This window comes from Stylophora pistillata, chromosome 6 (assembly GCF_964205215.1).
Source record: "Stylophora pistillata chromosome 6, jaStyPist1.2, whole genome shotgun sequence".
Taxonomy (NCBI): domain Eukaryota; kingdom Metazoa; phylum Cnidaria; class Anthozoa; order Scleractinia; family Pocilloporidae; genus Stylophora; species Stylophora pistillata.
In genome coordinates this window covers 17,415,710-17,487,798 of record NC_142524.1, presented here as the reverse complement: position 1 = coordinate 17,487,798, position 72,089 = coordinate 17,415,710, and the positions used below count along the sequence as shown (strand labels likewise).

The window sequence follows — 72,089 nt, the reverse complement described above, 5'->3', positions numbered from 1 at the left end:
CTTACTTGCATTGCGTAATCTAACGGAGGGCGTCTGTTTTTCTTTGTGTAGTCGAACATCTATAGGTTTAAGAAAAGTTCTGGGTTAAAATTGAGCTGCATTGTGGACTTGAAAGAGGACGATTTAAGTATATGTGATAGGTCAAATGTTCTTTGCCAAAGACGTTGAAGACGGGAAGCAATCTGATAATAGTGTAAATGTGACTCACTAAAACTGTTTCAATCCTGTTCCGATCTTGCAATTTTACGGCCCCGAATATCCATGAGTAACGTTTTTAACTAGCTTGTTTATATGATAATTTTTCTTATCAGTTAGTCATTGCTTTGAAACTTTTTAACTTCTCAGCGGGGATCTCATGCAGAGTTCAATGTAATAGTGACATAACCAATTAGCAGAACAAAAAAAAAACAAATAGCTATGGAAAAAAATTAAGGAAAGGATCAGGAGTCAGAGTAAAGGGGAAACAGAGGCAGAGCACAAAATGATTGAAATAGGAGAAGAATACTAAGTATGGAGCCGGCAACAGAATGAAATAGATAGGGTCAACTAGACCTGAGGATAAGGTATGAGAAACGATGTGCCATTTGAAATCACTAATACAAACAAAGAATCTCTGTTGAGTTAACAACGTTCTTCCTAAATTAGTTACAAAATTCACAGAAATTGGCTGGGATGGAAACTGTTTGCAGATTAAAACAGCTAGGTCGAGAAAAAGGTCGTTCTTTTGATACTTCGGCTAATATTACTTCAGCAGTGGACCCAGTAGGGGACTACGCGTCCTATTGTTCTCTCGCCTGTATACTGTACGAATCTTTAAATAAATAAATAAATAAATAAATAAATAAAAGCTAGTGTCGTGCCGTAAAGTCATTTCTGAACATCTACAGACTGTCAGCAATTAGTCCATGGGTCAGAGAGGCTCTCGGTACCACTCAGGGACGCAATAGGTGAGTGATATCTGATGAAAGGTTATGTATATGAAAGACTTTACAAATTCATTTGACAGCAATCGCGAAAGGGTAGCTTTCCCAATTCTTACGTACTCGTTTATTTAAAGAATTATCGCTCTGCATGGAAACAAGGCCAACGATAAAACGGTTATTTCGGGTGCCTTCTTTCTTTAGTAAAGTAATTAAATCAGTACGTGTGACATTTAATAGCATTTCAAAACAATGTTTTGGCTAAAAGCCAAGATTTTTTTCATTTGACTTGAAAGAAGACTTATGCGAAACCATGAAGTCAAACTTGCAGAGCATCATGGGTAAGTTCCAAGGTAGCGTGGTGTCTCAAAGTTCTTTCGATTCTTAACCTTGCCGTTTTATGACGCTTTAAAAAAAGACAGTTAATAAAGAAAGAACACAAAAATAGAGACTTCAAGGCGGAATTTTCAATGCTCGTCGGCTAAGACACTTGTAAATAAACAGGTGGCGGTCGATTATTATCGAGATTCCAACGAAACTTGATTGCTATGATCAGACTAAACTAGACGGCTTCGCTGTGAAATTTATATTTTTCATTGCTCGAATCATGGAAATTGTTAACATTTATTATTAGAAATCATAGGCTATTGTCTGATCTGGCAGATCTGATCTGGGAGGAAAGAATTTCACCAGTGAGCTATGAAGTGAAATAGCCCTTAAAGCAATGAAGCAACAATTGGAGAAAATTTCTCAAACGAAGGAAAACGCAAAGAGATTTATGGGTGTAATGTGGGAAGTAGAGAGCAAAGACCTCGTCGGGAAGAGCCCAGCGCGAGCAGAACTTTAATGAGGAAACATGCACTTTTGTGATGAGAGAGCTAGATTTAGGAAAGGATAAAAAAAGTGCAATACTTTTGCTGAATGCGTCGACTTGCGCACCCATAACACGATTGGAAAGGCTTCTATAGCTACGGATGATAGCAGAATTATGTGGGTTTGCCTCTTGTGATTTGCCAGCAGCTGAGGCTTGGTACCGCGGTCAGAGGAGTCTGTTAATGAAGAAAAACAACATGGAAAAGACGTCTATCTCATGAGACATCGCTACTACATTTTGTAAGGCATTGTAACACACGCTATCATATCACTGGCAGCATCCGTGAGCAGTATGGAGCGAATCCTATGTTGAGATTGGCTACCCGAGCGAGCAGGATGGGCCCATGATGGGCTCGCTTTGATCCCGCGCAAGAAGAAAATTGCTAAGTTCCTGATTTTGGGGCAATGTCGGCGATGTAGTCGCAAAAAGTGGCGGAAGACAGTCAAAACAAAGAAACCATAAACGACCCGATATATTGCTCTGCAACAGTTGGCTTTTTTTCCCACCGCGCTCTCAAAACAAACAAGTCATGTTTTATTCTTATTAGGCGAAATATTTTTGCTATTCAAGAAATCCTTCATTGGCCAACTTGTGCGGTCAAGATGTCTAGATATTTACCTCGTTAATTTTTCGTGTTATATACCCCGACTTGGTTTAGTTCCACAAAAACGCAAAAAGAACTCGGCGAATACCCAGCCATCTAGAGTTTCCGCTTGGTCGATAACAAATATTTTTCGATGGGGTCTTGGTTTGGTAGTAAAGTAGGCTTAAACTGCAAACGAAAACCTTTGCCAAAACGCTTAGTCAGGCCGCAAAAGACACGATATCGTTCGTTATGTTTTGTTGTATAAACGTCCACAACGCGTCCTTATAGGGTTCCTTAAAACGAACACCTACCTACATGTCCTTTGAACTGCAGTTTTGAGAAGTATGTAAGTAGTTACGACCTCAGGAGGAAAATGACATTTAAGTTACCTAGACCTAAGACCGATATGGTCAAGAAATCATGCTCATACAAGTCAATTACTCGGTGGAACGCTCTGGAAAATCAAATGAGATCAATTGAAGACGTTGACGCTTTTAAAAAGTCACTCGAGTGTATTTTTAAGCTACGTATGTTATAATGATGTACTATATAGAATTTTTATTGTTGTAAATGTGTAGAAATCTTACCAGATTAGTCTTCTTGTAATTAGTTAGGAATTTAGTCTTATTGTTTGTACACGATCACATCAGCTTTTGCTGAACTTTTTATGTTGCTAAAATAAACGCTGTTGTTGTTGTTGTTGTTGATGTATTTGGGGGCCCAGCAAGGCGTTCATGATCACGTGAAGGTATTTGTTCTGTGGTTAAACCCAACTTTTTCTACAAAACAAAGAACCAATCGATAAGGTCTATTTCAACGTCACTCAAAGCGTAAAGAGCGACATCGTGTATTTCGTGGCCTGGAAAAGCGTTTACGCGAACGTCCCCGTTTTGTGGTTTGATCCCAGCTTTTTCTGCAGACTAAAACCCCATCAATAACGTGTACTTCAACATCTCACCAAGCGTAGCGTGCAATATTTTCGTTGTGGGTGTAAGGTCATCGTTCTCCGGTTGGTGTTCCGTCTTCAGTTAATAGATACTTTCAGTGCCACTACTATCGAGACTACAACAGACCAGACAAAGTAAACAAGCGCTCATACTTGGAAGGTGAATCTACCCTGGATAAAACCAATTATTTCACATGATATCGAATCGCAAGGCTATGACAAACTGCTTGGGTTTATTGGATCAAGTATATCAGAAAATACTAGGCTAGTTAAGATAGTTGATTTATGAGAAAAGACAACATACTACATATGATCACACATGTGGTAGTCAGTGTCAGATACTTTATGATTCCAATCAGCAAAGAAACATTTTCTGAGGAAATTTGGAAACAGATTTCGGTCCCTTACTGCAATTTGAAGATCTCCTCGATAATAATCAGGTTTTTTTATTGTACCCAAAAATATTTTAAAGGCTCAACTGGCCACTGAGGGAATTGCAGTCGTGTCGCCTGGGAGTCGTTTTGCTAACGTTTTGGGTGGTTTCGCTAGCGTTTCAGGTCAGCTGACTGACTTATCAAAGGTTCTTTCGCTAGCTTCATAGGTAATTTCAATAATGTCTCTTTCTAGTTTAATTTTCTTTGAAATGGCGACAAGTGAATTTTTGTAACGTAAACATACGTGTAAGATTGACCAAAACTGGACTGGGATCGACCTGCTGAGGTCGTCTCAAATCGACCCTGTTGATGTTTCGCATCGATTTTGTAGATGTATCAAATCGAATTCAGTTTGTCATAAATCGACTTATATCAAATCGACTTTCAGTTTGTTTTGAAACCACCTAACTTCGCTAGGACTTTGCGATTGATTAAAACTCGATCAAGTTCTGCTTAGGCTATCCTGATCTTAGCAATTATATAAGATCGCTCCATCCGAAACCAAGGTGATTAACCGAGCCGACCTGCACACACGTAATGTAAATCTTTCAAATAGCACCGATTGAGAGTTTTCATGGCAACCAATACCTGCCAAACTATGTGAGGGTGTAGTCAATATTCCAAAAAAATGGTGCTTTTCTTTTAACACTCTCGTGACTGACAATCGTGCCGCGGAGGGGGTGGGGAAGAGATGCCCGATGATGAACGTTCCAATGTAATTCAGATGAATTACATTGATCTTGTAAGCAACGTGTTTCAACAATCAAAAGGTTCATTTCCTTTTCTACGGTTTTCTTGTCTGGAAGGTTTTCATCATCCGTTAATTTTACTTCTTTTAGTTTATCTTCCAATTTTTCTCCACTCTCCAAAGATACTTCATAGTCTCCTTTCTTCGATAATGCTAGTCCGCGTACAGTGGCTCTTCTGCTTTTAACTCCAAGTCTGTCTCCAGAGTTCCCTGCTTTTTTCCTTCGCTCGAATAGAAATAACTCATCTTTTAGCAAACACGATTCACAGCCTCCACATTTACATGTAAAATCGTGAAACCCAGACATTACTACAGCGACAGAATACACATGGAATTGTGTAGAAAAACAAAAAAAATGGCCTTATGCTCATTTGAATATTGTGTAATCCTACGGGGTTCCCTTATTTTAAATAGATTCGAATAGGATCTACAAATCCTATTGTGCTTATTCTCGGAAAGATTACAATTGCTTCTACAATCCCTTTGTGCTTATTGTATTTATAGGATTGACGGATGGATGGTTGTCTGTCACTCCAACAGAACAATACATGTTTAGACAAAATATGACGACTAAAAAAAGTTATTTTCTGAGTGCGTCAATCAATGATAGACCAATGAAAATCTAGCATAGAGTGTATAAGAGTGGTGGTGAGCAGGATAGCAGCACTGAGTTTATGACAACACGGAGTTTAAAACATGTCTAAAAAAGAGACTCATGTGTCTGTCATCGCAAAAGCTATTCTTAATTCTCCCGAGTCTTTTAAGAAGATGTCCTTTGTATTTCGTGGTGAAATAATTAGAGGAAGGTCTACGTCCCTTCGGCACATTCGCTGGTTTATCGAGGATAATTGCCCGCAATTTGTTGAAGATAAAGGGAGAATATGGATCGTGGTGTCTGTAATACTCTTTCGCGTATGGAATGTTTTGCAAAAGTTGGAAAAGAAGTTTGGATCATTCATCCTCATCATCTATTGCCTAATTTCATACCGTGAGGTATTGGGTCGAGTGCGGACTTTCGCGGACAAACTCAAAACAAACATGGCGTCCGCCACGAAGTGGCACTGGAGTTGTGCCTCAAAGTATTGTAAAAACAACCGGAGAACTCTAGAGATATCGTATCACCGTATGACGAAAGTGCAACGGGCTTCAAAGGAAGTGATTGAGTAATATCACTTTTAGCCAGTATAAGAACCACACCACTGGAAAGACTGCAGTGTGGATCACCCCACAGGGATCCCTGTTACAATGCAGTGATACCTATCCAGGAACAATTTCAGACAATGATATCACAGAACAGTGTGGAGTGCTTGATATGGTGAGGAGAGGAAGTGTTGTACTGACTGACAAGGGATTTGGCATCACAGAAATGTGTCTTCAGAAGGGCTTGCATCATAACCGACCACCTTCAAAGTTTGATGCTCAGTATGATGAGTCAGAGATCAGTAAAAACTTTGATATTGCCACCCTGAGAATCTACAATGAAAACTACATAGGGAGAATGAGAGACTGGGCCATTATCAATGCATGCTGGCCTTCCAGTAGAATCGATCTCCTTGGCTATGTGCACAAATTACTTGCACACATTGTAAATATTTTCAAGAGGCCTATTGGACCAAAGGAGACAGAAGGTAAAGCAGATAAATAAGCTGTCAACTGAGCAAGTTGCGGAGTCTCAAGTTTTGTTTTATTGAGCCATGCAATATTGATATTGCTGATTAGATACAATCCAGGCTAAATATCATGAATGTTCTTTTGTTCAGAGAAACTGCTATCAATGCCCATGACGTCCAAAGAACATGAAATCTAATTTGATAGATTTAACCTTCAACTGAACATCCTGGTAACTTAAAGTGCCACTGTGATCAAAATTTCGCATTGCCTTTCCTTTTCACTTCTGAAAACTAGAAATAAGAAACACTTACCATGCCAAGTTTAATTTTAAACCCCTAAGTGATACTATTAAGAGCTATGCAAAGGAGCCACAATCCGGACTATGATCTACATGTTTAGTTTACAAATTATACAGTTGAGTACATTTCACGAAAAAAATGTATGTCCTCTATCAACAAAATGACACTCTTTTTATATCTGTAGCAAGTCCATTAATCCATGACCTAAGAGGGCGAAGTCTTTCAAAAGTTGCAATGCCTCCTAGAAGTTGCTCTCCTAATTTCTTGAGATAGGAGTGTTCATCATAATGCCAATCAGTAAAAGTTGTGTTCTGCAGCATGTGATCTGTAATATCTTTGACTACATTTACTAGTAAGTCATTTCTTTTTACATAGAAGAAATGGGAGATGTCTTTCTCCAGCAAATAAGACTGGAGAAATGTGATATCACCATTGGTGCAGGCCATTTGGAAGTTAGTCTGAACTAAGTGAGTCCCTGAATTTTTCTCTAGTGGCATCTCTGAGTTTCCAGCTCTTATTTTAACTTCAACAGAAAATGCCTCGCCAATGCCATCTGGGCTTGCTCCGTCTCGGGGGTTTTGTGGATGCTTAAAGAAGCCACAGCTATAGACTGGGGCACCTAGAATACAAAAAGGGAAAATCTGACATCAACCCTCCCTCATTTAATTTATGATAATTTATAATTGCCCCCATACCTGATACTTCTGTAAAGTTATCCAATGCTGCTTTTTCATATCTTTGTCCCCTCTTAAAAATTTTTGAATTTCTTTGGCTGATAAGTGCTTTCATCCAGCTTGTTGTTGATGCAAAACCAAGCTGCATCAAACTCCTTGGGCCCATTCATAACCAGTAATGTTGGCAACTTGCTTGCAGTAATAACTCCTATCCTGTTTGCAAACCATTCACTTGAACCTTGAACCACATCAACATAGTTACTTCCACCAATAACATCAATCTTTTCATACTTAGGGAGCTTTACTGATATGATTTCATCACTACTTTGAGAAAGTAAACTGAGCAAGTCTTCAAACTTGTCAGTGGAAAATAGAGACCAGTTTGTTTTGCTGGCATTCTCTTGAACATCATTAGATTCTGGTTGACAGGGCCCTAACTTTGAGTGTCATATGTCCTGAGCATTACCCTTGTATCTAGGCATGAGTAATGTCTCGTCATAATACACTGAGTGCTTGGCATAATCATGCTCCTGCATGATTTTACAGTGATAACCATTTCTGTATTCAAGATGTTTTTTCAAGCCAGATTCTATTTTGTACTTTGTCAAGCACTTGAGAAAATGATTTGAGATGTCAATGTTAGTACTTTCAAGTTTATCTTGTACCTTGTGACTGATTTCACCTACATCTCTTGTAAGCCAGTCACCCCTGTCAATGTCAATCACAGACTCGGAAGAATGTATTTCAACTTTTTTGGTTGATCTCTTGTGGAAAATGGCTTTCCTTCCTGATCGAACATTTCCAAAGTACTTCAACCGAATGTGAGATGCTGCTTTTGCTTGGCTTTTGCCTCGTCAGAGGTACTGGGGCAGTGCCACTTTTGGAGTTTCTGGGTGCAAGTCAAAGCCAAAAGAAAGTTGTTGTGTTCGGTAAAGTATTTAAGCTGAAGAAGAACAAGAACTGCATGGCAGCAGAAACCACAGGCACCCACAGGACATTCGCAGAATGCCCTTTTCGGTTTATTTCCCTCAAAAAGCACTGTAACTGTGCGAGTTACGTCTGAAGAAAAACTCTTCAAAACGCTGGCTTTTACATATATTGACAATCCTTCCCCTTGTATAGCTTTAATATGCTTCACTCTTCGAGACTGGAACATTCTGTAAGCCTTTCTATACTGCCCTTTTCTCCCCTGGCACCTATGCGATTGATATGCATCTATTTCACCTTGTCCGATCTTGGGAAAGAGTGAAACGTCAAATTTCCATCTTGCTGTAGCTTGAGGAACGCTTTCTCTCGGCAGTGACGTCGGAAACTTGAACTTCTTATCGATCAAAGTTATCCTTTTTTCAATCAGGGCATCGTCCTGTAGTGAGGACAACCGTTCAATGAGGGCTTCTTTTGTGCCCGATGTTTCAAGCTGTAGCTTAGCACAAAATTTGGATAAGACATCACAATCCAGGGACTTGATATTTTCCTCTTTTATCTGTTCTTTTATAAGTTCAAAACTGTAAACTTCTGATGAGGACGCCTCCTCCTTTGTAGCGGCGTACGCCATGTTTGTTTTTCAAATTTGTCCGCGAAAGTCCGCACTCGACCCAGTACCTCACGGTATGAAATTAGGTAATGGACGTTTACTACAGAGAAAAGGTAACACACAAACGTACTGTGCTTATGTCATTCATCGAAGAAATAGAAAGCATATTAAGACGTAGGGTTTCCCTCTCTTATAGAGTCTAGAACGAGCAGGTTTACATGAAGATCGAATCAAAGAAAGAAGAAGAAGACACAGCAGCGAGCAAAAAGAACTCCACTTTATAATCCGAAAGAGAAAAAGGGAGAGAAAACCCGTACACCAACCATTAGTGCTCCAGAGATTTTACTACCAAAACCGGATGTAGAGGACATGTTTGCAAAAACAGAACTATCGAGCACATAGGTAGATTGGAACACCTAGGTGACGCGGGTGGAACCATCTGATACAGAAAAAGTGGAGAATAACGCGATAGAAGAAGCACTTACCAAACAAGAAGAAGCAATGTATAAGAAATCAAGTCCACTAAAGCAGGGGGCGTCACCTCTACCGGAAAAGCCCTTCGAGTGTAAGAGCTGTGGAAAACATATTGCGTTTAAAACAAATCATCAACTTCATGAGGAACGGTGTTGTTTTCAAAAGAGTGGAACTTTATTTTGCTATAGCAGAGGTTTCAATTAAAAAAATAACGGATTTAGGTGGAATGGGGACAGTGAATAATGTAATGTAGTTTTATTTCTTGTCGAAACAGTTTTTTTTGTCGAGTTAAAATAAAACATTTGTGTCTCATAGCTATTGAAAGAGCAAATAAAATTGAACAAAAGATTGTTTACAACACAACTTTATTTTGTCTTTGTTTAAAGGAATGACATACTTTTTCACCCCTACTTCACGGATCACATCAGTTACTCAGTGTATTCATTTCCTCCTCTTCCTGTGTTACATCATTATCATCATCATCATCCACGTCATCATTATCATCATCATCATCATCATCATCATCGGTGACATCCAATATCGGGCTTTCTAGCAGACGATTTATTAGGAATTTTCTCCTGTCCACGGCGGCCTCTAAGGCCTCCTCCCTGTCCATTCCGTCCTCATTCATTAATCGTCGAGCTGTATGCATGACTTGCCTCTGTATTTTGTCTTTTTTAATACGGTCATGCCACTTTAGACGACGCAAGTATAACCTTCTCAACGCCTACCTAAAGATAAGAGCGCATAATTGGATGTCCCCTCTTCTTCTTGTGAATCCATGGTAGCTTCCATTTCATCTTTTACTTCCTGTTTCAATTCTGACCACGATCATCGTCACCGTCATCGTCATCGTCATCCTCGTCACCGTCATCATCATCGATAGTATCGTCACCGTCATCACCATCCTCATCATCATCACCCGGGCTTTCAGGTTCCTTTCCCTCTTTTTCTTCTGTCAGATCACCGAAAACATCTAGATCTTTAGAACTATTTGCCATGGTTACGCAGATGATTTTTCTCTCTTTCTCACAATGTGTACTTGCTGGTGGATGTTCTTAAATGATTTCTATCCAATATGTAGGAATGTTTTTAACGTTTCTAGGATACACTCGTATGCAACCTTCATGCGTCAAAAGATAATAATAATAATAATAATAATAACAATCTTTTATTAGGAAACTCCCTCACAATAGTGGTTTACATAGAGGTCCTAAATACTAAATGGGTATTATATAAAAATACAATTAAAATATAAAAATTGGAGCTAAAATCGAAATATAAAAATGATTACAACATATACACCACAAAGATTAATTTAAAAAAATACTTAATTATAAAAAGCAGAAAAGAGACACTTCTGATGAAAAATGACTGAATACGCGGTGAGCATCGTTACTAGGTTGTAAATCCAGGGTGATATATCCAAAAGGCCGCTGCGTTGCCTCAGAACACACTTGCATAATATCTTGCCATTCCATGGGAAAAGCTTGTAACAATAAATTTTTTGGCCCTAGCTGATCTCGAGGGTTCTTAAAAGCGACAACGTAATGAACATTTCTGGAAATACTTTTAGCGTATTTACCAGGCGGAAACATATCTTGACAAAGTTAGGTGACAGTAATGTTACGGTGGTGTCAATGTTTGGTAAAAAGGTCTAACACTTCTTTATCATTTCCCCCTCCTGTCATAAGATCATCCATGACCAACAACCGGCCATCTTTAGGAAACCAACGCGTCGACTGTTTTTCATCGGGTGGTGTATCGTGAAGTTTTATGCCGCGTTGTTGAATCTCGCGGTATCCATCTTGCCAAACGCCGTAGCAGTAGTGAATGACGGAAGGGGGTAATACAAACAATTCATCCAAATGGTGTAGCATCAATGATTTGGTGAAGCAAGTTTTACCTAATCCTGTAGGTCCTATGATTAATATGCTACTAGGTGTTTTAACTTTGAAGACCTCACAACACCTTTGCGATAGATCTAACGACTGGAACGGATCTGTAGTCGCGGGTAGAATGGGCGGGTGATTCACAATGGAAAGGTACGATTGATTTGGAACGATCCTCGAGTTCACACATGAATTCTTTTCGTGACGGGTTCTAGTCTGCGAACGCGTGAATGTTGTATTGCAGCATCGGCAAAAGTGCGACATGATCCGCTATAGAAGTCTAACGTGTCACAGTAACGAATAAAAACAATGCAAGAATCTCTCTACTTTTTATTTGTAACATTTTATTATTATTGGCTCCGCGTGTTTTCACATTTACCACGCCAATTACCTCACCATATCACTATCTCAGGAAGGAGATGGGTCGGTCTTTTCACCATTGTTTAGAGTTTCTTCAGATTTCGCAGTTATCACCTGTGTAAGTGGTTTCTCTCTACAGTTTACCATCGTGTCTAAGTTGTGCAGAGTTGATCGTATTTTGTCTGTAATCCAGCCAATTCAGTTTTAACCTGTGTTTGGTGGGATATCTAGGGTGTCTTTTCTTTTCCAAGACCTCCCTCCAGTTGTTGCAGCTCACTTTGACGCTGTTCTAGCAAGGTTCGATATTGTTCTTTCTGTGCAGCAAGATTCTTTTCAATCTCCTGAATCTTCTGTTTTAGCGCCATACATTCTGCTTGATGGTATGCTTCAGCGACACGTTTCTGAGCTTCAGGACTTTGCATCTTAGGGTATCTCTTCATTGATTTCCATCTTTTGGGAAACGTTGAGCAGGAGACAATTGCGCTAATTAGTGTGTGAACAGGAGACAATCGCGTTAATCAGTGGGATCATGGCGTGAACATTTAATGGTAGCACAGCGGGGTTCTAATTATGTCAGTGGACGGAAAGCACAACGAAGCTATGGACGAAGAGGAGGACCGTATCGAAAATTTAAAGCAGCAAAAGGCGAAGGATAAATCAGCCTTCACTAGGATAAAGAACAAGTTGTTGAGCCTTCTAGACGAAGAAGATTATCCGAGTCGGCGGGAAGTCAAGGAAGTTTGTCAAAAGCTCTGTGAAGTGCAAGAACGCGCAATGTCAACAATGGAAGAATTATCTCAAGAATATTTGAGCTGCAAAGAGAGAGAAAAACGCAAAAAGCTCAGCGATGAAATGGACAGATTAGAAGTGGAATTTTCCGAGGCTCATGACAAGGTTCAAGAATATTTGGACAATCGGAAGGACGAACTATCGAGTTTGGCAAGTGACGCATCTGAAAATACTCGTCGACGTCAAATTGAAGAAAGCGTCTTACGGAAAAGCGTGGAAAAGCAAACTCTAGAGGAGCAAATTAAGCGAGAACAAGATAGCGCTCGTGACAAAGAAGATTTGGAAGAAGTAGGTCGCCAGTATCAAAGTCGTTTATTTGTTGAAGGGGAACTTCAAAATTTGAAAGAATCGGATTTCAAAGGACTGGAAACAAGAAAAGTTTCTGCGAACAATTTAGAAGAAAGTCGTTCAACGCCATCGCTTGTTACGGATATGTGGAATCAGCTCAAGTGTCTTTCAATTGCCGTATTCAGTGGTGATAAAAGGTTGTATGAGGGTTGGAAAAATGGCTTTCATGGCGTGTGTGGACAAGGCACCTGCTACACCAGAGTATAAATTGCTTCAGTTACGTCAATATTTATCTGGCGAAGCATTAAAGGTCGTGGAACCTTTGGGCTACTCTGCGACGGCTTATGAGACGGCAAAAGAAAGATTGGAACGAAAATTTGGCAGCAAACGGCGTCAGGTTGCCTTGCATTTGGAAGAATTGGAGAACTTGAAGCCACTTCGCCCTGAAAATGCAAGGGACCTCAAGAGACTTGCAGATTTTTTAGATGTTACTGTGGTAAACCTGAAGGAAGCTGGTCGGCATGATGAATTAGGAAGCGGATCACTGTACCTCAGTTTGTGTAAGAAATTGACAGAAGAAATGTTAGCGCATTATCACCGGTGGATTCATGAAAATGGTCGTTGGCAGTCATTGGAAACGTTGAGAGAGTTCATCATCCAGGAAAGCAGAATTTCGGACAGTAGCATCGGAAACAATTCACAGTTTGAGTAAGAAAGGACTTAAGAAGGACGGTGGAGTGACCTTCTTCGGTAACACGCAGAAATCTTCAGGAAATCAGAGAGGAGTTGGATTTCGACCTTGTAAAGTTTGCGGTGGTCATCATGGAGTTTGGCGCTGTGACAGGTTCGAGGCTATGAGCCTTCCAAAGAGATGGGAAGCTGCCAAGAGCCTTAAACTGTGTTATCATTGCTTAGGAGGAGATCATAGTGGAGAAACGCGTGATGAATCAAGAATTTGCGGGATAAATAATTGTAAGAACACTCACAACCGATTATTGCACAGAGATCTTGTAGCACCAGATCGAAGTGAACAGGTGAACTCTCCTGACCGCCGTGATGTGGAACAAGGAGCATCAGGTGGTTCCCAGGTCCTCGCAGAGAGCGAAACGATTAACAAAATGACTCTTACTCTTCCCCAAGACCCAGTTCAGCAGGTAACAGAGAGGTCTCACACCGCATTGACTTCACAGATTGTGCAACCAAGATTTGTGGCCCTGCGCACAGTACCAGTGTTTCTGAAGAACGGCTATCGCAGAATTAAAGTGAATGCATTGCTGGACGATGCTTCAACGAAGACGTATTTAAATGCTGACGTAGCCGCTGAGCTTGGACTTCAAGGGCATCCTCAAAGTGTAACTGTGAATGTTCTAAATGGACAGGTTGAAACCCTTGAGACTATGCCAGTTGAGGTCGAGTTGGAAAGTTTGGATGGAAATGTGAAAGTTACGAGAAGTGCATCCACAGCCGAACGAGTCACAGGAAACATGAAAGCTATTGACTGCGGAAAGTATGCAGTAAATTGTACCCACTTGAAAGGGATACAGTCTCCAAACCCAGGCATCCGTTCAATAGTAGACTTGTTGATTGGAGGTGATTATGCTGAACTACACTACTCGTTCAAGGTTGTTCGAGGGCAACCCTGGGAACCAGTAGCAAGACTTACTCCATTGGGATGGACATGTACAGGAACGGTTAGTGGGTTTGAAGGAGATCCTAATCCTAATCCTAATTCTGGCAGTTGCCTAACGATTGCTTCGCAAGAGGCATGAAACTCAGAGTTGCAGTAAAAGTTCAAGTAACCTAAATCTCGAGGTATAATCATATATATATATATATATATAAATTGGTCGAGACCCGGATTTGAACCTGGGACCTTTAGATTTTCACGACGTGACTATGCATCTGATTTCATTTCCGGTCGCCATCTTGAATTTCTTTGTCCGAGTAAACTCGGTTCCAGTCTCCTCGGGTATGTCTCAACAGACGCCGTATACTACTCTGCTATTATTTTCTTCTTCCATTTGGTGAGAATTTTGCGAGAAGAGACTTGAAACAAAACTGTTTCAGAAATTTACGCGTACATTTAAGTGCATTTTAGTTAAAAAACTCATCTGTAAGAGACCTGTATCATTTTTATACATAAAACACCCTTAAAAAACGGTTAACGCGCTTCAAAAGAATAGTGTTAGCCAGTTATCATTTGTTTTCTGTCAATTCTGTGGAGAGCAGTGACGTCACTTGATCACGTGATATTACCTGTTCAGCTACTCATTGGACACTGCTATCATATATAATATTAAACTAGATTAACTGTATTTTTCAAAAATATATGATAGCATTTTTCCCCCCGAGTGGTACTGAAAGGCCATTTTTCGGGCCCTGGCCTATGGACTAAATACCGATGTTGAGGCCGCAATAGATTTGATTTTGGATTGAGCGCCAATTCTTAACACACCCTTCAGCAATCGGACTAGATCACCTGTTCTGGGCATCACCGTTCCTTGGGCGTTGGATGAAGGAGAAGGTCACAAAGATGCCGTACTTTCTAGACGAGTTATCCAGCCATACTAAGGAAAAAACGCGCAACCCTTATCGCAGGATTAGTAAGGCATTTTTTAGAGCAATTTTCTAGCTAACCCTCGTTAAAAATTATCACTTCGAGGAAGTTTTCCAAAAATGTTGCAAAGCGCCGGTCTAAACAAACTGCCAAAGTGGCACGCCACGTTGTTCCGGATTTTCTTTAAAGTTGCGGTCTACTTACAGAGACTTAATGTGGCAGCCTTCTTAATTACAGAGGCTATGCAAAGGAAGACAAATAAGCAGTTGCCGCAAAAGAATAATTTCTAACTAACCAAGCGCGAGGGCCGTACTGAGGATTGTTGGCCCAAAATCATGGTGGTAGTACGGAGCGAGCGCAGCGAGGTCCGCACAAATACGACCGAGGACCAAAATTTGACCAATATATGAGGGGGGAGCCATGTTGAAGCTTTGAATTGATCCCCGCATCACTTTTTTCTTCTAGCACAAGACTCTCAGTATCCCTCCGTCAAACAATGTCATCTGTTTGATAATCTTCGAGCCAAACCGTACCACAGTGTCTTCTTTCACTCACGACTGAGTCTAATGATTTTCCGTTAAATATAGTTACCATAGGGATTTTCAACGGCGTGGGGGCGAGTCCTCCCACAGTTGTAGCTCCGCTTGTTGGTGAACACTCTCCCGAGGTAATATATTCTATATTATCTATTTAAAAAGTTTATTAAAAGTGATTCTCGTGGCCGAAAAACCGCGAGAAGGAACCAATAAAATGTTTTTGTCATTGAAATTATTTCGACCTTGCGTGACAAACGCTTGAGTATGTTAAATCTACATTAGTATCAGATTGCTTCCCGTCTCAAACGGCTTGGGCAAAGAAAAACAGACGCCCTCCGCTAGCGCACGGAATGTGTTATTTTAAACAACTTTGCCATGGGAAATGGACGAGACCTTGAAACGAGAGCAGGGATAAAAACCAACCTGCCTTCGTTAGCTATGCAAGCTTAGCTTCCTGTACTGAATTCCTGATCGAACACGGTGCTAACTTCTAAAATGTGCTTGTAATTCCGAATTTAACTACGGGGTGCCTAATTGGATTACGTCGTGACGTAGATGATGATGTTGCGATTTTCACAAAGTTCAGCCTAGTCTTTCCGTGCGGATATTACTACAAAATGCGATATTGGGATTTTGAAATATTGGTGATGTTTAAAAGCGCTCCGTAAGCTCAAAATGAAATGAAATGAGCTAACTGAGAAATTAAAAGACATGACAAGCTTTACTTACCTAGTTGGCATTCTTGACAATACAATGGGACGGATGCCGATGTAAAAGTGAGAATTGGCAGAGTGAGCGCAGCCTTCCTCCAAACGGAGGACATTTGGGGGTAGCCTAACCTGAAGATCATCAAAATCAGGATCTTTAACACCATGGTTAAACCTTTCTTGCTCTAGATTGCGTTGAAATCTGTAAGAAAACAGTAAAATCCAGCTGAAACGCAATGTTTTCAGCGACATTTGGCCAAAGAATAAAAACCCTAAAAACGTACTAACTTTTTACTGGTACAATGAATATATGAAGTTCATATATTTTGAACTGTGGTATTAGATACGTATGATGCACACGATCCTCGCATTAGAGAGCGCTATTTATGAAATGGCGAAAATCAGACCTGAAAAAAATCAGGCCTGTACGGGATTCGAACCACTGACCTTTGTGATACTAGTGCAGCGCTCTACCAATTGAGCTTACAAGCCAACTAAGAGCAGGCCGTTAAGTTCATTCGTAATAAACCCGTGATGATAAAGATACAATGAATATATGAAGTTCATATATTTTGAACTGCGGTATTAGATACGTATGATGCACGATCCTTGCAGTAGAGAGCGCTATTTATGCAATAGCGAAAATCAGACCTGAAAAAAATCAGGCCTGTACGGGATTCGAACCACTGACCTTTGCGATACTAGTGCAGCGCTCTACCAATTGAGCTAACGGCTGCTCCCAGTTGGATTGTTAGCTCCATTGGTAGAGCGCTGCACTAGTATCGTAGAGGTCAGTGGTTCGAGTCCCGTACAGGCCTGATTTTTTCAGGTCTGATTTACGCTTTTGCATAAATAGCGCTCTCTACTGCGAGGATCGTGCATCATACGTATCTAATACCGCAGTTCAAAATATATGAACTTCATATATTCATTTTATCTGATTTATCATCACGGGTTTATTACGAATCAACTTAACGGCCTGCTCCCAGTTGGCTTGTTAGCTCAAATGGTAGAGCGCTGCACTAGTATCGCAGAGGTCAGTGGTTCGAGTCCCATACAGGCCTGATTTTTTTTCAGGTCTGATTTTCGCTATTGCATAAATAGCGCTCTCTACTGCGAGGATCGTGCATCATACGTATCTAATACCGCAGTTCAAAATATATGAACTTCATATATTCATTGTATCTGATTTATCATCACTGGTTTATTTCGAATCAACTTAACGGCCTGCTCTCAGTTGGCTTGTTAGCTCAATTGGTAGAGCGCTGCACTAGTATCGCAGAGGTCAGTGGTTCGAATTCCGTACAGGCCTTATTTTTTTCAGGTCTGATTTTCGCTATTGCATAAATAGCGCTCTCTACTGCGAGGATCGTGCATCATACGTAATTTTGTACTTTTAGCAAAGCTAGCTGTTTTCCAGCTAAAAACGCTGCAAACAAGCCAAAACGCAATGTTTTCACTTAAATTAACATAGAATCTGACGTCAGGCGGAAACACAACGTTTTCAACGAAATTCAGCCCAAAGTATGCAAAATGGCTCATTTTTGGTGACAACACGCTCTAATAGGGCTCAAAAACACGGTTTTGCTAAACGTATGTGCAAACGAACAGAAACGCGCATTTTTTATTACATTGCGTTTATATCTGCAAGAAAACACGAAATCCTGGTGAAATGCAATGTTGTCAGCGCAATTTGGCCAGAAAGTGAAAAGCGCTACGGTTGCCCTTAAAACAAGCTCAGATCGGGTTCAAAAACATGGTTTTGCCAAAGGTATCTTAAAACAGGTGAAAACGCATTTTTTTGTAAAAGATAGATTGAGCGGAGCTCCAGTAAATGCATTTCTAACTCTTCACTTTATTAAAAATTTCTAGCACAGGCTGTCGAAGAGGTTATCTAGAGGACTAAGGGACCAGTCTGTGTTGGAGAGGAGACGGGAGGGGGACACTGCTCCAACAAATTTCTCCAACGTGTCACCCTCTCCTGATAAGCGTAGAAAATTAAAAAGAAGTTACTTTCAACCCATGGTAAACCTGTTATTTCTTACTTGTCTTTCGAAGATTCGCGTTTCCTTATTGATACATGGCGTCCTTTTAAGAGTTTTCTGTTATCTAATTCGATAACCTCTGCTGTAACTGCATATAATGTCAGTATCTCATACATGATCTTGGCAACTTTGGCTACTGAAGTACGAATTTTATCTTGCACCTGCTTTTTCTCGCTGCGGAAGTTTGATTTAATCGGAGACAAGCTAGAACAAGATTATTTTTCACACTTGATGATTAAGAGAGACTTAGGATTCAATAATGAAGATGTTTATAGAAACCTAGAAAAAATAACTGGATCTCATTTATAATAATAATAATAATATTTAACGTACATGTAAATTACAGAAATGAATTACAAACATCAATCAAGTTTTCTCGTTAGTTTTAAAGTTGAGTTAGATGTTGTTATTGGCCTTAAAGGGGTTCTAAATGGTATCTCATGTCAGCCTGTGGATGAATTTCCTGGAAGGTGGAATTAAAGCAACATTCTAACATGAAACACAACAATAAGCTTCATTGATCTGAAAAAAGTATTCATTTGACCATCTACTAAGACCTTCACCGGTTCACTAAGACAAAGTGTTAACATGAAAGCTTTTGAAAAGACTTGGATTTGTTGAAATTGGATAACTCGTGCAAGAACTCAGGTTATACATTAAATACACAGCTATGTTTTCCATTTTTCCACTTATGCTGAAACAAGCTGGCAAATCTTTGTAATATATATTTCAACCCAACCATTTTCTTCACGTGTCCTCCTAAACATTGAAGGAAGAAGGCAGTGAAAACATGAATTAAAAGAGGATAGTGCCCATTAAATTCAGTTCTAATTGTGGATAGGTCCTTGCTTCTCCACATTCCCAACCTTTAAAATTCACACAATTAGTGACCAATTCCTTACATGTATATCAATGTTTATTCTGGATATCAGCATTTGTAAGAATACCATGCACTATTGAAAGCTTGAACCTGACTATTCAATGCCGTCCAAATGACATTACATGTTGTAATATCGGTAATGACAACGTTGCTATTTACATGAAAATTTTACGCAGGTCATCACACAGTTGTAGACTCCCCTGCTACAATTTTCGAGGGCTTAAGGTGCAAGGAATAAAGCTGGAACATGGGCATGGTGACTCCTTCGTATAAAAAAGACGACGAGTTTTGTAAGATCAACTATAGGCCAGTAACTGTGCTCCCTGCTCTAAACAATATTTTTGAAAGGCTTCTATTGGAGCAGATGTACGAATGCTACGATGGACTCTTATCAGATTTCATAAGCGCCTGTAGAAAGTTTCATAGTTGCGAGACTTCTTTCCTATGATTGACGGAGGACTGAAGGATGATGCAAGACAGGGGGGTGCTCGTTGCGGTAGTTTCTCTGGATTTCCCCAATGCGCTTGATGTCATTCAGTATCCACTCTTCCTTTCGAAACTAAGGGCCTATGGTATGGACGACAAAATCTGTGCCCTAATTAGGAACTATCTCCCTGAAGGAACTCAGAGAGTAAAAGTTAGAGATACCTTTTCGACTTGGGAAAGCGTCAAGCGTGGGGTTGCGCAGGGGAGGGTGCTAGGTCCTATACTATTTAACATTTTTACTAACGATATTTTCTTCCATGTCAAGAAAGTCAAGTTGAACGCTTATGCGAATGATCATCAGATCTACTACTCCCACGTCAATCCGGCAGCTCTAGAAGCATGCGTATCTCTTGATGTCGGGTGGCCACATTTGTGGCACCATGAAAATGGGATGTTAGTTAATGAGACCAAGTATCACGGTCTAGTCCTCGGTGATACAGAGTATGGTTTTTCCTTTCCGGTAAAGGACATGTTAGACATTTTTGAAATGGAAATATATAACCTGAATTTTTCTAAACATATATCGAATGTATGCAAAAAATATTAATAATCAATTTAATGTCATATTGCGCTATCGAAAACTCATACGCAGGGAAATCTGAAGCGTATAGTTGACTTCATTTTTATCATTTCTCTTCTGTCTGGCACTTATGTGGAGCACGCAATGTGGATCAGCTTGAAGCACTTAATAAAAGTGTACTTAGATCTCTACTTGGAGATTAGTTGTATCCACACACTACTCTTCTTTCAAAAGTCAACTCTACGTCGTTGTGCAACAACCGCGTTCAGAATTTCCTCATACTGTTATAGGAGAGTTTGTTTTTCAGTCATTTTCCTGCTTATATGAAGAATATGTTTTCGCTCCGATCTTAGTCCTATAATCTTCGTGGCAACTTCATTATGCTCTTAACTCCTGTTTTTACTTTTCATGCGATCAGCTAAGCGGTGGAATGCACTGCCGGACTTTTTTCGTTATCTCATTCTTTATGACTGTGCAGGTCATATGCAAGGTACATTCCTGTATAGGAACAAGCATTTTAAGAGCAAATCCGCGCAAAAATCAAACATTGCAAGACAAAGTTGAAAAACTAAAATTCGCCGTTCTTTTGCATACAAGTAGCCTTTAGAAAGTAGACAATTGCTGTGCAGATTTTTCCTTAAAAAAATTATTTGCTTCCGAAAACACCAAAACGTTTCGTTTTCAGTCCCGGGATCGATTTGGCGACACCGAACAGGTTTAAAATAGGTCATGAATCACTCGACTCGCGTATCGAAAAAAAACTGCGCTAGAGAAAGCTATCACAGTTCCAAGTTGTTGTTCAACTTGTCATTGCCTAAACACCGTGATTTCATAAAGATTAGATTAATTCCAGTATTCAAAAGAAGTCAAAAGCTTCTGGCTCTCCCGTGTTGCGTAAAACGGTAGGCGAAAAACAACGATAATTTTCAGCATGTGCCATTTCTCAGAATTTCGTAAGATTACGAATGATAATACTAGAGTTGATGATCTTTCAGAATATGTAAAGTTTAGTTTGGGGAAATGAATTTAATATTTTTTACAATTTTTTGAAAATAGTGAAGACAAAAAAATCACAACATCCTGTTTTGTACGTATGACCATCAAGACATTGATATAATAAAATTAACACGACTCCGATGCACGTAGCAATTGCAAGTGAATATAATAGCCTTAACTCAAATATTTTATTCTTACCTGTTCATATGAGTCCAGAGTTTCAGTCTGTTTTGCCGTTTTCTCCATTCTGCGGTCTCTGCAAGTTTGACATTTGCAACGTCACTTTATGTCGCCGCTCGATCAAAACGGCTGCTCCTGAAAACTTCTAAACTTTGCAATTTGTATTCCTTGTGTTCTTAATACGACGTTTTAGTGTTCTTTGCGACAAAATTTATTAAAACACTGATCGAGTTGACTATATAGACGGTATGCAAATTTGTTACGCTTGAATCTCTAAAACAATTTGCATAAAGGCCGAACGAACTTTCGTGACAGTTGAATTTGCTCATGGAGTGGCGGGGGAGAGAGGGGTGGGGGGAGGAAGTATGCGGTCTTTCTCTACAATTCGTTGCTTTGGGGTAGCAGATTTCTCTTTAGATCGCTAATAAACTATTTTACCAAGAATTTATCTTTCTTGTTACTAACTTTCGAAGAATCGAACACTTCAATTTTATGTAATTAAATTAACAACATTAGTGCATGTTTTATTTCCCACGTGAACTAAATAAAAATTCTAAATTTAAGAAAGACAATACTTTGCGTGTTTCTGCTCTTGGAGAAATGGTACAGGTTTTTGCTCTTTCGGGAGTCGCCAGTCCATGTTCGCAAATTTATCATATTATAATGTCGCGCTATGCAAACTACGTAGGGTAGTTCTGTCAATTGAAAACCATCGAGACCTCTTTCCTGTTTTGAACTGATTTGATTGAAAACTTCGGAACGATTGTCAAAAACAAAAGAAAAGAGGAATATGGCTAAAAGACCCAATCTTGTCCACCCTATGTACCAATTACAGTCACGAACTCTTGCTCAGCCTGATATGCAAATTTTGTGGTGCTTTGTGTGCAAGAGATAATTTCCATAGTCTCATAACGGTCCACGGTAAACTGCAGGGGAACACATGCTTGAACTAGTTGGCTTTATCGTCAGCCCTTTTATGGTTTCCTTCTGAATTTTCAGAAAAATTTGTATTAACAGTATAAAGAGGACAAATTTTAAAAGTGAGCTACGAAGAATTCATTGAAAACTAAGTCGGTTTTGATCGTGGCTGCAGCGGCCGGCTTCTCTGTTCTATATAAACCTCACGAATGAAATTAACCAAACGGTAAAATGAAGCACTTTGAAAATTCGAAAATATCATATCCAAGTTGGGGTCAGTCCTTGGCATTGTTCTATAGGGAAGGTACGTTTTTCATTGGGGGGAGGGGGTGGGCCGGGGTATTTTAGAAATTTTTTGCCAAAAAAGTTGTGGCCCTCCCACTTCCCAGATTGGATTAATGCATGACCCTTCATAAATGCCTAAACAAAAGGATCTGACCCTCCCCCCACCTCCTCCAAGACAAAAATTACCGTGAGTGAAAATAACTGACCGGAAGTGTTGCTCACATAACCGTGTCTGCGCACAAAGCAGTTAATTGCGTGGCGTTGCACGGTGAAAACTTGAAAATGGGCAAGGATGTGCGAGGAATAGAAAGAGGGAATTGCGCTTTTGAAGAATGCGAGGATTTCATGAGGTCAGATGGTAGGCCTAGCCACAAGTTGCCGATGAATCCCAAAAAAGTTGCCGATCAAAGTGTCTAAAAGTTGCCAAAAAGTTGCTGAATTTCCAAAAAGTTGCGGAAAAGTTGCCAAAATTTTCCTGCTTTTCGTACCTTTTTTTGGGTGTGTTAAAGATTAAAAATTCGCACATTGCTTCTTATGAAAACTTTATTTAAACAACAAATATATATGAAATACATATATATGAACTGCGGTTATGAAACGTATATGTGCACAATCCTTCGCAGTAAAGCACTATTTAAGCAATAGTGAAGAATCAGACCTGAAACAAATTCAGGCCTGTACGGGACTCGAACCACTGACCTATGCGATACTAGTGCAGCGCTCTACCAATTGAGCTAACAAGCCAACTGGGAGCAGGCCATCAAACTAATTCGACATAAACCCGTAGATGATAAATCAAACAACAAATATATATGAAATACATATATATGAACTGCGGTTATGAAACGTATATGTGCACGATCCTTCCCAGTAAAGCACTATTTAAGCAATAGTGAAGAATCAGACCTGAAACAAATTCAGGCCTGTACGGGACTCGAACCACTGACCTCTGCGATACTAGTGCAGCGCTCTACCAATTGAGCCAACAAGCCAACTGGGAGCAGGCCATCAAATTAATTCGAAATAAACCCGTAGATGATAAATCAAACAACAAATATATATGAAATACATATATATGAACTGCGGTTATGAAACGTATATGTGCACGATCCTTCCCAGTAAAGCACTATTTAAGCAATAGTGAAGAATCAGACCTGAAACAAATTCAGGCCTGTACGGGACTCGAACCACTGACCTCTGCGATACTAGTGCAGCGCTCTACCAATTGAGCTAACAAGCCAACTGGGAGCAGGCCATCAAATTAATTCGACATAAACCCGTAGATGATAAATCAAACAACAAATATATATGAAATACATATATATGAACTGCGGTTATGAAACGTATATGTGCACGATCCTTCCCAGTAAAGCACTATTTAAGCAATAGTGAAGAATCAGACCACTGCGAAGGATCGTGCACATATACGTTTCATAACCGCAGTTCATATATATGTATTTCATATATATTTGTTGTTTGATTTATCATCTACGGGTTAATGTCGAATTAATTTGATGGCCTGCTCCCAGTTGGCTTGTTAGCTCAATTGGTAGAGCGCTGCACTAGTATCGCAGAGGTCAGTGGTTCGAGTCCCGTACAGGCCTGAATTTTTTTCAGGTCTGATTCTTCACTATTGCTTAAATAGTGCTTTACTGCGAAGGTTCGTGCACATATACAAAACTTTATTTGTCAAAGTCCAATGATATCAGAGGTTCTTTCCATTTCACTTGATCATCAAATAGTCACTGTAATTATCCACCATCTTGAAAAAACGTGCAACGTGATACCGCTGACCTCGTGATAAGGCATCATAAAAGTCAACCCATGGGGGGCCCTAATCATTGTATTTTAGAATAAATTGAATGTCTATCGAAAACTGACCAATGTGGCTCAAAACGTGAAGGAAGTGGCTTCAGAGAACCTCAAAAAGTCCAAAGTTGCTGAAAATTCTAAAAGTTGCCGAAAATTTGCCGAGCAACTTGTGGCTAAGCCTATCAGATGGAGTAGCTCAAGTAACGAATCGTCACCGGACACTAATTTTATACCAGAGCCCCGCGCGGAAACATTACCGACGTCAAAATATGGACGAAAGCGGGCACGGGTCGAGAGAGACAATTTACGTTAGTTGGGACAAGATAGTTTCTTGACATAATATTCCGACATCTGTTTAAAATGATGTAGATTGATTTAGACTGGTAGCTTTGTTTGCATATATAAGTTTTAGGTTTCTATACACTTCGCGTGTTTGGTAACAAATAATCAAAAGTCAACTAACCGACATGCAGTAATTTTTTCCTTGCCAAAAAAAACAAACAAAACTGCGACCCTCCCCCGGCTGCGTATCAAACAGGTTTGACCCTCCCCAATTTGTAAAATATTTACTAATGACCCTCCCCTCCGAAGCCCCGGCCCACCCCCCAACCCCCCACCCCACTAAAAAACGTACCTTCCCTTACGCTTTTTGAGTTGCCATGATTTCTAAAACAAAAACGACTTTGTTTTTGTCACGCATACACAACATGGCGTGATTTTCGGTATTTCGTTGACGATTTTCAACAAATTCTTAAAAATCCCACATTCATTTCCCCAGAGTAAACTTTACATATTTTGAAAGATCGTTAATTCGGGTATTGTCATTCTTAATCTTACGAAATTCTAATCAAAGGCACATGCTCAAAATTATCGTTATTCTTCGCCTACCGTTTTACGTAGCACGGGAGAGCCATGGCTTCTTTACTTCTCTTGAATACTCAGATAAATCTAATGTTTATGAAATCATGGTCTTTAGACCATGGCAGGTTATACAACAAACTGGAACTATGACGGCTTAATTATCTCAGTAAACTGTAATTGTCAGATATCAAACCAGGATGTAATTACTAAGTGCTCAAGTTTCCCAGTAAGTCACCTTTGTTACTGTCAAGTTCACTCCTTTTGGGTTGTCTTCAGCAGAACCATTCTGTTTCATGAGAAAACATCAATTGTTACTCACAAACTCAAATAATTAACTGAATCAAAAGTTTTTAGAACGTACTTCCTTTGATTGTGCTCCAGAAACAGTAATTGATGTTGAAGAGAAAGGAATAAAGTTGTATAAAGGTGTTCCTTACGGTAATAACCCTAGTTATCTAGTGGCCTGAAAAAAGAATTCAGGCCCGTATGGGATTTGAACCCATGACCTCTGCTATACTAGTGCAGTGCTCTACCAACTGAGCTAACAAGCCAACTAGGTGCCGGCCGAAGTGATATAAATCAGTGAATTTTGAATATATGAAAATCATATCTGTGTACTGCAGTTTCATGAAATACCAACCAAAAGTAATGACCAGCTCCCAGTTGGCTTGTTAGCTCAGTTGGTAGAGCACTGCACTGGTTATGGCAGAGGTCATGGGCTCAAATCCTGTACAGGCCTGAATTTTTTTCCAGGCCCTATTTCCACCCACTAGAAAAGTAGGGTTATTACTGCGAGGAACACCTTCATACATTTCATGAAACTGCAGTACACATAATCATTTTCAGATATTCAAAATTCAGGAATAAAATTATCAAAGACAAGACAAGACAAATGTTTATTTGAACTGTAAAATTACCTTAGTTACAAATTAAACGAGAAATAAATTAAAAGTACATACAGTTGCTGGTCACCCAAAATAAATAATGAGCTAAATTAGTTGGGTGACCACCATATATTAATTAAAAATAAATATAAGGCCAGAAAAGAGGCATTTTACATTTTAAATTCTTATTAAGGAAATAGATTACAGAACAAATAATTCTTAAACATGTATAAAATAAAAAAGTAAATGAAATAAATAACTAAATAACAGAGACACCAAAACATAACAATTAGTAATAAAACTTGATACAAATTAATGAAACGCGTAGATAATTCTCTTTTGAAAGAATACGGCGTTAGAATCTTAAATCTCTCATCAGTTTCATTCCATAATATTGGTTCATTGAATGCAATACTAAATTTACCTTAGTTTGTTCTAATTTTTGGAACATAAAAAGTAGTCCTAGCTGCAAAGTGAGTGTTAACATTATGCTTATCTAAAGTTTTAATAAAAAATTAGTAAAAAATCGTTGGTAATTTGCCGATAAAGAATCGGTTAATGAAATACAGAGTTTGAAGTTTGATATGATCCTGAAGTTTTAGAATTTTAAGTTGAAAAAACAAAGGACTTGTATGAGTATCAAAATCAGAGAAGGTAATTAAACGAATCACTTTCTTTTGTATTCTTTGGAGTGGTTTAATATTATGATCATAGGTGTTACCCCAGACTATACAGCAGTATGAAAAAAAAGGAAGAATGATGGCAAGGCATAGTTGAACTAAAATTTTGACATAAATGCAATGCCTAATTTTAAAAAGAACACCAATACCTCTAGATATTTTTTTCGAAAGTTGTTGAATATGTTCTCTCCAATTAAGATGACAGTCTATGAGAATTCTCAAGTACTTAACACTTTTATGCTCATTTATTGTTTTGCCATCTATTTCAATTTTCATAGAGCAATTTATTTTTTTCTAATAAGGATGGAATGTTACAAAATGTGTTTTATCAATATTAAGAGATAGTTTGTTAGCACAAAGCCATGTATTAATTTCACCGAGTTCCTTATTGACAGTTTCCTCAAGATGCTGTTAATCTTTGTCAGAAGAAAACAGATTTGAGTCATCTGCAAACAGATGAAAATCAAAAGTTGATGAAGAATTTATGAAATCATTGATATAGATTAGAAACAAAAGAGGGCCAAGTACAGTCTTGTGGTACTCCACAATTTGTATGCAATGTGTTTGAGTCTGAATTATTAACCGAGACAAATTGCTGCCCGTTAGTTAAATATGATTAGAACCATTCATTTGCTATGCCACGAATACCACAATGTTCAAGTTTAGCTACTTAAGAGAATGCTATGATCTACTGTATCAAAGGCTTTACTTACAGTCCAAAAACATACCACAAGAGTATAATTTTGCTTCAATGGCCCCTTGAATTTTAACTGTAATGAGCATTGTAGTGTGGGTAGTAGAGTGCCCTCTATGGAAACCAAATGGATTCTCAATTAATACATCGTGCTTATCAAGAAATTTAATTAATCTCTTATACATTAATTTTTCCATTATTTTATGGAAAACAGATAACAAAGTGATAGGCCTGTAATTAGATACAAAAGTCTGACCCCCACTCTTGTATAAAGGGATAATTCTACCAATTTTTAGTTTATCTGAAACTATAAGCCTAATGAAAAAGCACAATTAAATAAATAAGATAGTGGATTACTCAAAGCTGTTTTCAATAATTTAAGCATTTTCATTGGAACGCTGTAAGGCCCCAAAACATTCTATTTCATGAGAAAAACATCTGTGAAGCTATGATTACAATTACCTTTCCATCTAAGCAAACCATATTGAAACATAAGATATGAATAAATTTCATCTGATTATCTCACCAAGTTTAAATGTAGAATCCAAGATCTAATAACTTTGCTTTTGAACAGGAAAAGCCTGACTGTGTTTCTCCTGCCACTATCATTCTAATTGTCACAAATCAATCTCCAAAAAACTTCAGCAGTAAGAATTACGAGAAGATTTAAATAGTTCACCTCCTTATCACTGACAGCTTAGAAATTAAACACAAAGGCTACCAGCAACAGGTTTTCCCATTGTAAGTGTTTCATAACATCAGATATTCATCACATCATTATTTCATACATGTATTTACATGTACATGGGTAGATTTTAATCATTATGATATCGCTCATTTCCCCACTTTAAGACACACAGTCATATGGGTGAGAAAGATGGCAAGTAAGTAAAACTGTATTACTCTCCAGTCAAAGTGCTCTTCTGTAGTATCACATTCCAAACTCATTGAAATAAAGTTGACTTCGTAATTCAGGTTTTAAAAATAGAAATGTGTAATACCTCTTTACAAGGATGAAGCAGTAATGCAATTTAGAAATTTTCAAACAAGAAATACCAAAAAACTTAAAGGTGGAATTTAATTAAAATAGAGTTGCTAAAATCATGGCATATCTTTTTAATGAGACGTTAATATTGGCTGGCACACGATGTATCAGGAGGCTTTGTAAAAAACCAGGGCAGTAACATTGCAGATTTGGGAAAATCATGCTAAATCAAGTAGCTTAATGACACCTGTTCACGTGAGTTCACTTTGGAAAGAGAACGCTGCAACACTTCAGTTTTATCTTCACACTCGTGAATTAAAACAAAATTTAATTTTTTTCAAGCACTTTAAGGAGCAAATTAGACTTTAAAGTTTACATCAAGAGAAACTCTTTAAAATAAAATAGCGCAGAAGCATCTTACCTAAATTTATACGCCTTGAATCGTACGAAAAATTTAGTAGTTACGCTTACCATGGTGTTAACCAGCATGCTTGTGAGCATGTTGCAAGGACTCGCTCCGTTTCGAAACGCGATCACAGTTCGGGCGCATCTTGCAAAGTACAATGAAAAGCAGTTCCAAAGACTGATTATTCAGCTCCCAACGCTAGAAAAAACGGCAGTTAAAAGCCTTATTCAAAATGGCGGCGCGCGGTTGAGACCTGAACCGGGATCACAAAAACGAGGTTTAATAGGCAGAGGCTGCTAAGTTTTGTTCGAGAGGTTGTGGATTGTGGAATTGTGGACCGTTTCATCGCGGGATAGGTTGATCCTACGTAGCTTGTATATAGTTTGTCGAATCTTCTGTACATGTGTTAAAAATTGCGGTGAGTTTTGCAGATAATTTGACTGAAGAGGACATCGTGGTGCGTCTTTAGAGGGAAGAAACCTATTAGAGCTCAACAATGACGGCCTGAGGTTTTACTGACCTAAAATGCATGGGACACAGATACAAAGGGCTGAAAACAACCAGCCTTAATAAACCTACAACTTCTCTAAAGGGTGAATATCTTAAAGGGCCACGTTTAACCAGGATGCAATGCGTGAGTAGTGCTCTTTCTCAGTAGTTTCTGTACTGCAGAAAAGGGAAGCCTACCGTGTGTGCAATAATTTATATTCGACTAAATCTTTACAATCTTGATCGGTGAGAATCTAAACGGCGCGGGTCGTGGGTAAACTGTCGCGGGTTCCGAAAATTGTCGCTGTCGTGGTCCAGGAAGATGTATTATTTTCCTAAATGCAACGCTTCTCCCTACAAACGGCTGCTTTTATGCGAACCACATTCTTTGTGCAAGTACATTTCTTCACTAGCACTATCCCAACTAACTCTCTAAATTCTTCGCTCCTGGAAGCACCCCGCCTCTCAAATCCTCGTCGATTTCTCGATGAACATAATGAAATTGTTTTCAAAATCGTTTGTTAAGGTTTGTGCGCTTTCTGCTAACCTGCCGTCAGCGGGCTTCTAAAAATAAAAATAGTTTTTAAGTTCAGTTCATAACTGCTCTAAGTTCATTTGTAGTATTCCGGTTCCATGTTCATAGCCGGCAAAAAAAAAAAAACTGGCACACTTTTCCCAAAAATTTAGGCTGTATAATGTAATCAATCAAGGTACGTAAACGCAAATGTGAACGGGAACCACAACATCTTGTACCGCATTCATTGGAAACCCCGGCGATTTTCGCGCTGACACTGGCGTTATTGTTGATTTACTGCTACCTGATTGGTAGGCATGTGGTTTGGATCAAAGCGGCCGTTTGTGGGAAGGAGACTTAAAACGGCTGCAAAATGCTGCGGGACCAGAAGAAAACGGCGTTAAGAAAACGAGTTATTCCAGATAATGTATAGATGTGAACAACGCACTAGTTTTATCCTGCTGAGGTTTAAAGATCTCAATCTTTTATCCAGTCCTTGAAATATTTATAACTACTCTGTATGCCTCCCTTTCTCCCTACCCTCCTCCTGTACTTTGCTACACAGGCTACCTGTGGAGGGTGCCTTGATGGCAGAAACTTCAGTCTGTGTCAAATTTCATTGAAACATGTCAGTGTCGAAATTCGGGTGTTTAAAAAGATCTGAGTCGTTAGAACTTTGTCCGCTCGTCGTTTTAAACTGTTTTGTACTCTTAGTGGTATCGTTCAGGCTTATTTTACATTGCCAAGTCAAGCATTTCTGCTTTAGCTGAAAGAAACGATAAGGCCGGAGATAATTTTCCTTCAAAAATCACCTGGGGTTTGTGCTGTCTGTCTGGAAATAGTTAAAATTATTTGTCCAGAATCTTACTGTTCGCTATGGTTGGGTTTCAGGTGACGTCACAAGCTTTGCTGAAGTTAGTGTCCGCCATGTTGGTGTCCCTCGGGTGTCAAATTTATGAATAATTAGTCGATCTCTATAGTGAAGCCCTCTCTCTTATCGCCGTATTATTTCGCCAACTACATGAATATCCAGGAAGAAAAAAGCGATAAAAGTATCTGGCATTCATCTTAAGGTATCCCAGTGCTCTCTGAGTATGCCGAAAGCTTAGAGAGTTGGAAGGAAAGATGTTTGCAAAAGATCTCGGTCATTGGGGTTGACCCTGCAAGCATACCAGCCGAGAAGTTCAGTCCAAAATGCTTGCCTCCTGTGGAAGCGTCGGACTTGCTGAGTTACCTCGTTCTTGAGACCAGCTTCTACACCAAGAAGCAGTTCAAGGCGTTCAAGAGTCTAGAGACGTTTAATCAAATGGTGTCGGGATTGTAACCTCAGTTGTAGGCAAAGTAATCGCCGGCAAGTATGCCGTGAGAGCACGAGTTTGGCATTCACAGCATATGAATGATCCTTTAGTGAACATTTGGGTCATTTCCGAAAACGATGGGACTATTTTGTCAGCCCATTGCTTGGGATGCAAAGCTGGACTGGCTGAGTCATGCTCACATATCGCGAGTGTTTTATTTATGTTAGAGGCAACTACTAGAATTCATGGCAAGGTCGCTGGGTGTCACGAAAACTCAGACACCGAAAACTCAGGTCCCTCGAAGTGTTCTCCAAGCTTCCGAAGTGCTCCATAATTCGATAGTGCATAACATAAAGCATGAACCATTTTTTTTATTATATAACCGGTGGAATAATGCAACAAATCCGACGCGAAAGACGAACAACAATATCAAGAGTGATTCTTCAGTGAGGCGAATCGTGACGGCGCTGATGCCGAGTCTTCTTTCGGGTTGTTTTTCTCTTTCTGCCTCATTTAAGAACTCTAGCCCAAGGGTCGCAAAATTGTCTTCGTTTTGGGACTGGTGGGCCGAGTCTCTGTTTGTATCCATTATTATCGCGAAATATTTAAGAATTTTAACAGAGCGACAACAAGGATCTGTGCGACGAAGTACAAAAAGGTAATCAAATGTCCCTTTCGGCTCGTCAAAATCACGCCACATTTTAATACTTTGGTCTTGGAGCGAGCGCATTTGATACCGTTAACTGTGAATGAAAAGTTCAAAATTAACGGGAAAAATGGAGGAAATCTAGGCTAAATGAAGTCTTGTGTCACTCTAAAATGTTTTAATACTCAACCATCGGACGATTTTGCGAAACGTGCAACTTGCGGCCTTGCTTTTGCTGCTTCAGTTGGATGAAGACCCAAAAGGTCAAAATACACGAGGGATTACCAGGAGTGATCATGAGTCGAGTTTATCTCTTGAATAGTAGTGAGCTGAATAGTAGTGGGTAGTGAGCTGAACAAGATGGCGACTTACACGTGTTGGTATGCGCTGCTACTTTTCGCTCTTTTCACTCTTGGAGGATTCGGTTCTGGTCTCGCATACTTATCTCCCACCAAATATATATGTGCTGGACCTAAGGACATAGGTAATGTTTCTACCCAGCTTCAGTTCTTTGGTTCTTTGAGCTCATGTCAGCATCGTCAAAATTACATGCGAAGAAGCAAGAGGGCATACCTCGGACGGCGTGCTTTGTACTATAGTAACAGTACTGCTACGACTCAGCTATTACTGTTGAAGCTATCTGGAAACGTGGAGTCTAATCCCGGCCCTCAGGGGCCTCAAGGAAGTTTTAATAATTCTTCTAAGACACTTTGTAGTAATTGTGCTAAAACCATGAGAAGGGACCAAAATGGCGTCCGCTGCTCGTCTTGCCCGGCAGTATTTCACATCAAATGTACGAAAATGAGCAAGAACGAGCTGTCCTGCTATCGGAGAGAAGGGATCTGGTATTGCTTTTCTTGTATGATGCCTCAGTTTTCTGACAGCTTCTTTGATGATCTCTCACCTTCGGCGGCATGCGATTCAACCTCCACTGGCGAGGTTTTTGAGATTGCGGAGGAACATTCAGGAGACTCTATTGACTGGTTTTTTAGGAACATCAATGGTTACTACAAATCCAATCTGAAAATAGGTCATTTGAACATCAACTCTTTGCAAAATAAGCTTGAAGAGGTCAAGAATATTCTTAACAAGTGCCTATTTGACATTTTCTTTATTTCGGAGACAAAACTCGATGGTACAACCTCAGATAGTTTTCTCCAACAACCGGGATATCGCACTATTCGACGTGATCGCAAGAAAGGAGCTGGTGGCTTGATAGCTTTTGTACGGGAAGATATTCCTGTCTGTCGACGACGTAATCTGGAGCCCGAATCAGTCGAATCATTGTGTCTTGATGTCATGGATTCTAAAAAGGCTCGCTTTATAGTGTGTGCGTGCTACAGATCACCTAAATTCTGTAAAATTACTGATTTCTTGTCGTCGCTTACATCAGCTATTGAACTTATGTATACAAGCCGTCAGGAAATATTATTGATTGGTGATTTTAATATCGACTTGCTTGTTGGGGAGCACGGTGTTGATGCTGAGGATAACTCACTCATGGACCTTTGTGATAGGTTCTGTTTGCAAAACCAAATTAGTGAACCGACAAGGGTGACTGAAAAAACAAAGTCTTTACTCGATGTCATTCTCGCTAGCCATCCGGAACGATATGCAACTTGTGGTAATTTGCATATGGGTCTCAGTGATCACGATCTTATCTATGCAGTGCGAAAGAATAAATTACCAAGGGCTAAGGCAGGTGAAATTGAATACAGAAGTATGCGACAATTTGATTTAGAAAAATTTTTAAATGACCTAAAAACTGTTCCCTGGAGTTCTGCTTACATTTATGACGACGTTGATGATCTATGGCACCATTGGGCTCAATTGTACACTGAAGTGTTGGACAAACACGCACCAATAAAGAAAAAACGGGTCAGAGGTGATCAGTTGCCATGGATAACTCCATTAATTCAACGCGAAATCTCTCGTCGTAATCGACTGTTTAAGAAACATGCAAAGAGCCCAACAACAACCTCTTAGGAGGAATTCAAGAAACAGAGAAACAAGGTCACATCCCTGAAACGAAAAGGGTCGAAGGCGTTCTGCATGGAGGCATCGTCAAACACTAAACATCATGGTGAGTTTTGGAATAAGTTGAGACCTTTGTTGCCAAGCAAAGAAAAGAAGCAATCAAAGATAATTCTGATTGAGAATGAGCGTGTAATTACCGATTCATTAATGGTGGCTGAAATGTTCAACAACTACTTTTGCGAGGTGTCCAGGAGTGATGGTGACAGTAAGGAAATGGTTGAGTTTGTTGATCATCCTAGTGTTAAAGTCATTGCTGAGAAAACTTGTGATGATGTTTTTGACCTCGTCCCAGTTGATGTTGGCTACATAAGGAAAATTTTGGATACTCTTGACCCTCGCAAGGCTGTTGGTTGCGATAAGATATCTCAGAGGCTACTTCGTTTATCCTCACCTGTTATTGCCGAGCCGGTTACCCGTTTAATCAATTATTTTATTACCAATCGTCAATGGCCAATAGTTTGGAAAAGCGATGACGTTGTTCCTGTTTTCAAGAAGGAAAGTATGACGCATAAGACCTGCTATCGTCCAGTTTCTGTTCTGACTTCCTTATCGAAATTATATGAGAAGGTATTGTTCGATCAAATTTATGAAGCCTTTCATTGGCGACTCTCACCGAACCTGTCTGGCTTTCTCAAGGGTCACTCGTGTTGCACGGCCTTATTGAAATTGACCGAAGATCGGAGAGCCTGTCTTGACAGAAGAGAAGCTGTTGCAGCGGTGGCTATCGACCTAAGTAAAGCTTTTGACTCTGTTTGTCACCCGCTTCTCCTAGCTAAATTAAAGGCATATGGTTTCACGCATGATGCGCTGGAAACTATGACCGCTTACCTTACTGGACGGAGACAGAGAGTCAAACTCGATGGTGTATATTCTTCGTGGAGAACCGTTAAAACTGGTGTAGCACAGGGGTCCCTGTTGGGTCCACTCTTATTTAATTTGTATGTTAATGATCTTAATTATTTTATTACTAATACGTCCTTGAGACTATACGCTGACGACACTACTCATTACGCCTCTGATGTCTCACCAACAGTATTGCAGTATATAATTGACTCTGATCTGAGCGTTCTATCGAGATGGTTCTCAATGAGTTTTTTACAGATTAATGCCGCCAAAACGCAAGCTATCGCTATTGGCCCGTCTTCATACCAGTATGATTTCCATCTTAATGATTCTAATGTCCATACAAAGGACACACTCAAAATCCTTGGGGTGGTCCTAGATAGCAAATTAACATTTAAAGCGCACATAAAGCAACAGCTGAATAAGGGATGCGCAAAGGCTTCGGCTTTGCGGAGAATACGTAAGTTTATTTCAAAGGACGTGTTAGTTCGATTATATAAGGCCTATGTTCTCCCTCATCTTGAGTACTGCAGTCCCCTTTTACTGGGAGTAGGTAACGCGGAGACTACTAAAATAGAGACAACTAATTACTTTATATTAAGAACTATATTAGGCTTCTCGAAGTCTGTGTCATACGACTTCCTCCTCAAGTTGGCCGACATTAAGTCTTTGGAGAATCGTAGGCAATTCCAATCGTTAGTTATGTTATATAAGTGCTTGTATGATAATGGGGCTCCTTATATAAGTGATTTTTTTCATTTTAGAAATGTACCGTATAGTTTACGCGGGCTCAGTACAAGGCTAGATTTACCTCCTTTTAATCTTGAGTTTTTACATCGGTCTTTTTCATTTTTAGCTAGTAAACTTTGGAATGCGCTACCCCCTAGACTCAGAGAGTCTCAAGATATTGTTTCATTCAAGCGTTCTCTTAAAGCCCACATGGCTTAGTGGTAGTGATTGTAAATATCGTTATTGTTAATATTGTTAATATTGTAACTTTTTATTGATAGCTCTTGTCCATGATCTTCGATCCTGTTTTTAGTTATTTAATAGATCTACTTATTATTTGTATTCTTACAGAAATTATGTTTTATTTCTAATTGTACATACACGTACACGTTTTAACGAGAACTTCTGTACTCCTAGGTGTCACGTGTTTAAATAAAGGATTGATTGATTGATTGGTTGAGTTTTCGAGGAGTCTGAGTTTTCGGGGTGTGAGTTTTTGTGACACCCCAAGCTTACTTGCACTCAGGTAAAATGCTCATGGATTTTGCCGACATAGGTCAATGAAGTGCCGTATGCGAGGGCTAAAGACATCGATTTCTCATCGGCTAAGAAGCTCAAAGAAAAGCTCGACCAAAAAATCGATGATCTATAACAGCCGCAAGCCTTGAACAATACAACAACTTCTAGTTCCTCCCGTTCTTCCCCTTGATTTGTGATGATCTTAGGTATAGCGCATTAGATCATACATATAATGAAGTTTGCGTTATAGAAATAATAAAATTATTAAATTATTATACGAAAAAATCCTTAGTCTTTATGCTTTCCACTTTTGCTCGAACAGCCAACAATAATGCATAAAACCATCCCTTCTTTCTCACATGAACTCTTCGTTAGATACGGTTTGTTTACGCTCGAGGGACACCAAGATGGCGGATAGTAACCGTTGCTAAGGTATTGGTCACGTGGGTAAAACCCAAGGATAACGGTCTAGTGATACCTACAGGTGATAGCTTTGAAAGGTAAGCGGTCTTCCCTTTTCTCTTTTCTTTTTCGTGGCAAATAACGCGATAAAAAAGTTGAACTTGCATTACCAGACTGTTCGCGCAATTCAGCGTTAGTCAAACGTGACTGTCACCCCTGCAATTCACAGTATAATTATTTCACTTCTCCCCTCAAATTCTTTTTTCCGAAAATAATGCAGCTCCATTTGCCCTCAACATGCACCCAAATACATTTTGTGTTACCGCAGAATCGCGGTTACAAGTTTCTGAAGTTGAAACGTTTTGTAAGGGGATTTGGGGGGGGGGGGGGAGGAGGGGCGGCTTATGAACTGTGGGAGCCGATATGTGGTATAAAAGACATTATAGATTTCTTCAGCCGTTATATTATCTCTAGCAACGTGACTGACGTGTAGTAGTGTAATAATAATAATAATAATAATAATAATAATAATCATAATCAACTTTATTTTTCGAGGGTGGCAGTTGACATTATAAAGTACTGATAAACTCGTGGCGCTCACAAACAAATTAAAGATAAACACAAATACATGTGAATAATGAAGTAATCACAACTAGGTGATTAAACAATTAAAATAGGAATTATCTAAGAATTGATATAAAGTATATAAGAATAAAGTAGAATAGCTTAAGCTATAGTAAAGTGATGAACATCTTTATATTACTCCAAAACATACTTACATCAAGATTTCTCTAAAATTCCTAAACTAGAGCTACTCTTGATTTCATTGGGAAGATGTAGATAGCCACACACTAAAGCTATGCATCATGGTTTGTTTTATCATGGCATTCTAATAAAGAATTCGTTGATCTAAAGGTAAATGACGCCTAATTTTTTACAAAAGAGCAATGCGCTGTGTTAGCTTCTTACATAGATTATAAATATGCTCATTAAAATTAAGCTGAGTATCAATATCTACATCTAACAGTTTATGAGACTGGACTTGTTCGAGTACGACTGAGTTGACATGGACAGTGAGTGAGCTGCTGCTCGTCTTCTTGTATGGACGTTTGCCAGCTGCTAATATAATTTTAGTTTTGGACTCGTAAGTACCATTGTATTGTCTGTGGTCCATTGTGCAACTTTTCAAACATCAGCTTGAAGAACTTGATTTAAGGCTCCAGGTGCTGATTAATAATCAACATTAGCACTGATAGTAGTATCATCCGCATATATGTCTGCTGCTGAATGTTCCAGTATCTTTGGTAGATCGTTGATAAGTATAAGAAACAAGACTGGTCCCACGACACTCCCTTGTGGCACCCCAAGGTTTGCATCTCTGAGAGTTGAATGACACCCTTCGATGTTTACATATTACGCACGATCGCTATGATAAATTTCAAAGAGTCAACCTTAATCAATTTCGATACCAAAGCTGACGTTTCGAGCGTTAGCCCTTCGTCGGAGCGAATGTAATCGTTTTGTAATCGTTACGGTGGCCAATTTACCATTTCAACTTTGTTGACATATCCAAATTATTTCGTTACGCCCACCGACGCAGCCCCAAACAGTTTCTTTAGACACTATCAGCGTTTATTCGCATGATCAATAAGATCGAAAGCTTTTTTGTGTAGTTAATCGTCACCAGGCCAGTAACATTTTCCTTGTCCAGATTGAGTAAAAGTTCGTCAATAAGTCGTATCAAGGCTGTCTCAGTGGAGAACGACTTTCTAAACCCAGAGTGGAGTTTATACAATATACCGTTCGATGTCAAGAAGTCACACAGATAGTCGCAAATGTGTCTTGCAAGTAGCTTACTTAGACAAGACTGGGAGGGCTAAGATTGACCTGTAGTTGTTATAGTCTGATCTGCTTCCATTTCCTTTGAACACAAGCGTTAGTTTTGCTACTCTCCAGGCAGATGGAAAGACCTTACTTGAGATACATAGATTTCACGCTCTATTCGGAGATGGTGGTAGGGCAGGGGTAGCAATCTTTAAAATTGGTACTGATGCCATCATCTGTTGGCTCTGAGCCACATGTGTGTTTAGGGTAGAAATCAAATTCCTTGGATAATCAGTAAAAAAGGTATTTAATACCTCAGCCATACACTGGTTTTGTCCGTAATGACATTGCCGCTATCGATCAACTTCTCAATACTAGATCGAGATTCATCATCGTCACGTGACAAACTCTTTATGAGATTCCATAGTCTCCTGGTATTGTTTTTGTTTTCGCTTATTTTATTCTTAAAATAAGCTTCCCTTGTCCTCCTGATCAAACTGGAGACACTATTTTGGGGTGGTTTGTTCAGGTCCCAGTCTCTTTCCAAATTACTCTTTCTTTCTTTAGTGAATTATATCTTGCTCTGATTTCTTTCAAAATATTGACATTGAACCACTTGGGTTGATTTCTGCGTTTTACTCGCTTTTGTTTGAGTTGGGGATGTTCATTAACTACTGCTTTAAAAATCTTGCACTAAGCGTCAACAATGTCATTCATGTAGTGAAAAAGAAAAGCGCAATGCCAAGGTGCCGTTTTTAAGGACTCGACAAACGCGTCTTTGTCTAGGTTTTTGATGTCCTTGTAGCTTACGGTATTCAACCTGCTATCGTTAGATCTTTTCCGATTGTATTTCCTCGTAACAAAAATAGGAAGGTGATGGGACATCTCAGAAGGGATTACGCTAATATTGTTTAGGTGTTCAGGATGACTGCACCAAATATGGTCCAGGCAAGTCTTTGATGATGGCCTTGCGATGCTGTTTACAAGTTGGGTCAGATTGAGGCTGCGTACAGTTTTCGTAAGGTGGTGCTTTTAAAATCAGTGGAGGATAAAAAATTCACATTAAAATATCCCAGCGAGATCATCTCCTAGTTGAGTAAATAGCCATTCTTAATATTACTTCCCAGCATTTTGTCTTGCTCCGTGTTATTAGACGGAGGGCGATAGACACCAGCAGTTAGGATAGAGCGTTTTGATTTCTACGGCAAAACCTCAAGCCATGAAGCCTAGTCTATCATTTTCCAAGTCCTTTTGTCGTTTTTGGTCTAAATAATACCTGATCCATGCCACGATGCCGCCTCCGCTCTTTCCAACTCTGTCCTTGCGGTGTAAATTAAGACCAGGAAAAGCCAGGAGTAGAATAATATGAGTCTGGTATTTTAGGTTTACAAAATGTTTTCGTTATTATCAAGGCGTCCATATCAGAATGCAAATTAGTGACAAAGAGTTTCCATTCCTCAAGCGTTGAGCCAGTTAATCTTTGGACGTTCCACATGATGGCAAAACTTTAAGCCCGATGGTTTGGGGTTTAAAGATACATCTCTAGCACAGACAGGTAGAAGTTGAGCAATTAGAAACCACTTTGTCAGTCGGAAAGATGCATTTGCTTTAGTCCAGCTGGTCGTTGGGACAATGGCAAAATGTTTACTCAGCCCATTGCAACTGAAAACTTTGATAATTCGCAACCAACTGCACATTCGGCATGGGTCGGGATGCATTTTTTTGTTAGAGACACAGGCAATCTCACAATTTCGACTGTCGAAAAGAGGAGAGACAATTAAAATAACGGCAACGCTTTTGATATCGTTAAAGTTTCAATAAAATTCCTAGGACACCAATCCGACCTCAACTGTATTTATTTCGTTTGTTTCATGGTCTTGCTTCAAATTTCTTGAACTCAGTCAGGAGCCTAAATGCGTGATTTAATCTTTTTTCATGAAATAACTCTAGTAGATAACATCTAGGGAACTACCAAGTCAGCAATCCGACTGGACAGGGCGGTGTTAACTGCATTTCTGAAGTTGTTTCCATCGACTCAGATTACGCATGGCCATCTTGAACGATTGATTAAAGTTGTACCGTGAAAAACTTTCCTAAAGGTGATTTCCTACGAAACTTCAGTAGCGTTAAAGGCTTTCTTTTTTTCGGAAGCTGGAGAAGAAGGAGTGATTGCTTAGGCTCCTAACTGTCAGGAGAGGAAATATTTTCACCAATGTTATGCTTCCCGAGAGACACAGCACAAGATTTGCCCAAGGCCAACGGGTTTTCAGTATCTGCTACATTATCCACACTCCAAAGCTCCATTGCAAAGTAAAAAACAAAAATAGCAAGAGTAACTAGCAAGGAAAATCATGTCTGGATGCGGTAATCAAGATAAAGGTTAGGGAAAGGAGGCACCAAGCGTCATGGAAACCTACGTGACAACATCCAGGGAATCACCAGGACAGCAAACCGAACGGGGCAAGGGGTGCTAACTGCATTTCTGGGAATTTTACGAAACTGTCCGACGAGTTCTTAAAAATTTTTTGGAAAATGATATCTGTCATGGCGTGACCTACGCCCAACATGCCAAAAAAAGACTGTTGCCGCAATGGATGAAGGTCTTGATAGGGTTAACTATTAACCGTCAAATGGTCAAAATACTAACCATCAATGGTCAAAAACGCAACAGTTTTACCATCAACCGTCAAATAAGCAAGCAGTAGTATAGTGGTGGGGGTCTCTAGACCATCAACCCCAGGGTCTAAAAGTCCAAAATAATCCGTGAAATATATTTAACTCTAATCTGTAAAACTGATCTGTAAACTGATATGACAAAATCCAAAAATCCAAATAATCCAGAAATTATTAAACTTTATGGAAAAATTAAATCATAAAACACAGACTCAAAATTGCTTCTTGTTAATCTTGTTTTCAAAATAAAACGCTTAAATTTTTTAAAAGTTCTTAAAGAAAACTTAAGTATAATACTTATTATTAAAAACTGGATCATTGGATAATGCAACTCAAGACTTTTTATTGGCTTAGCCATTATGGTATATCAGCCAATATACCATAATCTACAAATATGGTAAGCGTGCGCATCAGCTTAAAATCAAAAGGGAGCTAAAAAATCCAGTTTCTTCTTACAAAATAATAATTTCTTGGGGGCGTTTTTAATAAAACAATTATTCCACTTGCGCTTGTTGGATATCTATCATCTCATATCCAACGCGCGCTCGTGGAATAATTGCTAAATAATTCGTAATTCTGAATCAAAAAAATATTTATATATAGTATGAATAAAGAAAATAATCAAAAATTGTATAAAGTACTTAAAGAAAAAACACGTATTAAAATCATGGAGAGTGATTCTAGATCAAAAAAATATTTACATATAGTATAGATAATATGAATAGACAAAATTTAGAAAATCTATCGAGAGAGCAACTTAGTAAATTAATACCAAAAGATGTTCTAATTCAAATTATTTTAAATGAACATCAATTACCAATTATTCAGCAGACAAAAAATGTAAAACAGATGGTTAAAGAATATGAAGAAAAAAACATCAAAAAACAAATTATAGAACCTCCTATCATTCCAATTAATAAACCAAAAATAAAAACAAGCGTTTGGGGACTATCAGAGATTATTAAAAGATATGAAGATAAAAAAGAATGGGCAAACCTGTTCCACCACCAAGAACAAAAAAGATTACCAAAGTAATTGAAACAAACAGAGCTTTGAAAGGATATACGAGATCGTATGAAATAAATATTAAAGATGAAAAAGATCCATTAATTCAAATGAAAAGCACAAGAGTAGTTACAAGAAAATTTATTGAAAGAGTATTGAAAGAAGTGAAAGGAGTAAAATTAGTTGAATCATTAAAAATAACTTTTGAAAAAGTCAATCCTGATGATGAACATCAAATTAAAGAAGTATATTTCAATAGTAAACCTCAAACAATAATAAATGAAATAAACATAGAAGAATCTTTACAATCGACAGAGCAAGAATTATAAAATAAAATAGCACAATGGATTTCAGAAGGATCTGGTTGGATTATCGATCAGTTGATAAGCATTACTTAAATTTTAATTATTATAATCCAACGAAAGGTTCATCTTATATTGAACTACCACCAGTATTAAAGAATCCTAAAAAGGGTCTGATCAATTTACAAAACAAGGATGATGAATGTTTTCGTTGGTGTCATATTCGACATTTGAATCCACAAGATAAGTATCCTCAGAGGATTAAAAAAGTCGATAGAAAGTTTGTCCAACAATTCAATTATTCAGGAATTGAATTTCCAGTCAAACGTAGTCAAATAAATAAAATAGAAAAGCAAAACAACATAAATGTGAATGTATTTGGATATGACAATCAACAAAGATATCCATTTTACGTTAGCAAAGAAAGAAATGAAGATCATTTGAATCTTTTATTGATAACAAATGAACATGATTCACATTATGTTTTAATAAAAGATTTCAGCAGATTTATGCATGATATAACAAAACATAAATGTAGAAAGCATTTTTGTTATTACTGTTTTCAATATTTCAGTTCTGAAGGAGTTTTAAATAATCATAAAGACAATTGTCTTGTTATAAATGGAGCTCAAGCTGTTAAAATGCCAACTAAAGAAAATAAGATATTGAAATTTAATAATTATCATAAACAATTACCAGTTCCATTTGTTATTTATGCTGACTTTGAAGCTATCACAGAGAAATTTCATGGATGCCAGCCTTTTGATAAAAAAATTATTCACTCAAGCTTATCAAAAACACACTGATTGTGGATATGGTTATAAAGTTTTTTGTTGTTATGATGATAAATACACAAAACCAATTAAAATATATCGTGGTGAAAAAATATATGGCTTTCTTGCTTGGAAATCATCTCACATTCATTGATAGTTTTCAATTCATGGGCTCAAGTCTTGATAAGTTAGTAAATAATCTTCCTAAAGAACCTTTTAAATACACATTAGAGCAATTTAAGAAGGAGAAATTTGATTTGATGACTAAAAAAGGAGTGTATCCTTATGATTATATGGATAGTTTTGAAAAATTCAATGAAAAAAAATTACCAATAAGAGATGAATTTTACAGCATACTGAATAATGAACATATCTCTGATGATAAATACAAACATGCTCAAAATGTATGGGAAACTTTTAAGCTTAAATCAATGGGAGAATATCGTGATCTGTACTTGAAGTCTGATATATTATTGTTATAATTTGGATATATCAACAAAGTTGAAATGGTAAATTGGCCACCGTAACGATTGCAAAAGCTGACGTTTCGAGCTTTAGCCCTTCGACGGAGCGAATAGAGGAATTGTGGGTTGTTTCTGCTTTTAGAGGCAGAAAATGGAGCTACCTTATTGGTAAGAACATGGCAACGAGAAAAACACGAATAAATTAGTGGAATGAAAAGCGTTCGTTGATCCCTGTGGTATTTAGACTGCCTGTTTGAAGGATGAGCATTTATTCGAGAGTTTTACGGCTTTCCGTGCTACCTACGTGTAAAGAAAGACCGCAGGTTGCCATATGTTGCTTAGAATGATTAGGTAAATTAAAATGTCTAGCGACTGGTTTCGATGTGTCCTTGTCATTCCTTTCCACGTCTCGAAGGTGTTCTCGGAATCGGTCACCTAATCTTCTGCCTGTTTCGCCGATGTATATCTTTTTGCATATATATCTTTTTGCATGTATATCTTTTCTTTAGAAACTATCAGCCCTTATTCATTTATATTATTGTTAGTTGATGTTTTTGAAAATTTCAGAAAAAAATGTCTTCAATATTATAAATTAGATCAAGGTCATTATTTTACAAGTCCTGGGTTGTCTTGGGATGCAATGTTGAAAATGACAAATATAAAATTAGAATTGATGACAAAAGTCGACATGTATCAATTCATTGAAAAGGGGATGCGTGGTAGAATCAGTTATATCGCAAACCGTTAGTCAAAAGCAAACAATAAATACATGAAAGATGATGAAAATGATGAATCATAAGATATTATGTATCTTGACGCTAATAATTTATACGGTTGGGCAATGTCACAATATCTACCCACAGAAGGATTTAAATGGCTTTCAGAAAAGAAATTGAATGAAACAAATATTGGTGCTTATCATGAAAGCAGCCGAAAAGGATTGATGTTAGAGGTTGATTCAGAATATCCCAATGAAGTACATGAATTACATAATGATTATCCACTTGGACCTGAGAAATTAAAAATTAAATCAGAAATGCGTTCAGATTATTGTAAAAAAATAGCTGAGAAATTCAACATATCAACATGATTAGTATCAAAACTGATCCCCACACTGTCGAACAAAGAGAAATACGTTTTACATCATCAAAATTTAAATTTATATACACAAATTGGAATGAAATTAAAAAAGATTCACAGAGCATTTGAATTCAATCAATCACCACGGTTGAAAATATATTGATTTTAATACACAAAAGAGAACTCGAGCTAAAAATGCATTTGAGAAAGACTTTTTCAAATTCATGAACAATTCTGTATTCGGAAAGACAATGGAAAACCTAAGAAATCGAGTTGATGTGAGATTAGTTACAGATGAGAAAAAACAGCCAAAATTAGTCTCTAAGCCAAGTTTTGTTTCAAGCAAATCATTTAACGAGAATTTAGTTGCAGTTAATAAGATCAAAGAAACATTGACTTTAAACAGGCCAGCTTACGTTGGAATGTGTATTTTAGATCTTTCAAAAACATTGATGTATGAATTTCATTATAGATATATTAAACGCAAATATGGTGACAAGGCAAAATTATTATTTACAGACACAGATTCATTAACATATGAAATCAAAGCTGAAGATGTTTATCAAGACCTTTGGAAGGATAGATTTATATTTGAGAACAGTGATTATTCAAAAGACTCCAAATTTACAGTGATGAGAATAAAAAGTAATTGGAAAATTTAAAGATGAAACATGTGGAGTTCCTATAACTGAATTTGTTGGTTTAAGATCAAAGATGAATAGTTATGTTAAAGACGACAATAAAAGTTCACGTACAGCTAAAGGAATTAAAAATAAAGTTATCGAAAAAGATATTAAGCATGAGAATTACAGGCAAGTGCTATTTAACAATGAACAAACACATTACAAGATGAAAACCATAAGAAGTGAAAAACATCAAATCGGAAGTTATGAAATAAATAAAGTTTCATTAAGTTGTTTTGATGATAAAAGATATATTTCAGATGTTGGAATGACAACTTTTGCTTATGGACATTACTAAATTCTTTGTTTGTTGTTTTCATATTTGCCTTTTTGCGATATTTGAATATTTGTCTTTTTTTTATTCAGTATATATATTTATGAGTAATAGACCGATTGCAAATTTAGCCACGATCACACCAAAGCAAGGTTTTCCGGGAGTAACCGTTGCTAAGGGCTGGCCAGCTCTGTTTTCTAAGTAATTTTGCAGCCTTTGTACTGAGAAATTGGTTGCTGAAATCGAAAGGAAAGCCCGTTCAAGGATTAATTTCGTCGCAAAATACATCTTAGAGGTGAAGGTCAATGTTTTTATTTAAGCAACGTTTGCATTTTCATTGTTATACATATATTTAAGCGTAGATAACGCAAGACATTCGCGACGCTTTATTGAAATGCCACACCAACTTTGACCAATTTTGACTGTGTTTTCTGTTTTAGCTTCTCTTCAAAGTAGAGCATGGAGAGTCCTGTGGAGAAGATGCATGTAAATGAACTTAAAGAACTTCTCCGCAGCAAAAATGTGAAATAGTGAAAGCACAACTAGTCGCAAAGTAAGCGAAGACTGAGTTAAGATTTTAATCAAGCTTACTTTAAATAAATTTCAAACCTGTTTAAAGCTTTGTTCGTTTTATCGTTTCCTTATATCTGAGGAGAAATTTAAGATAGGTGTCCTATTTTCACTTCCTTTTGTAGAGTGAAAGAGGTGCTTCAAAAAAATTTATAAGCGACAGGCGTTAAGCAAAGTGATGATCAAATGCAAGGGAAAGCAGCCTTTCCTCTTCAGACTAAAAAGAATGATCCAGAAATTGTCAGGGAGAATGAAAAAAATTCCAGTTCTGTCCCCCAGAGAAAGAAATGGGTAAAATGTTGGACGACCTTCACCCATTCACGTACAATTCTGTTAGAATTATGTTAGAAACTCTGGTAAAAACATTCAACATTCCCCCGACTATATGGTGATGAAACCGTTTGAGCGTGGTGTGAATTTTTTTATTGAAGGATACCTCCACAATGTTTTAGTCAAGCTCCACAAAGGAAGCAAGACGTTTTAGATAAGAGTCCTTTGCTATCGTAGTCTTTCGGAAAACTAAATCCCCGTATAAAATAAGGTTAGCAATTTCCAGTGAACAACCTAATGATATCCTTGCACCTGTGTAGCTGGGTCTCTAGGATTTTGTAATCATGCTGTGGGCCTAATGTATCTTGTTTCTCACTACTACTCTACAAAAACTAAGTGTATTCCTGATGATTTGGTTTGCACCTCCCTACCCCAGCAGTGGCATAAGCCAAGAGGGAAAAGTATCTCCTCAGAACCATTGATGGGCATGGTGTTAAGAAACCCAAATTACACATGTCAGGTGGGGGGGGGGGGCACTTCAGCATAAACTTCACCTGGCATTTCCTGTTTTTTGTATCTGGCAGCGAGGGCAGCCCCAAGCAACACAGAGATTGAAGATTTCAAAGCCCATTTGCAAAATTTGAACAAGAGCTTTGGGCTCAGTTTGTACATGAATACTGAGGGTGAAATCGTACCCACCAGAGTTATGCCTGCCCCTCAATTGGTACCCACAGAAGGAAACTTCAAAGTTACATACTATGTTGACTTTTCCAGGCCACGTAAGAATGACAGTTCTCCTGCAACAATTTATCCATCTTTCCCACTATCTTTAGTTTTTCCCCTCTTTAGTGTCACACAGTGCCCTTCAGAACATCAACAATTTTATGATTCCTTGAGAATCAGTGAATACGTTTCAGGGAATGATCATTGAATGTATTTACTTCGATCCAGACTTTTTTGCCACTATGTTGTTGAAATTAGAACAGTTTTTCTTTAAGCACTTTGCCAGCTGGAGTGTGTGCTGTACCAACAACTGCCATGGTCACTGTCATGGCAACATCAGCAAGCAGTGTCAGTGGATGACAAGTTTAAAATGATAACTGATACTTAGTGAGTTAAACCAACTACCAATATTTTAGGTCTGTAAATTTGAATGACATTAGATTTTGTTAGACATTTAAGAATAAACACTAGCGAGAAAAACACACAACGTTTCGATGACTCCATGTCATCATTTTCAAGTGAGAAGAGAATAAAAATGAATAGTTAATTTATACCGTACGAAGGTGGCAAACGTAAAAAGTTTAAAATATTTAAAACATTTAAATAAATAATTGCGCGTGTTGAGTTCATAAGTGTAAACTATTAAATAAATAGTTTCGCGCGTATGGAATCCGATTGTTTGTTCAAAGAGGGCTTCATCTTCTTTATGAAAAGCATTTCGTGAACTAAACAGTCCAGTTTCCCGGTGCACTTCTTAAGTACGTTGAAATGCTTGGTCAGGTCGCCGATGGTTTGTAGGCCGTGCTCGTTCTTTAGACGTTTGCCGATGGCCGAATTACGGTGCTCATTAATAAGTTGATGTAAATGCCGGCTGGTGTACCCGACGTACTCTGCATCACACAGATCACATTTATAATTATATACAACGCATTGTTGGCTAACTATAGGAGGTTTAGGCTCACGTACTCTGAGATCTTCACAGATTTTGCGACTCTTGAACACGGGATGAAGGGTGTGATCGATTTTGTTGCTTAGATCTGATAATTGCCTTTTCACTGCGTCAGCTGACTTTTGATCTTTAAAAGGCAAAACCACTCGGTGAACAGCATTTTCGTTGACGGATAATTGAGCTTGCACTCCAGGGTTTTCCGACCTAACTGGGGTGACAAAGTGAGAGATGGTGGAATTGATGAGGTGGTCGGGATACTTGAGGTTTGTAAACATCATCTTTAGATGATCACATTCAGATTTGAAGGACTCCCATGTGGACGACAGGCGGAATGCACGATTCAACATGGTCTTAAGTAGTGATTTCTTGTACCTTTTATCGACGTGGCTCTGGTGATGAAGCAATAGGCCTGTGTTTGTTGGTTTCCGATAAACACTAGTTTCTAGTTTACAGCCTTTCTTGAGCACTTCCATACCGACAAAAGGTAACTTGTTTCCAGATGCTAGCTCCATGGTGAAGTGAATGGACGGATGGCAGTTATTTAGCGTTGATAATAAATCTTCTGCCGCTGGTACACTTGTGACAATAGCAAACGTGTCATCCACGTATCTTCTGTAAAATTCAACACGCGCAATTATTTATTTAAATATTTTAAATATTTTAAACTTTTTACGTTTGCCACCTTCGTACGGTATAAATTAACTATTCATTTTTATTCTCTTCTCACTTGAGAATGATGACGTGGAGTCATCGAAACGTTGTGTGTTTTTCTCGCTAGTGTTTACTGTAAATTTGTCAGTATTTATAGTAACTTAAATAAAGGGCTCTTTTTTTTAGCTAAGAAATGATTGGATTTTGAATGTTTGTAAGCATGACACAAACAGTCCACATTTGATTCAGACTGCCAGCTAAAGACAGTTGAAAAACTTTCTTAAAAATTTGGAAGCTCTTTACTTCCTTCATGGCTCTCTCCACTTGAATTTGCTCTAATGCTATTTCCTGAGTGGCAGTAACTTCTGAAGGGGTATGTTGACTTCGCAAACCAAGAAACGGGGGGATATTTAGGCCAACACCAATAGGTTCAAAGAAGGTCTGAAATGGTAAACCCCTTGTCAGCCATCACAACATCACCTTGAGAGAAAGGCAAGTTAAGTAACCCTGACCTAACTGTTAACTCTCTGTCTTAAATACTGCCAGCATAGAGTTGGGAAATAAATGTTATGCGGCCGCTGGGTGCAATACCAATGAGTCCTTTAAATATTGTATGGTTCTTGTATGAGAAATAGGTTTCACAGTGCAAAACTAAAGAGGATGGGGTCTGACACTTGATCTCTGTTCCATCAATGATGACTCTTGTTCTGGGGTATTTATTCTTGAATGACTGGGGCATTGCCTTGTCTATTGTCTCTCTGTCTGGCCAAATCTTGAGGTAACCAAATTTTAAGTACAAAAAATTGATCCTGTTGATGGTGGAAACATGCACATTGAATCTGTGAGCCAAATCAAGTTCAAATGACACAAACCTCATTCCGACAAGGACCATAAAGAACTCATCCAGGGTACTAAGTTTTCAACGCTTGCCCGGTTTATTTTCCCGGGACCCATCCACATTACCTGATGCTGAAAATTCTAAATCTTCTGTTGCGCTGTTAACATAAACAATGTTCTCACCATTCTCACCTGGCTTTAAAAAATTGTAGCAAGCCAGAAGAGTTTTATAATTTGGAAATCCCGTGAAAAAGTTGATGTCCAAATCAGAGTCTTTAAATCTTGTTATTCCAAACTTTCTTTCGAGTAGCTCGTCGACGTTTTTCAAAAGATGTTTATTTTCTTGCTGTAGAGACTTAATTTGCTCTTCTAGCTTCTCAATGTGCGCCCGCAAATCGCTGATTTCATCAGAAGCGGGGGAATCGTTGTCTTCTTCACTCACGCACCAGAAGGATGGCATCTCAGCTGCTGAAGAAGGATGTCGTGACCGCTTACGTGGCGACTTCCTCTTCGGAGATGCGGCAGACCATGGGAAAATCGAGGGAACGGCATCATCCATTAAATATCGGCGACCTGCTAAGCTTTTACGAAGTCAATTAGCTTAAAATGTAGTAAACAGATCTTAGTTTGCTCTGTGATCTTAAATGTTGGGGACACATCCCGTCGAATTTTTATTAGCCAAGCCTAAAACGAAAATAGGACGTATTAAAAACAACAGCAAAACCAAGCAGATAATTACTGTAACGATAAGTTTTTCAAATCAACAGGGATTAAAAGGCGCACCTTAAGTCTTCTTGGATCTGTCGTTGGAAGGCTGTGATAGGTGATCTTTCCTCCGTCCGGCCCTACTCGATATCCACTCTTACAGCATAGCGGCACGCAACAGTTATCTGGCATGGTATACCACTCAGAAGATCACTCGTAATGGTATTGGGACCAAATTCTAAACATGGAAGAACCCACTAATCAGGTATAAAAGCCGACATGGAATGAAATGCATTCTGTAAACGAAACAGTTCTGTATACTCAGCAATCCTAAGAAGACAATCGAACGATCATGACATAATTTAAGACGTACCTTCCAAACTGTAACTTCCGTTAATTTGATGGTGCTGTTTTCCGATTTTACTTTGATGGTACTGTTTTCCGATTACTCACCTCTCATAAAATAACACAGGATGTAGGCCTAGGTCTAAAGAAAGTGTAATCCAACCTTGTACCACCTGGCACGAAGTACTTGAAAACAGACGCAGCCAGCCCTTACCAACGGCGTTGCTACCGAGAAGCTTCGCTTTGGAGCTATCGTCGCCCTATTTGCAATCGGTCTATTTGGTGACAGAAAAATTGTTAAAGGGTTTAAAAGCTAAAGTCAAGTATTTATATAGAGCACAAGATTTAGAATACAGTGATAAAAGAATAAGAAATATCGTGTAACACTTGAAAATGGAAAACAGATTGATTTTGGTGATAAAAGATATAAAGATTTTTTAATTCATAAAGATAAACAAAGAAGAAAAAGATATAGAGCCACAGCGAAAAAAATTAAAGATAAATCAGGTAATTTAACTTATAAACATCCAAATAATCCAAACTTTTGGTCATATCATTCACTGTGGTGAATGAAATAATTCAGCAGATACATATAATGACAAGTGAATACGATTTGATGATATCTATTTTTCAATATCATGAAAATAATCCTAATGTATTGATTATACACACATTTGGAGAATTAGTTTCACGAAATAAAAAGATGCAAAAAGTATACCATAAAGGTATCACTGATTTAATCGTTATTCTGAATAATGAAAAAATCATTTATTGTGAATTAAAGAAACCTGGTAAATAGATTATTTTAAGACCTGAACAAATAGAATTCAGGAAAAAAGTTGAGAATAAAGATAATTATATCATTAGCAATGATTTTAACCGAATAATTGATTTTATTGATTTCCACGTTTTAAAATCCGATGTATGATTTTCCTGTGAGTTTCTGTTTCTTCTGTTTTAAACTTCTGGTAGCATAGTTTATATCGAATTCGAGCATTTTGGAAGAATAAAACTAGTTCTTTTATTATTTCATCATAATTCGATGATATGATAGTTTTAATATTCATATTTGCATAGGTTTCTAAAGTTTCTTTTTGTTTGTCAGACACTTTAAAATTATTTGTTGGTGATTTCAGCTCAATGGCAAAACCATTAAATTCTTGATGATTACAAAATAAAAGAATATCAGGTTGACCAGAAGTGTATCCTTTTTTATAAGCATCAGATCGTTTATAAGTATTATGTTGTAATTAACCTAAACTAGGAACGATTTGGCATAAGTTGCTACAATTGTTTCTTATAAAATCAATAACTTTATAATGAAGTGACTTCTCATTTTCTATCGTGATCATATTGTTGTTTTCTTTATTGAACATCTTATATCGACCCGTTTTTCTGATTGATGGTAATACTTCTTTCGTTATCCACTTTTGAAACGGCTTAGCGTCTTCTTTTTTGCTTTTTATCAGTAAATCATAAAAACCCATTTCATTAATTAAAATTAACTCACGTTTTGCTTCATTTTCTTGGGGGTCCCTTGAAGGGCACCCCAAGGAATTTGGTCTTAGAATCCATTTTTTGACTTTATCTTCTTTATCAATATGTGTTTTCAATGCTTTCTTTGTATTTTCATACCCTAAAATCTCACAAAAATCTTTTTCAACAAACCAAGGATTACTTTTTTCATCAATTAGAACTCGAAGTGATCCAATTTGTGAATTATTGAAATTACGGGAAATCATTTCCATCAATAGATATTTTAATTAGCTTGTAAACCTTTTAGAGGAATCCAACTATTGAAATCATCATCATAACCTTTCCATTTAACCAGAGCTTTTTTATTTTTGTAATCTCTCTTTACAACTTTGTCAATTCTAAATATTTCTTGTTTAGTTTTAAATAATTCAGGCTCATAGAAACTTAATTTCTTCATTATTTAAATCTTTTAATTGATAGGTGATTGGGTTTGTATATTTTATCTTGTCAATAATGAATATCTCTTCTGTTTAATTCGGTGTATAACCTTTATCAAAGAACTGTCTTTTATATTTTGATATTCGAACCTTATCACCGAATTTATATTTAGGTTTTTGTTTAAATGAATTGATATCACCATACAGGTTGAAATAAACCATTCCTTAATTTTTTCCTCAGATGCTTCGACAGGAGTCATTTCGATTGAATTGTGTTTTGTATTATTGTATTGACTTAGTATTTTTGGTAAAATGCTGAGATATTGAATGTTACCTTGGATAGTAAATTGTTTCCACATTTTGTTTTTAATCGTTCTATTCCAACGCTCAACAATAGATGATTTCTCTTCATTTTCAGTTGAATATAATTGAACATTATTTTTATTCAACAATTCTTCAACATGTTTATTATATAATTCTTTACCTTTGTCAGTCCACAAGAACTCTGGCTTTCTTCGTTCTTTGAAATTGGTTTTAAATGCTTGGCTTATGGTTCACCCTTTTCATCTCTTAAGGGTTCAATCCAACCATATTTACTGAATACATCAATAACCATAAGAAGATATCGATAACCTTTGTTCCACTCACTGAATTTCTGCATTTCAACTAAGTCTGCTGCCCAAATTTCATCAATGTGATTTACGATTATACGCCGCCGAGTAAAGTTACGCGTGATTGGTTTATGTAACTCATCTGCTAATTTCACTTTCCAATTTACTTCACTCGACGGCTTTTTCCTTTTTTTTATACACCAAGACCTAGTTTTTGTTTTTTATTGATTATGTTTCTTGCTACTTGACCCATTTTTGGCATCTCTCCATAAGGTATCTCATCTAATTGTTCTACCATCTTTCGATCACAATCACCTTTATCTTACCCATATCATAACATATATCATGATAAGCGGCAATTTCATCAACTTTGTTGTGTGGTTGAACATTTCATTTTAATCCTTCACCAGTGTTTTTATCGTATTATAATTGTTTATCAAAAGGATTGTACGGTCCAAGGTATTTATATTTTCCAGGTGTCCATCCAGCTTTTGGTTTAGGTAATTTACCAATTGCTTTATGAATATCGATTTTACCTCCTTTGTAAAGTAGATTAGTTGGATCATGAACACCTTGAGGAGAATACATTTCCTTTGGATACCATTCTGAAGGATAAATAGAACCACCATTTTTTTTTAGGTCTGATTTTGGTTGATAATTGATCTAAAACTTGACTTCCAACACTGTGAATAATTGGATTCAGTTTTTTCAAACCATAATCAATTGCTTTTTTCTGTAATCCCTTATCACGCATTGCTTCAGAGGCATAATATCTACCAGTGTTTACAAGTTTACGTCCCATACAAGGTATTCCATGTTGAATGAAACCTTCTAATGCCATATCTGCCGCTGAACTAACAATACCAGATCCTTGTTTTCTTGGTTTGACAAACTTTTTTTTAGTTATACCACATTCAGAACAACTGCATTTTAACATAATTCTACCGTTTTTGGCTGGTTCATATCTTTCAATACCTGAAACACATTCTGTAACTTTTTTCTGCGTAACACAATAAGACTTCATATATATAAATTAGATAGAACGTTTATAACGTTTGTGTAAGTTAACAACTTTACTCAACACATCATTTCCAAGATTAGAACGACAATTACTACCAAATAAAGTTCCTCCACTGTTATTTTTAACGAATTTAGTTTTGGTTATACCACATTCAGAACAAGTGCATTTTAACATCATTGTGCCATTTTTAGCTGGTTCATATCTTTCACTTCATGGAACACATTCTGTTTGTTTCCTCTGCTTCACGCAATAAGTCTTCATATATATAAATTATATTAATCTCCTGAAATATTTTTCAATGAATTTTTCGTTTTTGATTGTGTTATTTATATCAAACACTTTAAAAAGATCTTGATATGATTTTCCTTTTGTCATTTCAGTCAAGAAATACAAACAAAAGTAACCACAAGTTGATGTTTTAATGTTTTGAATTTGATTGCCTTGATTTAAAAGAGTTAAATTTTCATTTTTAGCATGATTAACCAATTCTTGAAAAGGAGGCATTCCAAATGAATCGAAATAATTAATCACATTGTTTTTAACAAAATTTGTTACCCAATGTGAACCAGACATGTATGATGGATGAAGATTGTAAATGAAAAGAGCTTGTTTACAATTATGCGGTATTTTCTTATCTCTGCTTAAAACATCATTAATTGGTATTTTTAGATATTCACACCATTTGAGATCAAAATTTGTCATAGGAACTCTTTTATGAAATTTTGGTTTTACAATATGTCTCCTAATATTGGAATTGATTTGAACGGACTGTTTCGTCCTAGAATTAGGCCTTGTCCTTTTTTTATGTTTTTTTTTTACCTCTACCAATTTGACCATCAGGCCAATTACCAATGAATGGAGGAGGTATGTAAGAACCCCAACCATCAGATCTTCGAGCACCTAATTGTGGAGAACCTTTTCCAACTATATTCTTAACCAAATAAATAGCCAATGGTATACCAATTGAAGCAAGAATAGCCCCAAGGGCACCTCCTTTTTGAGTTTCTGTTGGTTTTATAAAAAAATCTGATTTATTCGCTAAGCTTTTGTAGAAATCTTGTGCTTGTTTTGAAGTCAACATATTTATGTATGGTATCAGTTTTAAAACCATATTCGGTTTAATTAGAAATCCACCTGATTGAACACCTTTTCCAGAGATTGCTTTGACTAACTGAGATGCACCTTCTGAAGCTAATCCTCCCAAAGCAGAAGGTCCTAATGTTTTTCCAACAGTTGGCAACAGAGGTCTTGCCAAACTGAGAACGCTTGTTAGACTGCCTCCAATTTGATTTCTGATATTTGATTTAGAAAGTTTTATATCCATGCCTTTTTTAATCTACGATGTTTGTCGAACCGTTTAGCAACAGTTTGAGGAACAGGAAGTGTGTCATTACCTGATAAAGCATTTGCTGACAATCGGAGTGTGATTGATTCTCTTTTATGATAGCTCTACTTAGATTCTTTTTTTGATTCGGCGATAGTTTATTGTCGATTTTTAATAAATTTGTCGTCATGCCTTACATTATATGTTATATAATTTTGAATAATCATAAAATACATATGATTTAAACGATCAACAATTCATTTCCGACTTGGTTTATGATCAATTCTTTTTCATACAGTACAACAGCATTCACTGTAAAAGCACTATCAGCAGCTCCTTGTGCATTAAGTTTGTATCTTAAAATAAGTTTTTTAGGAACATTTGTAGCTTTTTCAGGTTGGGCAGTCAGATCGAAATAAATAACTCCGAAAAGTTCTTCGAAATTCTTTATATTAAGTTGTGTTCCTGAATTGTAATCATTCTACCGCATTGCGTATTTCATCAATTCGTCAAATATTCTCATTTTGGAGTCGCTATCATATTCCACTTCAGGATAGAATGCATAAGCTCCATATTCTATATGACAAGTCAAAAGATGAGATCCACCTCCTCGATCAGCGTTAACATTAAAAGTGTCATATTCATAAGGATTTGTGTCTTGATTATTATTTTTTTGACGTTGAAGAAACACAAAAACATGCTTTACATTATCAATTGTCAGGCTTATCTGAAAAAATCCAGACAATCTTGTGGTAGGTGATTGTTGAAACATTTCTTGTTTATAATTCTATCTATTGACTTTATTAAAGTTTGACAGAAACTTTTGATAAAGAATGGCTTTAGGAGTCAATCTTGGAACCCATAGATTGAAACGATTGATAACAACACGACCATCATCGGCTGCAGCTGATTTCAAAATCAGATCTGCGTCACTTGAAATATTTAATGTGAATTGTAATTGCATTGGTGGTAACATTCGATCCTCAAGCTCTACGAAAAATGAATAATGGTTGAGAGAGATATTTACGTTAACATTATTGTTTCCAGTGGTCAACAAACGTCTTGATTCAAATCCAAGGTTTTGCTGTGCATTAGCTATTCTATGGTCTGTGTCAGGGTACCAAAAACTATTTTTTGCAACACTTCTTGAGTAATCATCACTGTATTCAACTAAATTTTTCAAATTCGCTACTTTGTTAAGATTATCAGTGTCATAAACGATTTTACCTCCACTTTTGATAGTCATCTGATTGATAAATGAATGAGAACCGTTGACCACTGTCGCACGATCTGCTCCATAAGCAGTACCATCAGCAAGCTTTTGAAGCTGGCATTGGACCTCAAAATAAGCATTATGCCAATAAAAAAAAAACTGCTTCGGTCGTTGATGTTGAATTTATAACCACTTTTAGATTGCGCCTGATCATTGGCTGGTAAGCGAATAACTTCATCTGGTTGAAATCTTGTCATTTCATTTCGTTCTAAAAATTCGCTGGTTCTGAATGCCATTTAATTATAAATCATTATTTTCTAATTTTTTCCATGCAATTTTTTCATTATATAATGACCAGATTTTTGAGAAACAGAGTTTCCAAGACGTTCTCCAGCATGTGAAACACCTGCATCAAGGGCCTTTTTTGCAAATGGTTTGGCAACATTTTTAAATACAGTTGATGTTAAAGCTTTCATTGGTCTCATCAAATTGTCAAATGTCAGACCAGAACCTTTATGTTTGTAAACAAAACGACCTAATTTTGAATGATAGATCTTCTTCAATTCAATTGATCTCATTATATTTATTGATTATATTAATTTATCGGTTTCAATATCAATGAAAAAGCTCTATCTGCACCATTTAAATTAAGCATTCTTCGTTTGCCATCTGTGAAATAGATACGAATACTTGATATTCTCTTTTTGTTGACAGGAATATAAGAAATTCTTCTTGGTTCTTTGGAGAAACTATATGATAGTTTAAGTAAAGTTATGCCAAAGCTGTATATTATATCTCTTTCTTTACCATCAACTATGCTCTCATTGACGAGATCACAATGTATATTCACCATCTCAGCGTCTTGCGATAAATTAGGGATATTTGGACTGATATGAGTTCCAGAACTTAAAACTACTCTATTGAAACCGACAAGATCATTAAAATTTCCATCTCGCAGATCGAGTTTCTAATTTTGAGCCAGTGTTACTTCAACTCTGAAAAGTATTGGATCAAATCGTAATATTATTGGAAAATTGTCCATACTGATCTCAGTTTAAGATTTGATATATTCATCAAAATTCTTATAAGTCCAAACACCAGTTGGAAAAGTGATTTCAGTGTAAGTTAAGCCATTATCTTTGCTGTATTTTATATTCTGATTGTTTAGTGAACTTTTAACATTATGCCATGTAAAAGTCATGCTTATGATTCTATTGAGACCGACAACGTAATTGACATTATCTTCAAGATGCATAGGCTTGATAAATTGAGTTGTAAAATCTGATGGTTTGTTTTTTCTATATTTATTGTTGAAAGATGTTAGAACAATTTCTTTTTCCATTATATAATATGGATATATTAAATTCTAAAGTAATTCTTTACAATTTCATTGTATTGTTTTTTGTTGATTATTTTTAACCTGAGAAGTGTCTAAAATAGCTTAGCCTGTGTTTCTCATTTTCATACTTGTATTACCAGCTATCATTTCGCTGATTATAAGTTGAAGTTGATTTAAAAGATATTTTGGATCATTGAAAAATACAATATTTCCTCCTTTCAAACCTTTTCCAAATTTTGTTTTGAGTTTATTTTCATAATGACTTGTATACTGATTCAATACTACTCTCGAATCATCTATTTGTTTATTTCTTAATTGTTTTTCTGCAGAAGATATATCACCTTTTTTAATTTTATCGTTGATTGTGCTTTTTGACCATTTAATTGTGGTCTTCTTTTTTTGCGTCTTTGATAATTTTACGAAGATATTGCATTTTTGTTTGCTGATTCATTGTTTCTTGATTAAGAGTCTTTTCAACATTTTCATGATCTTGAATATTAAGTTTGTTTAGAATATATCTTTCAATATCCTCATCTTCTATTTCATTATCTGGAACTTCATCTTCATAATATTCAGGAGGCTTTTCAGGTAAGTATTGTGGATCAACATAAAACTCTGGAAATGTCTCTTCATATGATGGAGGTTTAGGCACAGTTTGTTTATCATTTTGTGGTAAAACTGGTTCATCAAAAAGATCACCTAGGTTCATGTCTGGAACATCATCTTCAGCTTGAATCCCATAATCAGGAACTTGACCTTTAATTTCTCTTTTGTCTTTTTCTTATCAGTAGTGTGTTGTTTTCCATTAATTCACCTAATTTATCAGTTATTGGTTCGAATAACTCTGAATATGTTTGTCCACTTGCTTCATGTTCGATGTTGTTTTCATAGATTTCATTACGTACACTGTTTATTTTATTACGAACATTGGTTTTATTTTCAGCAAATTCTTTTCACTTCAATAAACTCATATATATTGGTTGGATTAATCTAAATGAATATATATTATGAAAATACCTGAGTACAATGTTAAAGAATTTGAAAATGATTTCAAACAAGTAAAAGGACATGAATATATGCCTAAAGATTATTTTCGTATGTTGATATGTGGCCCAAGTGGTTCTGGTAAAACTAACTTATTAGTTCATATGATTAATGAGCTATTATATTTCCACAAAATATTTCTATATTGCAAAAACCTCGAACATAGTAAATATCAATATTTAATAAGAAACCTAGAACCAATATCCAAATACATTGGTTATCCTGCTATTGAAGTAAGTAACGATGCAATTATTCCAGTATCTGAAATTCATGATGATTCGCAGAAAATTGTTATATTTGATGACTTTGTTTATGATAAAAACCAAAAAGCATTAATTGAATATTTTATTGAAGGAAGACATAAAAACTGCTCAGTCGTTTATTTAAGCCAGAGTTATCTCGGAACACCAAAAGATATAAGAATGAATTGTAGCCATTTTTGCATATATGATTTCCCTAGTAAAAATGAAAGAAGTATGATATGCAAAAGAACATCTCGTTCGAATAGATAAATATAAATCAGCAACACTCGGTGACTATTCATTTTTATACACTGACAAGCCAAAAAAATTGTTGCAAAAAAATTTAATGAACGAATTATATTATATATAATTCGTTCTATAAATATACAATGAGTTATCAAAACGGGTTCAAAGATTTCAGAGACATTTACGGAAGTGATTCATCATCATCAGGAGAAAGAGGAATACCTGGTGTTGGATTTAAATTAACTGATGATGGTAAGTATGATATGATTGGTGACGAGGCGCCTGACAGGCAGCACGCGTTTTTTCCTGCTCCGTGATTCTAAGCGAACTTTCTTCAAAGTAACTTCCTCGAAACGACAAAGAGCACCACTTTAATCACAAGGAGATTTTTATAATATATGCCTCTAGTTACACGGCGATATTTTATTCAAGAGCTGCACTGAATGCCATTTTATCTTCAACGACGAAGAAGCCGCTCGGTCGTGAGTTATGGCGCAACATATCTGATCTGGGAATAACACAGCAAAGACCTACACGTCGAGGGACAAGAGCAGGACAGCGCAGACAAAGGCAGATTGGGATTTGCTTGGGGGAATGGAACTCACAAGATTCAGCAACTTCCGAACTTTAATGGGGATTTCTTTGCCAGGAACTTAATCCTTCACAGGAAACCTCATTTACATAACCAACCGGCGAACATATTAAATATTCAAAATGACACCTTTCCAAGTAGCAATACAAACAACTGCATTGTTATAGATTGTACCAAGGAAAACAGAGCAGCCAGTACTGAATGGTCATCCAAAGTTCCTAAGATCATGTTAGCGAATGTCATGTCTTTAGCCCCCAAAATGGATGAAGTTAGCGAGTTTATCACACGTAGTCGTTTATCACGCGTAAACGGACATGTGGAATGCAGTAAATGGTTTGAACCCGGGGGTAACATGTGAAGGTGTAGTCTGATCGTCCGGGTGAGTGTAGTCCTGAGAAGGACTGTTGTCGGTGGCAGTGACTGATGTTTCGACAACCTGTGCGGAAGTCATCATCAGAGTCAAGTGAATGATTGTTGTCAGTAGAATGTTCTTATTCCAGTTCGTGTGAAATGATCGGTTGGTTTTGCCATGATGTTATTGGCTGTAAGACTCAAGTGACGTAAGTCGGTCGTGATTGGTCTGTTTCGGTCTGTCGGTAAAGCTAAGGGCAGGAGTTGGTGACCCAACTCCTGCCCTTCAACGTAAACTCAACAGTAAACTACTGACACTCAAGAAAACGAACGCCTTTGACACCCAACGATACTATCGACTGAGGTGCTCGGTATCACAGCCACCGAAACTCTACGGTTTGCCGAAACTACACAAACCTGGTTTCCCGATGCGACCTATTGTTTCTTTCTGTGGCTCTCCCACATACCAACTATCCAAGTACCTGACGACAATACTACAACCGCTAACCGACAAATCCAGACATAAACTACAATCCACTGAAGACTTCATTAACGCTACCAAGACTGTTCAGATACCTGACGACTACAAACTAGTGTCATTTGATGTGAAATCACTGTTCACAAGTATTCCACTTCAATTAGCATTACAATGCACTGAGACTGCAATCCGAAAATCTACCGACCCACTACCGCTACCGACAGACGACATCATGGACTTGCTAAACATTTGCCTAACGTCTACTTACTTTCAGTACAACGGTAAACACTACAAACAGTTACACGGCACTGCCATGGGGTCTCCAGTTTCTGTTGTTATAGCAGAAATTGTGATGCAGAACATCGAGGAACGCGCCCTTTCGACTTGCCGACAAACGATACCGCTTTGGTTACGTTACGTTGACGACACATTCACCGCCGTTCGACACGACGAAATTGACGCATTCCACAACCACCTTAACGAACAAAACACTGACATACAGTTTACCAGAGAAGTCGAAGAAAATGGCAAACTTCCTTTTCTAGACTGCCTGGTAAGCCACAACGACAACTCATTACGAACGAGAGTTTACAGGAAACCGACACACACCGACAGATTACTAGACGAGTCATACTACAACCCTACATCACACAAAGCCACAACTATCAGAACTCTAACACGACGCGCACAACTAGTATGTGACTCGACAGACAGCTTATCCGACGAGAACAAATACCTTCACCGTGTTTTTACGAAGAACAACTACAACAACGACTTCATCCGACGAAACACTCACCGACCCACTACCACTACCGAAACAAACGACACCGCAACCCCTACGACTACAGCAACCATACCGTACATAACAGGCATGTCTGAAAACATCTCGCGCATCTTACTACCCTTCAATATCCGCGTCGCCCACAAACCCATCACCACACTACGTCAGTTACTAACCAACGTTAAAGACAAAGACGAACCGAGGAACAGACAGGGAACGATTTATAAGATCAATTGTTCCGACTGCCAAGCCTCCTACATCGGTGAGACTGGCAGAAACCTCACAACAAGACTGACTGAACACAGACGGGCGACGAGGAAAGGTGATGTCAGCAATCACATTGCTGAACACCATCGACTTACCAACCACAACATTGACTGGGACTCTGCGCAATGCCTAACCTACAGCACTGACTATTTTCAACGACTAACTCTGGAAAGCTGGTTTACTAACTTAGAACAGACTCCCCTAAACAGATGTCAACAACTACCCGCCCCATACAAACGACTCATTCACGGCATGAACATCACAAACGACCGAAAAAGAACAACCTAGCTTTACCGACAGACCGAAACAGACCAATCATGACCGACTTACGTCACTTGAGTCTTACAGCCAATAACATCACGGCAAAACCAACCGATCATTTCACACGAACTGGAATAAGAACATTCTACTGACAACAATCATTCACTTGACTCTGATGATGACTTCCGCACAGGTTGTCGAAACGTCAGTCACTGCCACCGACAACAGTCCTTCTCAGGACTACACTCACCCGGACGATCGGACATGTGGAAATCAGACACAGTCTGCTGTGATTCGCAAGCATTACATACACCTTGTGCGGCCTCACCTTGAATACGCTTGTGAAATCTGGTCCCCTCACCAAGCCTTTTTGCAGGACATGATTGAAAGCGTTCAGAGACGAGCCACGCGACTCATGATCAAAGGAAGATCTTACATGGAGCGGTTGAAATCTCTCCATCTTCTAACCCTTAAGTTTAGAAGGACTCTATTGACTTGATCTTCTTTTACAAATGTTTAAAGGGACTTTTAAATATTAACTTATCTAGTTTTATTATTTCCAGAAAAAATGCTGATTTGTCATTTAAAACTCAATATGCGAGAACAAACATGCTAAAATATTCCTATTTCCATAGAACAGTTAAAGCCTGGAATTGTTTACCTGTGCATGTCAGAAAGTCTGAGTCTCTTTCTGATTTTAAGAGTCTTTGTAAGGCTTATTTATACCAGTTAGACACTGAATTAATCTAACTTATTATTATTATTATTATTGCTATTATTATTATTATATTATTACAAATATATATAGGTATGTGTAGTGTTTTTCTTTTTTGGGTGGCCTTTTGTAAGGGAACCCTTTCCTGTTTCTTGGCCTTCCCCTCAGCCTTGTATATATGTTAAGCTTGTTGAGAAAATGATTAAAGTAAAGTAAAGTAATCATATCAACCTTGCGTTCGTTACGGAAACCTGGCCAAAGGACTCTGTATTGGACACCGTTGCTGACATCCCCGGGTTTGCTATTGTGCGTGAGGACAGGAAGACACTAGAACAAGGTGGTGTGTGTGCCTATATTCAAGAAAAACGGTGCAAATATAAACAACCGAACGATTAAAGTGCTGCGATAATCATGAGACATTGTGGCTCCATCTAAGACCAAACCGCCTCCCCCGGGGGTTTTCCTGCATAATCGCGGCAGTGATCTATCACCCCCCAGGGTCGATGGGACATCTGTCCGGGAGCATTTGTTCCAGTCCCTCGCCCTAGCGGAGACGCGATATCCTAACTGTGGATTGGTCGTCACAGGGGATTTCAACCGCTTGGATATTAAGGGCTTGCTGAATCACTTTCGTCTCCAGCAAATAGTTAAAGTTCAGACCCGGAAGGATGCCATATTAGACTTGGTGCTCACTAACATGCAAGAATGCTATAGTCCGCCACAAGCCTACCCTCCATTCGAGTTGTCGGATCACAACGCTGTTGTTGTGTCGCCAAAAGATGGTAAACGTGATGTAAACAGAAAGCACGTCGTTAAAAGGCGTGACTTACGTGAGAGTAACAAGGCTGCCTTGGGAAGATATCTAACCTCTATTGATTGGCCTTATTGTTCGCTCCTACGGATAGTTGCTAGGAAAAGTGGGAGATTTTCCACACTGCTGTACATACAGGGCTTGATATTCTGATCTCTGAGAAAGAAATTCGCACCTGTAGTGCGGACGCTTCTTGGATTGACCATAAGCTGAAGTCAATGATACTGAAAAGACAAAAAGCGTTCAAATCATATGGCGCCGACTCTTCCCAATTAAAGTTCTTCCGAAATCTGGTTAAATGGGAAAGAAAGGCATGCAGAGCTAAATATTATGAAGTGAGAATTCAGACTTTGAGACAAGAAGCCCCAAAGAAATGGTGGGACGAAGTAAAGCGTCTGGGCGGCTCAAAAAGAAAAAATGGCGACCTTTTGAGCCAGATTGACGTGGAAGGTTTTTCAGAATTGTCGTTAAAAGAAAAGGCCAACACCATCAGTGCCGCGTTATAAGAACCGCTGGAGGAGTACAGGCTGCCAACCCCACTAGAGTTTCTCCCCATGGAGGCGAATACAACACCAGAGATCCTGCGCGTGAGTGAACAACATGTTCAGAAGGTTTTGTCTCGCCTTAACCCTGGGAAAGCGTGTGGGCCTGATAGAATTCCCAATTGGCTACTGAAGGAATATTCAGATGCAGTAGCTTTCCCAGTGACGGAAATCCTTAATGCCTCCTACTCCGAGCAGCACTTACCTAGAATGTGGAAGTTGGCTGACGTGACACCCCTGCCCAAAAAGAAATCAGTAAAGGTACTGAAAAAGGCCTAAGACCTATCTCGCTTACTCCCTGCATTTCTAAGGTCGCAGAAAGGTTTATTGTGGACGACTACGTCAAACCAGCAGTTATGAGTATCATTGGCGACAGCCAATACGGGGCAATACCAAATTCCTCCACGACTATGGCCTTAATTAGCATGTTACATAATTGGTCTATTAACACTGATGGAAATTGCGCTACCATAAGAACAATCTTATTTGATTATCGAAAGGCCTTTGATTTTATCGACCATGAAATTCTCATTAGAAAGTTGCGTACTAAGTGTAAATTGCCAGTTAGTATTACCAATTGGATAGTTGATTTTCTTTCTGATAGATTACAAAAAATTAAGCTGGCTGCGGAGTGCTCTTTGGAGTGGGGATCTGTGCCCTCCGGTGTACCACAGGGCACAAAATTGAGCCCATGGTTATTTGTGCTTATGATAAATGATCTTGAAATCGCGTATCCACTATGGAAATACGTTGATGATACAACAGCCTCGGAGATGGTACCAAAAGAGAGTGAAAGTCACGCCCAAAATACTCAATTTGAAAACAAATCTCATTCTACTTTATCATCATCTCATATTAATCAGCATCCCGCTCTGAGTCTGAAAGAATATTTCACTCTTTCAAAATATTTATCATATCAAACTTTGCAAAAAACCATCAATGATCTTTCACAAATCGATATCTGTAGTATCAAACCAACACAGATTCAAACTATCCCACCTCCAGTTCAATTCAACGCAAGAGACAAACAAATCAAACATGTTGACGATCCAACCGATGACGATTGTTGAACCAAAAAAATATGTTGATGACGAAATTGCAAAAATACCCCATAGCGAAACCGATCTCACTGATTATCTAAACAAAAAACAAGGTGGTAATATCGAAAAGGCTTTAAATTTCACTAGTGTTCACGGTGCTGACAGACAAATAACAGGCATTTCAGATCAACCATTAAATGGCACTGCTGTTGTAGATGATAAAAAATTACAAGCTGAACTTGTTAAGAAAGCTCGTTTAAGCACTATGCTTAATGAACTAAGTGGAAAGCTTGACATAACATTCAATACAGAAATAGCTAAAAAAAACCTGATAAAAATACTGTTATGCTTTTGGATGGTACACACGCTATAACTTGTGATCTTAATATGAATGGCAACAAATTATTCAATATAAAAAATAATGGAAACTATGTTTATAATGCTATTGCTTTCAACCATGAATCAGAAATCAACCAAAGTATCAGTATTGCATCATTAAGAACCATGAGAGATATCATGAATAAAATGATATTTTTTTTCACTCTTAATGATGAAAGAGAACAACAAGTTAAAAGAAGAACGATACATTTGGATATAAATCAACGAAGGCGTTATGATATCTCTAATGCATCCTATCTAAGACCATTACAAGTGAGAAAAAGAACATTTGTCGACATGCCAACCAGTTTCAGCGACGACAATGAGGCCATTAGCAAAGAATACGTTGATGACCATATTACTCGTGGTGTTAGCAGGCGACTGAGTAATAATCTCAGGTATATTATGTATGATCCCGGCCAATTCAGTGATGAAGATGACATCTCTGGGAAAAAACTGACTGATAATGGTGACTTTCATGAATTTAGTAATCGTGTAAAACCATTCAAGCTTAATTTGGACACTAATAAAGGTTATTATTCATCACGGTTTGGAATTAACATGTACAGTGCCGTGAAAGCAGAATATACAGTTGCTACTGAATTATGGTGGAAATCAAATAAGATCGATCACAATACATTAAGTTTAAGTGCTACAAGCTCTGTCGAGACATTCTCGAGACAATTGATTACTCGATTTTAAAACCATGTTAGAAGTATTGTTCATATGACAAAATGGACTGATACAACACCTAATTATTTGATGGTTGACATTGTTATGAAAAACAAATCAGGTCAGGTATATGATGAGAACTTAGATATTTGGGTTGTCGTTTACGGTTCTAAAGGTTGTGACAATGACTTACCAGTTAAAGATGTCTGGGATAAATTGTATAGTATAGTTCATAATGGTTTTATACATTTCAATGCACCACTAATGATTCGTCAAGCAAACATACCAACTAGCCCAGCCACAAAGTATTATGTAGATGAAACAACAACAAAAATATGGTATAGAGGTTTATTAGCTCATAATAACTCCTCACAAGTATTATGGTATGCTAATGCTTCCGCAGACCACACCAACAAAGTACATCAAACTTCTGATTCAGATTTCACAGTCGATCCAAAAGATAAAACTGGTATAATCATAAAAAATGCTGGATTATACACAATAACAGTCAGTGATGGTTTCAATTCTCCAATAGCTGGAATTTTAAATTTTAAATTGAATAAAAATGAATTCACAGGTACTAATCATATAAAAATGCCAATTATAACAACTAAAGGTTGGACTAATCAAACATTCACCATTAATTTATACTTTCAAAATAACACAACTTTAAAAGTTGATGCAAGTGCCTCAAGTATAGAATTAGATGGAAAGCCGAATTATGGTTATTTCATTATGGCGAAACTAGATTAATATATCTAAATATATATGGAACAAAGAAGTATATTCAATTAGAATCACATATCAGACAAACTAACTGAGGACCAAATCGATTAATTAAAAATCTATATAAATTCTATCACAAGAAATATTTGACATTTAAAATAATGCATAAAATAATGAAAAGGAAACATATCATTGGTCAAGTAACATCCGTTGGAGTAGTTGCTACTGGAACCATCATTGGTGGTGTAACACTAAACCCAATTATCCTTAGTATTGTGTCTGGATCCGGAATAGTATTATAAACCTTCTTGGAATTAGAGAATTATAAGAAACATACCCAGATGTGCAAGTTTGCTTTCATATCCTATGAAAAGATATTAACTGAATTGAGGTCATGTTTGAGAGGGCTTCAATTTGATGAGCATGTGTTTTTAAATTATGTCAAAGTCATTGATGAATTGATAATAGACATGTGCCCACCATTAGCAGACAAATCTTCTAAAAAATATGATTCTAAATTTTCTGATTAAGGATTGAATTAATTTCATCTCCAATAAGATTTTTTTTTTGGAACCCAATACTTATTATATTGTTTAATAGTCTTCTTCGATTTCGGAACTTTGATTTCATTTGGTGATAAATTCATCATATAAATTAGCATACCAATGATAAACTTCATTGATATATGTTTCATATGTTTGTTGTTCATTGATATTATCCGTTTTCTTCCACTTTTTATTTGAGGTTCTATTTCTTTGATAAGATCAAAGACTTTAATGATTTTATTTATATCATTCCGAGATATTTGAATTCTACATTGATCATCAATTTCATAAATAACTTTTTCTATATGGTATTTTCTGATATAGACTGATTTTTTTCGGAATTTATACATATTGTTATAAAAATCAATGAACTTGCAATCTTCTAAATTATAACCATGAACTAATCCATAATAAATACAAACAAATGAAGCATCTCTTAATTTCACATTTTGATTCTCACAACATTTCTCTTCAACAATTTCATTTTCTTTGATAGTTCTATCACAAAAAGCACAATAACGTCTATCATCATCAAGTAATGCTAAATGAATATCATAATCACACATCTCTTATACTATAAATAAAATTTAAAAATTTTAAGCATTTTAATTTGAAAACAAGATTAAGAAGAAGCCATTTTGAGTCTGTGTTTTATGATTTTAATTTTTCCATGAAGTTTACAAATTTCTGGATTTTTGGATTTGTCATATCAGCTTACAGATCAGTTTTACAGATTAGAGTTATATATTTTTCACGGATTATTTTAGATCTTTAGGCCCTAGGATTGATGGTCTAAACACCCCCACCACTATGCTACTGTAAGCTAATGTTAGCCGTCAAATGTCATAGATATCCTTAATTAAGAACTAAACGATTGCCTTAGTTGGGGTCAGGTTTGGGTGTTTCTTAACAAAAGTTGTGATATATCTCATAATTCATTTACTCTCCCACTGAGGCCGTCATGGATGTGCTCTAAGCCTTGAAACGCCAAGGCTGCACCCTTTATGGTTCCGGTGGCTAAAGAAATAAAGGAGCCTCAAAGAACTGATTCACGGCTCTTAACAAGAAGAGGCTGCAAATGTGTCGGGGTGCGTTTATTTGTTAGAGACATATGCAATCTGATAATTTCCACCGTCGAACAAAGGAGAGCCAAATCAAATTAACGGCAATGTTTTTGATATTCTTGAAGTTTCAGAAAAATGCCCAGGAAACCAAGCCGATCCCAACTTAACTCATCGCGTTTGTTTAAATGGACTCGCTTTCAATTTGTTCAATTGGTCAGGACCTAACTGCGGGTTGTAATCTTAAGTCCTAAAAATATTCTACGACACAATGTCCATGGAATCACCAAGCCAGGAATCCGACGGACAGGGCGTTGTTAAATGCATTTCAGGGCATTTGTACGAAAAGATCCGAGGAGTCCGTACAATTTTTTCGGGAAAAGATATTCGTGATGGTGTGATCTACGCCCATCGTGCCATACGAAAAACTGTTACCACAATGGACATGCCTTACGTCTTGAAACGCCAAGGCTGTACCCTTGACAGCTGTGGCGGCCACAGAATTACGAAACCTCGAAGAATTCTACTTTGACTACTACGATTCCTGATAATAACCTTGCTTTGAAATCTGCTGTAAACTTTTCCCTTCTTTGCCATCCTCTCTCATTTCTTTCAACAAAAACCTATTTTCTTTCCAGACAAGAAAACGCATTCTACTTTAACTAGGACGATCGCTGATCAAAACCTTGCTAATTTTGCATACCAAAATGAGCGACCCGAATCACTGTGGTTTTAAAGACAAAGACACGCATTTTAATTTGACTAATACGATCGTTGACTAAAATTTTGGCTTAATTCCACTCCAATCTTTGCTATTCCTTGCCATCCTAGTCCCTTAAGGCGAGAAACTCGTTCGCTTTTGGAAAGAGGTACACATGAGACAGGCGACTTAATATATTTTTCTTTTGCGGTAACATAACGTTTAGGGGCAAGCTTAAGGGCATTCCAATTCTGTGTTGGTTCACAATAGAATGAAATCACTTTTCGACTTCTTTGACACGTATAAACACCATTACACTTGAAGGTCTCACCGTCATTGTTGCTGATCATGACTTTGTCAAGAGGTGGTGAGGCAAGCCAATTCAAGCGAATTAAATAAAGCTATTTCGAGTCAGCCTGGTTTACTGAGTATTTTATTTTCACCTGAAAGACCTCAAGAACATTGCCACTGACTTTTTGTGCTATCGTATACTTAACCGTGAAAATAGTAAGTTTGCATATATCTTTAACAAACTAGAGCACCCGGAGTCACTCGCAGCCCGTTCTTAGGCACCTTAAGGAACAGACGTCGCCGGCCTCGCGACTGCAACCGGAAACGTGAAATTTCTTTGCAGTCCTCACTGCGCATGTACAACACGTTGTGACTTGCCGTTGTCCCGAAGTCCAAAGCGCGAGAACGTGAGGCTTCACTTTGCGACGAGAGCGTGAGTACTTAGTCTTTTGTTTTGATCACTTTTACTTTCGGACTAATTCATTTTGCAAGGTAACTAAAATTACAAAATGATTGATTTTATGTTAGAAATAATGTTCTGCAAGCATTATTAAGCTCATTTTCTTTAAAATTATTTTCGCATGCATGCCAGACTAGTAGGCATTTCAAAAGACCAAACATTCTCTTTTCAATCAATGCAAGCTCTTTAATACAGTGGTATAGTTTTATTATTTTCTATCATTTGTAAATGTTCAGAATAAAAGTTGTGTGCCAACAGTAGATGCTGTCCATTTGCCTGTCACTTACCTTAAACACATAGCAATCAACGCAACTTATTTGGGTTAAAAATTTAACAGTCAATATTTGTCAACATGAAAAGTTGCCACCTACAGAGCCTCAGTTAAAATGATCTGACAGCTTGAGCTATGTTGCATGAATGTTGACCGATTTACAAAAAATAGTCTTGGAGAGTTGGTGGATGAACATCAAAATATTCAGAAGTTGTTCAACCATATAAGCAGCACCGAGCACTAGCATTGTGAAGTAAAGTACAAACAATGTACATTTTCCCCACTGCGCTGAGTTGAACTTTTAAATTCTTTTTGAAGTCTAAGAATTTAAAGTAATTGATTGTCCTTGAAAATCCATTCTACAGCTACCCTCACACTACTCAGAGCACCGGAGGCTATTCCAGTCCTTCTCATTCTGTGTCATCCTTGCTCCCTTAAAAGGACCTTGCAGTTGTGGACGATGGGGATAGGCGGGATCACCATAAATACATAATGGGCCTCCATTTCTGTTAACAGCATATTGCACCAGTTAGTTATATAGATTAGATTCAGCTAACATAGAACTGTCATGTCTTTTTCCCTCCACAGGGTCAAACAAGTTAGCTACCAGACGATTTGGAACCGCGACGGACTGAAATTTAATGGCGTGAACTTTTTGTTGGCATTGTACAGAACTCTGATTTTTTCCGGTCGAGAAACAGGCCTCACCGTTCCGTCCACAAAACCAAAAAAATTCTGCAAAGCACTACCAGCCTGAAAAGTGGCATTAGCAAAGTTATCCAAAGTATTAGGGGAAAGCCAAGGCTGACTGAGATTTTCCCGCCAATGGGATTCGCCGGGTCGTCGTGATTGGAATCGAACGTAAACTATTTTACAAACTAGCCGTCAGGCCCGAGGTGACCACCAAGACAGAATGTGGCGTCTTCTACAATCACAGCATCGTAAACTCACTAATGACTAACTTCATGACTAGTGACCGGCTGGCTGACTGACTATTTCATTGCCTGGTTGATTAACTGTTTGACTGACTCACTCAATGGTGACTAACTGGTTGACTGACTAGTTGATGGACTTTTTGACTGACTGACTGACTGACTGACCGGTTAACTCCCTGTTTGACGAACCTGCTGGGTGACTGAATAATTAACTGACTTGCCAACTAACTGTCTGACAGTCACCCAGACATCGAGTCAAGCATTGAGTCAGTCAAGCAGCCAATAAGCGAGTCAGTTGACCAGTCAGTCGACCAGTCAGTCAGACAATCAGTCGACCAGTCACTCACCATACCAGTCAAGCCATCAGTCACCCTACCTGTCAAACTGTCAGTCAACCAGTCAATCACCAGGTCAAGCAATTAGTAAGTCGGTCAGCCAGTAAATCAGCAAGTCAGTCAGTTATTCAGCAAGTAAAGCCATCAGTCACCACACCAGTCAAGCAGTCAGTTCCCCACCTGTCAATCAGTCACCTAACCAGTCAATCAGCGGGTCAATCAATTAGTCAGTCAGCCAGTCAATTCGCAGGTCAATCAATCAGTCAGTCAACCAATCACCCAATCAACCAGTCAGTCAGCAAAACAGTCAGGCAACCATCTCGTCAGCATGCCAGTCAGTCAGTAAGTCATCAGTAGGTCGAGGAGTCACAAGTCAGTTAAGAAGTCAGCCAGTCAGTTAGCCAGACAGTTAATCAGTCAGTCAACAGGTTAGTCAGTAAGTCAATAGTCAGTCAGCC

At 37.8% G+C, this 72,089-nt stretch overlaps 1 protein-coding gene, 1 non-coding gene and 4 pseudogenes across 2 annotated transcripts; 4 read left to right on the top strand and 2 right to left on the bottom strand.

Moving 5' to 3' along the window:
• The first annotated feature begins 11,922 nt into the window (after positions 1-11,922).
• Positions 11,923-13,364, top strand: LOC148728596 (uncharacterized; annotated as a pseudogene).
• Positions 13,365-25,690: 12,326 nt separating this feature from the next.
• On the bottom strand, positions 25,691-25,763 carry Trnat-agu (transfer RNA threonine (anticodon AGU)). The gene has a single exon. It is a non-coding gene; the product is annotated as a tRNA-Thr (tRNA).
• A 6,405-nt stretch (positions 25,764-32,168) lies between these two features.
• Positions 32,169-35,870, top strand: LOC148728595 (uncharacterized). The gene has a single exon (XM_088725690.1). It carries the CDS (start codon positions 32,169-32,171, stop codon positions 33,792-33,794), a length of 1,626 nt encoding a protein of 541 aa, XP_088581816.1. The 3' UTR covers positions 33,795-35,870.
• Positions 35,871-45,875: 10,005 nt separating this feature from the next.
• LOC148728594 (uncharacterized) lies at positions 45,876-47,187 on the top strand (annotated as a pseudogene).
• An 8,389-nt stretch (positions 47,188-55,576) lies between these two features.
• LOC148728593 (uncharacterized) lies at positions 55,577-56,844 on the bottom strand (annotated as a pseudogene).
• Positions 56,845-59,562: 2,718 nt separating this feature from the next.
• On the top strand, positions 59,563-63,828 carry LOC148728592 (uncharacterized; annotated as a pseudogene).
• Positions 63,829-72,089: the final 8,261 nt, after the last annotated feature.

What these genes read in the sequence shown, in the direction of transcription:
- LOC148728595 (XM_088725690.1), top strand. Translation starts at nt 32,169, where the DNA reads ATGGCGACTTACACGTGTTGGTATGCGCTGCTACTTTTCGCTCTTTTC.